Source organism: Zingiber officinale, chromosome 1A (assembly GCF_018446385.1).
Source record: "Zingiber officinale cultivar Zhangliang chromosome 1A, Zo_v1.1, whole genome shotgun sequence".
Classification (NCBI taxonomy): Eukaryota; Viridiplantae; Streptophyta; class Magnoliopsida; order Zingiberales; family Zingiberaceae; genus Zingiber; species Zingiber officinale.
The window spans coordinates 58,169,391-58,235,527 of record NC_055987.1 but is presented as its reverse complement, the minus strand read 5'-3'; the positions used below and the strand labels follow the sequence as shown (position 1 = coordinate 58,235,527).

At 39.0% G+C, this 66,137-nt stretch overlaps 1 protein-coding gene and 1 long non-coding RNA gene across 2 annotated transcripts; both read left to right on the top strand.

Annotated features, from left to right (window-relative positions):
* The first annotated feature begins 9,432 nt into the window (after positions 1-9,432).
* LOC122025271 (ubiquitin-conjugating enzyme E2 variant 1D-like) lies at positions 9,433-38,588 on the top strand. Its single transcript, XM_042584053.1, has 4 exons — positions 9,433-9,625; positions 37,856-37,995; positions 38,072-38,197; positions 38,284-38,588. The coding sequence occupies exons 1-4, from the start codon at positions 9,589-9,591 to the stop codon at positions 38,422-38,424; spliced, it is 444 nt and encodes a 147-aa protein (XP_042439987.1). The 5' UTR covers positions 9,433-9,588; the 3' UTR covers positions 38,425-38,588.
* Positions 38,589-56,276: 17,688 nt separating this feature from the next.
* On the top strand, positions 56,277-60,441 carry LOC122004261. Its single transcript, XR_006118221.1, has 3 exons — positions 56,277-56,329; positions 59,645-59,723; positions 60,248-60,441. It is a non-coding gene; the product is annotated as an uncharacterized LOC122004261 (long non-coding RNA).
* Positions 60,442-66,137: the final 5,696 nt, after the last annotated feature.

The window sequence follows — 66,137 nt, the reverse complement described above, 5'->3', positions numbered from 1 at the left end:
TTGTAGGTGACAGGTACTTGGATTTTGCATATGATGGTTGAAGATGGTTGATAGTAAATTAGTTGAGTTTTTATTTTATAAGACTTTGTTAGTTTTAAAACTCAATAATTTGTTAGTATTTAGTTAGCATTGGATTCAATATTTTTACATTATTATTGCATTTGTACTTTTGTGATGATGGGATGAATTGTGATGATATGGTGAATGAATTGGATATTTTGGATGTAAAATGTTTCTAATCTTATTGTGGTGAATTATGATAATGGTTAAATTGTGATGTTGTGTAACTTTTTCTTTTATGTGATGAATGTTTTGTATTCTGAATAAATATTAGTAATTTATTGTGGTGTATTCTAAATGTTTCTATTTAATATTTTTATAAAATATTATAATGACATTTAATAATGTCATTATAGATTATATAAGATAACAGTTTAAAATACCCTTATAAATTATCACTACTAACATATTTTATTGTCCTTATATAAAAATTTAAAACATTTATAATTGTCAATATAAATTAGTTTAGGTGACATTTACATTTGCCCTTATTTAGATAATAAAAAGGCATGCATAAATGTCCATGAAATATTTTTTCATGGCATTTTCGATTGTCATTATATTCCTATATTTAAGACACTTTTGTAGTTAGCATAAATATTTTATAATGACATTATACAAATGTCAGGAATATTAAAGGGTCTATGCTAACATCGCATTTCAATACATTTTTTGGTGATGTCACCATAGCTTTAGTGTCACTAAAAGTATACTATAAAGGCGTTTATGTGTGTCGTTAAAGACATTAATTCTAGTAGTGGTAGTGGAATATGTATTCTTGTTATATCACCCAAGGAAGATTGAATGTAATTATCCGTTCAGTTAAATTATCGGGTCACCAATAATGAAACAGAGTATAAGACATTAATAGTTGGATTGCAAGCCGCGAGGCATGTAGGAGTCGCTCGGGTCTTAATCTATTCAGATTCTCAGTTGGCAGCTCAGCAACTATCTGACAGGTTTGAGATCAACAATGAATGTCTCAAGTTATATGCAGAGGCATTTGATAGGTTGAAGGCTCAGATTCAAGAAGTAATTATATAGAAGATTTCTCGTTCAGACAATCAAATAGTAGATAACTTAGCTAAATTAGCCTATGCCATAATTCCCTAGAATACGGATAAGCCTATTAAGCAAACATTATTAGTAGCTTACATTAAGAGGCAGGTTGATCTGGAGCTACAAAGCGATTGGAGAATGTCAATCATCTTATTCTTACAACAAGGTACTCTACCAACTAACGGGGAACAAACACGTATGCTCAAGAAAATGGCTAGCTGGTTCACTATGATCAGGGATCATCTTTATAAAAGAGTCTTCTCCTGTCCTGTACTCAAGTGCATTGGGTCGGACGATGTGCCTTATATTTTATAGGAAGTGCATCAAGGTTCCTGCGGAAGTCATATGGGAGGTTGGTCGCTCGTCCAAAAGGTATTATTAGCTGGATATTTCTGGCCTACTTTATAATCTGATGTAGCTAATTAGTAAGGTCCTATTTATCTTGTCAAAAGCACCAGAATATCCCACATTACCCCCACAGAATTGCTTAAAACTTCTATTGTTTCTTGCCCGTTCGATTAATGGGGTATAGATATAGTAGGACATTTTCCCTTGGCACCTGCTCAGAAGATATTTTTACTAGTGGCAATGGATTATTTTTTAAAATAGGTGGAGGTCGAACCCTTAGCCAAAATAATCGAGCTGATGGTTATGAAATTCTTATGACAACATATTATATGCAGATTTAGCATTCCACATAAGCTGATTTCTGATAATGAAAGGTAATTCCAGGGTAAAATGATCCGAGAATGGTGCTTGGGATATGTATCACACAGGTCTTTACCTCTGTATCTTATCCACAAAGCAATGGGCAAGCAAAAGTTCTCCTCGAGAATCGATGGTATAATTCCTTTTCATCTGGTTTACAGTGGTGAAGTAGTGGTCCCAATCAAAATTGGTGTGGAATCCGGTCGAAGATGCTTATATGATGAGGATAATGCCGATCGACATCTTATAGAGATCAACTTAATAGAAGAAGTGTGGGACAAGACAACAGCTCGACTTATATCATATTGCCAAAGAATGAGGTAAAATTATAATAGAAGGGTTATCCTTAGATTTTTTTTAGGTGGGAGATTTGGTCTAGAAACGCATCAAGCCGGTCAGAGATGTTAATAAACTGGAGCCACAGTGGGAGGACCATATAAGGTCGTGCAAAAGCGCTCCTTAAGCTCTTATTATCTCCAAGATGTAGTGAAGAAACCTGGAGTGACCTTGGAGTGTCAACCATCTCCAACCTTAGAGCTTGGCAAATACGTTTGTAACTTACTCCTATATTTTGTTCAACTTTTTATACACTTAATAAAAGTGCAGGCAGATTCATCTAAAAAATCTATTTAGCCCCCGAGCAATCAATTTTGTTCTACACAGTCAAACTATGACTTTAAATTCTACATAGTTGAGTCGCGACTTTAAACTCTATATAGTCAAACTACGACTTTAAACTTTATACAGTCGAACTGAGATTTTAAACTTTATACAGTTGAACTGTGGCTTTAAACTCTATACAATCGAATTACGAATTTAAACTCTATGCAGTCGAACTATGACTTTAAACTTTATATAGTCGAACTGCGACTTTAAATCCAAGTACAAGTAAATGTGTTCTCACACTTACAAATTCCTAACCCCCAAGCAATTGCGTATATTCCATCCCTCGAGCTTTCAGTCGGGTTCTAAACAAGTATTCATTCTGGATGAATTCTAACATCAAGGGTTTATAAATATCTGATCTATTTATTTCTCTCAGCATTATGTGTTCGTCCGATCCACTATTCAGTCTGGGAATTCATTACGAAAACTACTTATAAATATCCGACCTGTTTATTTTGCTCAGGGTTATGTATTCGTCCAACCCATTATTCAATCCATAAATTCATTATGAGAACTGCCTATAAATATTCAATCTGTTTATTTCGCTCGGCATTATGTGTTGGTCTGGCTTGTTAGTCAATCTGGGAATTTATTATGAAAACTACTTATAAACATCTGGTTTGTTTATGCAGTTAGGTGTAAGTTTTCACCCAACTTATTATTCAATCAGAGAATTTATTATGAAAAGTACTTAGAAACATATAGAGATTATCATAACCCGACTCGACTATTCAGCTTGGCATAAATAGTTCGCTCAGTAGGGTATTAAGTACAAGGATCCCTTATAATATCATTCATCAGCTTAGTTGGGTTATCCTACTTGATGTTATTGCCTTACCTGGCAGATTATGTAGACTAATGTATATTTCATATAGAACACACATGGGGTCTAATCTTATAAGTAATATTGATGGTTTTGAAGATACAAGGAAAACATGTGCTAGCTAACACTATTTAATGCACAACTCAGTATTTAATTTTGATTTACCTTTCATAAATACAGATGGTTACATACTAGGAGATATAAATATATCAGTCAAAATTGCTTAGGAGATCTCCTGGAAGCTCATCAAGAAGCTAGTGTTGATATATAAATTGTGGAGGGGGTTTCGTTAGTAGATATCCTCCCTTTTATAACTATTGAACTACTTCTCCAACCGTATGGTTAAACATTCCTGAAATCCGCTTGGCCAACTTCCCTTTAAAATCGATAACGTTGAGATAAGCTCTCCTCTCTACCTTGAAGCATTCATTCTCCCCAGCCTGGTAAGTGGACAACTCGGCCTGAGCAGCGTCGGTTTCAGCCTTTATAGTGCCCAACTTGGCCCGCAAGGATTCTATCTTGGCTTTTCGTGCCTTCAGCTCCTCTTGTTGTAATAATAGAAAATTCTTGCTGGCTAGCTCCTGGGTTGGTTCAGGAGATTCATATGTACGGGAAAGCTTAAGTTTTTCTATCAGAGTAGTCTTGTGAGCTATGTCGGAAATGACTTTATCTTTCAAGGCTCCTTCTACTCAGAGCTTAAACTCGCTGTCTTGTAGCAGGAGCTCCAATTTCTGCTTCTCTATCTAGTGAGACTCCACCAACTGCTGGCATTCTTGCAAGGTATTTTTCATACCTGGAATAAGTATAGCTTGCTCTTCTACTTTTCTCTTCAAGTTTATCATCACATTACTTGTAGTAGTAGAAGTATCCTTTAATTCCTTTACATGATCCTTCAGAATTTTATTGGAGCACTCCAAGCCTACCACCAGTTGACTTAGGTACATGCTAGAAGTGTAGAACTAAAAAAGATAAAGATGAGGTCTTGACCCATCAAGGTAATTCACAAGGGAGATTAATTATGAGCTTACTACAGTAGCCTTCCGAGTGTGTTCATTGGCACACTCTGATACTGTGGCCCCTTTTATTTGCCTATAGGATTGCATCCAAGATTTTGTTAGTGCACCTTTTAACCTTAATACCCCATATAAAGGGGAAGCATTGAGTTCTAGTTCTTGTTCGGACAATAGTATGTAAGATTATTTGAAACGACATTGGAGACCTGTTGGAGAAGTGGACTCTGATAAAAAGGGCATTGGAACACCCAAGAATCATCTTGGGTAGCTCGAGGGCTTGCATAGGATCGCTAAAAGTTGGTGTATTGATCACCTGTTAGTTGATTTAGTGTGAGATTACGGGCGTTTGACAGGTCTAGGTCCTGCCCCCTAAGTAAAAGAGGTTATCGATGCATCTAGTGAAACCAGTACATATGAGGGGAGTTCGGGCAAGTTCAAATTTGAAATTTCTGGGGTAGAAGGCCCAGGAATTATCTTGGCTGGTTTTGAAGATGCCCTAGTCGTCTCTATATCTAGCTTGGTCGATACAAAAGCTTGTGTTGCCTTGCAAGATGCAGAGATCAATCTACCTAGTCGCATCATAGCAAGCTAGAGGTTGTATCGATGATGTACTAGGGGAGCAAGCTCTTTCCCTCGAGCGAAGAGATCCTCAGTTACATCAAAGGAAGCTCGCTCAGCTGAGGGGAGCTTTGATAGTTCCAAGGTGGAGGATTGAAACCTTTAGCATTTTATTATGAGAGGGGCATCCAAATTTGAGGAGTTGGAAGAAGACTCATGAGCAGGTTCAGGGGAGTGGACCAATAGATGTGGAAGCTTGCTCGAGTTGATACTCCTGCAGTAAATCCTCCCTATCATGTTTATGACTGCTCTTGTTAGCCGAGTGTTTTTGTACAGGAAAGTAGGGAAAATGGCCTCCGCTACAAAAATAAGTGAATGTTAGAAGCTTATAAAACAAATGGTCAAGGAATAACAAATAATTAATTATAAGGAAAACAAGGATTTTTTCTTACCAAAGGTGGCACTTAGCTCCAACTCTATCGGAGTGAGCCCAAAAATAAATAATAGGCCTTCTATGGTCAATACGGGTAAGTTGAACTTTGCACCCTTTAACCTTTCCAGAGCTTCACAAGGGTTGGATCTACGAAGATGTTACTTAAATTCGGGAGAGGGGGAAGATCTTGTTGTTAAGTCACAGGGTAAGGTGGAGGAGTTGGGAGATGTATAACGAAATATTTATTTCTCCATTCCTCTTAGGCTGGAACTCTGTTAAACAAAATTACCTTAGGGTGAGCCTAAATTTTGAATAGATCATTCGCTACTTGGCAAGGACAGAAATAATAGTGAAATAGGCGAGAAGATAGGGGACATTAAGTAAATGAAAGACAACAACGACACCACATAAGATGCTAAGGGATTGGGGAATAAGTTAGTGTAGCGGAATGTTGAAATATCGGGTGGCATCAACAAAGAAAGGATATAAGGGAAAACGGAATCCTGATACAACTTGTTCCCTAAAGAACGCAACGCTCTCTGTTAGGGGGTGTTGAGGACGGCCTTCCGGAGTGGGAATGACTATGTAGGAAGGAAGATCATAGTTGATATTGAGGTCATAGACATTGTCAAGGGTGAAACTGGAAGAATATTGCGCATACCACTCGTGACTCTCCGCCATTTTTGAAAAGAAAAGATTACTAGAGCCAAAGAAGGGGAGGAGCAGAGAGTGCTTGTCTCTTGGAAGTAGGGACAAGGTTGAGTTTCCACCCCTTGAGCTTTTTCTATAGGATAACCTTTTGCTCCAAAGGAACAATGTCAGATATTGAAGGTGGAACATGTAGTAGCTCTCCAGATATAGTAGCTACACTAGTTTTAGCTATGTGATTGGTGGATGTCCCACTGGCGGGGACGGTTGATGGTAGACCTTGCTTGGTCAACAACTCTTTCTCCTTAGTGAGGATCTCTCCCTTGGCCAAGGTAATTTCTTTAAAAATCAGGGCTTTTAAAACAAGTCCACTATACATAATAGAAACATCTCAATTAGTGATAACATAAAAATCAAATTATTAAAACTTACCAAAAGAGCAGGATATCTTCTTTTGGATGGGGCTTAAGCCAAATAGATAAAAAAAACCCTCTTGCAACCATCGGTGAATTTTAAACTGTTGGCTACTCAACTTAGGAAGATAAGAAACAAAGATAGAATCTTGCTTAATCTTTGTAGGGTCTGGAAGAGGATGAAAAGAAAACTGCCAAGCAGTTAACTAAGTGGCAGAATTAAGCATTTCTAGGAAGAAGAAATGAGATTTCCAGCTCTTGTTCAAGGACGACATGTCCTCGAAGAAGACCGGTTTTGGGCGGGATTAAAAAAAAGAAAGCCCTGGTTTCTGATTTTTTGGGGTAAGCAAATAAGTACAGATTGCGGGGTAGGAGGAACACTGAATAGACAAACCAACATAAATATACCACACATATATCAGAAAACATTCGAAATGAATTATTGTAAGGAGACATGGAAATATCGACTTACTTCTGATAGAAATGGATGAACAAAGAAATACATACCGACCACTAATTGATTGGAAAAGAAAGTGATATAGTTATCGGGAGGAAGGTGAGGACGATCGTTCGGGAAAGGAAGACGGATACGATAATTATGAGGGATTTCATATCTGGAGTAGAGGTAAGCTCGGTCAGAGGCATCAAAACTTAAGGAGGTAAAGAAGTACCAAGTGGCGAAAGACTCCTGGGCCATGACAGAACAAAACTTAGATAGAGGATGAGTAACTTACTGGATTATCTGAAGCTCAAGAAGGTGAGAATGTGGAAGAAGGAAGGTTGTCGGAGGAAAACATCGGGAAAGATGCAAGGCAAAGTGCAGAGGGCACATAACATTTAGGGTTTTATAAAGAGGAATTTAATTACCACCGTTAGATTAAAATGATATATTTAAGGAGGATCGTTGATATGTAAAGTTAGACGTGCCCTTGTGTCATACGAAGAGATGGGTGTCAAAAGACGTTGTAGAGAATGAGTAATGGTGTCACGTGGCACTCACACATAAATGAACATTTATGATAGATGTAACAAGCGAAGCATTTTCTAAACAAAATGTCTTCCACATGTTCTCGATATTAGGGCAAGCAAAAGGTGAGGGAATTTTTGAAAATCACTAAGTACAAAGGACAAGCGAGCGAGACTAGAACCCGGGTCCAGTCAGCCGGCTACCCTTCATTCGACTAGACTTAAAGAGGAGGCTATTAATATGCGTAGTAATTTATGAACCCAGAAGATAACAAGGCGGTAAAAGTCAAGGTGATGTGGTGATCAAAGTTAGGATAATGGTGTACTTCCCATCTGGTCCCGCCACTCGCTAGACATCAAAGCGTTAAGTCCGACCTGATCAGGGTATAAACCACATGGGCAAAAGCCTATCGGGCTTAGCACCCTTAGCCTCACAAGGCTGTTAATATACAATCGTTTGAATAAAGGCACACTGGTTCAAAGACACTCAGGCTTATAAAGCTCTCAATATATGATTAGTCAGATAAACGCCGGTCGAATATAAGACTTTTTGTGCATGCTTGGTTGGACAAAGGTTGGCCGGACTTAACACATTTAGCCTCATAAGGCTCTTAATATACGATCAGTCGAATAAAGGTCGGTCAAATATAATACTTTCTGTATACGCCTAACCAAGCAAAGGTTGGTCGGGCTTATCACCCTTAATGTCATAAGGCTCTTAATACATGATCGACCATATAAAGGTTGGTTGAACATAAGACTTTCTGGTTATATCTGGTTGGGCAAAAGCCAGCCAGGTTTAACACACTTAGCCTCATAAAGCTCTTAATATTTGATCGGCTTGATAAAGGCTGGTCGAACATAAGTTACTCTGTGTCCACCCGACCTGGAAAAGGCTGACCGGGCTTAAAGATACTTAGCCTCATAAAGCTCTCAATATATACTCGGTTGGAGAAAGGCCGACCGGGCTTAAAGACACCCATCCTTTGGAGGCTTCACATGAATGGTCGGCCGGGTAAAGGCTAGCCGAGTTTAAGATTACCTGATATCATATTGTCTCTTAAATGTTGCTTTTATATACAATTGATCATGTGACTCCTTAAATGAATTTTTGGTATACTTTGGACAGCATATCAGTTTCTAAATAGATTTTTACAGTATTTAGTATACGACGGGGCAAATTAATACAAAGGTAGGTATGAATATGGTCGGTCTCGGAGATATACTCAGTAGACAACTTTTGACAATATTATAACAACTTACCAGAACTTGTCGGGGAATATTCCTTTGAAGCCTTCTTCGAAAGTTATTATGTCTCTCATAAGTCAGCTAATCATGACAGTATATTTCTTTAACTACCTCAATAATGATGTGAAGCATAAACGACAAAAGAGGTACATTAATGGATAGATGAAAGATTCCTCGTATAATTATTTTGTACTGTCCAAGTTGTACATTTTCATCACCTAACAAACTCTAACAACTTAGGCTACCTCATGATCACGGAGATTATGAGAAGTGGTATATAAAGGGAGTCTTCTTTGTTGACAAGGAATGCAATTAACATTGTCTAAACTTTACGCTTACGTGTGTATCCTCTATGATTCTCCATTCACCCGTTGAAAATTGTATTGACTTAAGTGTCAGAAGACCTTGATAGGGACCCCTTCCCTGTTCTTTGGCGCGAATACTTTATCGGATCATCGGATTATATGCACGGTCGGAGGAAAATTCCGCTCCAAGTTAAAGAAATCTCCCACTGATCAATAAATCATCTATCGAAGTCAAAACATCATCTCTATAGTTTTAGACCGGATCAATTATATTTACGATCGTGTTTGTGATTGAATCAGATGGGTGATTATGCAGGCATATAGGTTGATATTTCTATTCTTTACATACACCAATCCATCTTACAATTCCATATGGGTAACTCACCTGATGTGGCCGATATCTAGACGTGACGTGCGTGAACAGAAGTTTTACCTTTCACAACAACAATAATAAAAAAAAAATTTTAAATCGAGCGGCTCCAACACGGTTTATTTGATTCACGATTGCGATACAATTCCGATATCACGCGCTGCGTATATTAAAAGCCCAAGATCCGCAGAGCACTCCAACGCATCCTCCTTTGGGGTTCTTCCTGGCTCCTGCCAGACCATCTCCCGAGGCCGTGGCGCGAGGAGACGAAGAAGCTCGGGGTCGAATCATCCGTCGGCGGAGAACAAGTTGCTAGGGATGCCGCTCGGTGGTTCCGGTGGATCTAGCGTCGTCGGTCAGTCTTCCTCCCTTTATCCTAAACTAATAGATTAGGATTTTCATCTCGATCGGTGGGTATATGTTGTGTTTGGGACTCTCCTTCGAGGGCTTTATCATATATTCTTGATCGTAGGATTTGGTTTGTGATCCAAGGATCCGCGATGGGATCATAATTTGATGGATTTGTCAGCGTAGGAACGATTTCTGCTCTTTATAATTATTGCTTGCCTAGTAGATTTTTAGCGTTAGGTAGAATTTTCAATCCAACGTTGGATATTATGGTATCACGTTGATGATTTTACAAGTTGTGGGCGGTGTATAGCTTTGTAAGAGACGGATCGGTAAGGCTAACAACTGGTACGGAGCAAAAATAATCATCTTTCATGTATTTTTCAGAGAGATCTGAAAGATCCTCCATCAATACTATTTAGAGATCTCTACCTCATCCTCTGTAGCACTATCTCATTTATGCTGCTAAACAAGTAACTTTGGTCTTCCTTGCAGATGAAAGTTTGTCATATAGAAAAAGAACTCATGTGTTGTCTTATTAGATTTGACGTTGTGCTGTATTATATAATCTCATCTAAATGTTACCATCATAATTGTTCATATACCATTTTATATGCCTGAAACCCCTCTCACTGCTCATATACTACTACTTTATATGGCTGAAACTGGTCTCATGGAACAGATTCTCAGAGGAAACTCTGTGATTGACCAAACCTTATAGTAAATTCAAATGAATGCTAGGAAAAGAAAAGAATAAAATATAGGTAAGAAAAAAACTCATTTCTTTCTTCTTCTACATCAACTTATGGCAACATTGAAATTGTTTGGAATGTTGTCATATTTCCCCTGATGAAAATGCCTCACTTTCATCTCTCTCCTTTTTAATCCATAATCTTCTTTTAAATTAAACAACCTTTTGAACTCAATTCCCCATTTTTTGCTAATATTTTTTTTTCTTTCCTTTCCATGTTAAATGGATCAAAGTACTTTTGCATTAAAAGAGGTGATTTTAATAACACTTCCTAAAATTTTTCTCTACATCTTATTTGGATTCATATGTTACTTTGTGGTGTTGTAAAATTTGCTCGTAAGCAAATTTATCATCAAGTATCACTTGTTATTTTCTTCTCATTCTCTATGTTTTATAATTTTTTTTTTCTTATTGTAGTGGCATGGTTATGGGTAAAATAGGAAAAGATTGGGAAGAGTTTTAATGCAACACCATAATCAAATTCAAATTCACGTAGAATTTATACCAAATTGATATGATACTGGTGGATAACTATCCACATAGGGAACAGATCTCACAATAAGAAATCATACAAAGAGAAAAAGGTTTATTAAAATGCAACACGGACGTGTCAGGGGACACAGTCTGACCGTGTTGGTTGTTGGAAAGCTCGATTTCACCTTGCCAGGGCTAAGAATGAAGCATGTCTGTGCTAGAGGCCACAAGCTAGCCGTGCTAGTTGCGGTAACCCTCCAATACACCTCATTAGGACACCGAATGAAGCACATCCATGTCAGGGGGCCACGGGTTGGTCATATTCCTTACTGGTAGCTTCAATCATCCTTCTTCAAGGCTCAAAAGGGAGCATGGTAGCTTTAGTCTCTCCTTGTCAAGGCATAGGAAGGAGCATGATCGTGTCGGATGACACTGAGCTGATCGTATCTTTGGAAACTCTTGGTTGAAAACAACTCATCCTCGAGTTCAGAGCAGAGTCATCAAGATCAGAAGTCTTCAAGCGATTCAAGCGACAAGGGAAACACAATGTGCTCCTTGATCCTTCTACATTAGTCGCCCTGGGTTGAAATGAACTCACGCTCAAGTTTGGAGTAGGATCGAGTTTCGATCTATTGCAGACAAACTCTACTTTAGGTAGTTTCAAATCCCATTATTTTAGGTTAGTTCCGGTCAAACACTTCAAAAGATTACCCAAACTCCGAGTTACCACCTCGGTTTGATTATCTATTTGGAGGTGATAGGGGCTATTGAAATTTAGCTGTGTGCTTAATTTTCCCCATAGTCTCGAGGAATGATTGATAAATTTGGTATCACGATTTAAAGTGATGGACCCAATAATCCCATGTAAACACAGGATCTTCTCGAAGTAAAGATGGACAATCTGGACAGTGTCCTTAGTCTTCTAGTAAGTTGCGAATTGGATCATCTTTGAAAACCTGCCAAACACAATGAGGATAGAATCTGAGATTCATTGAGTGTGGGGTAAGTCCAAGATCAAGGCAAGATCGGCAAAAACTGCTGCTGAATGCGATTCAAAATTCTGTTTTCTAATTCCTTCCAACTTTTGATTAAGCAGCCAGTGACCATCCACAAACTTTGACAAAGGCGTATTCTTTAGCCATTTTACACCTCTAAGCTGATGATAAGCATCAATTTGTACATTTCCTTAATGAATAGGACTGGTTGATACAACAGCCTTCTCTATGAAGATGCTGCTCTCACATGTTGCTTTGGTTCATAAGCAATTCTCACTAATGCCACATGTTTGGCCCTACTAAGCATGTCTTTATAGGTTTGAAACTTTGAGCATAAATAATTTGCAGTCACTTCTTCAGGTAGTTCTTTAGTGTCTTTGATTTCGTTAGATATCTTTTCCAACGAGAGAAGCATCCCAAGTGTTTCAGAACTAAGCACCAACTGAAGGTGAGATACTGCCATGAGTAAGCATATCATAAATCCAGTGACTTTCCTCTTCTATGTTCTCAAAATCTGTTGGGGGTGGATAGGTAAAATCCTTAAACAACTGAATTCTCTAGGATTTATCTGTTTCTTTTTTAACCTCATCCTTTAGTGTCATATATTTCTCGGAAAGAACAAATTTAAACTCATCCTTCAATCCTTTTCCAGTTGTAGTGCCATCACTAACACTTTATGCAAGACCTTGCTTCTGTAGCATGAGAAGCACATAACATCACCATATATCTCTTTTGCTTCTTGTAAAGCAGATGATGAAATGCCTGGCAATTTGTGTGGTTTCTTCTTTGTTAACCTTTTCCATGTTGCAAGGTAACCAATTTTATCGACATCTTCATCCACAATAAAATTTGCCATTTGAACTTTGTTTCCGATAACACTTCCTATCTTTTGAGTAATCTTCTTCTTGTCGCTTGGCTTATTAGTAGGAGTTTCTTGCACCTTATGAGTATCAATATGATGACTACTCTCCAACCCGAGCATCTCCTTTGAGTCATCCTTGGGAATCAACAGACTCTCATGAACCACAAAGATCTCAAGGTCATCACCATAAAACACCTTGTCAACCTTATCATCGTCATAAAATGGATCATTAGTTGCCTCGATCTTGCCTTCCATGTCTTCCTCAATTAATAAATTGTTGCCTTGTGATGACATTCGGATAAAACACGAATCCTGAGGGTGAGCTGGCCGACAATTTTGGTTGCCCCTAATCATTAGTTTTCGGATCTGTGACTTTTCACCAACTAGGGCAGGTTGGGAGCTTGCATCTTTTCTCAATGTATGTAGCCGCTGAAACAAGGTTTGAGGGTAATCGAAGGGAAGAAAGTGACCTTTTATTTTTTTCTTCATCTTCTCCCAATCGGTGATATTGGCTTTGCCCTACCTGTGTGGTGAGCATTCCAATTGCTCCCACCATATGGATGCTTAGCTCCTGAGCTTGATGACAACTAATTTCACTTAACATGATATGATATTTTTTTTGTAATAAAAAATGATCTCCACTTTATTAAGCAATCAACGAAGTCCTTGGGTCGTTCCACACCAGAAAACTCAAGAAGTTCAACGGGAAACTCGATATCTCCATATTGTTCCTCTCAACCACGATTTTCATGCTTGCGATAGGAGTTTTCAAAAGTGGAAGCAGAGTTACGATAAGAAAATTTATGACCTTTAAGATCTCGCACCGTTAGACATCGAGTTATTTGTGCGACTTGTCTATGTAGATCTTCAAGTATCTCATCTTGGGTGCTACAATCACGGTGCGAGACTTTTTTGATAGAATGTTAATCTTGAGGGTGAGCAGGCCAACAGTTTTGGTCGCCCCTAATCATTTGTTTCTCGATCTGTAGCTTTTTACCAACTAAGAATGTTGGGAACTTGCATTCTGCCTAAATGTATATAGCCCACTAAAACAAGATTTAAGGGTAATCGAAGGGAAGAAAGTGACCTTTTGTTTTTTTCTCTATCTTCTTTCAATCAGTGATCGGGGCCTTGCCTGCCTCCCTCGTGAGCATTACAATTGCTCCCATTATGTGGATGCGTGGCCCCTGATCTTGACGACAACCAATTTCACTTTTACACGATCCAGTATTTTTTGTAATAAAAAATTCTCTTCACTTTGTTAAGCCAATCAACTAATTCCTTGAGCCGTACCACACCAGAAAACTCGTAAAGTTAAACTGGAACCTGATATCTTCATGACTTTTATGATTGCGATTGGAGTTTTCAAGAGTGGAAGCAGAGTTACAATAAGAGAACTTACAACCTTTAAGATCTTGCATTGCTAGACACAGAGTTAATCTTGCGACTTGTCTTTGTAGATCTTCAAGTATCTCGTTTTAGGATGCCACAATCACGGTGCAAGGTTTCCTCAGTGGAACCTACTTGTACCAATTCATGAGATCTAGAGCTCTTATACCAATTGACGCTGAGCAGAACAACGATTATTTTGTGAGCAGTTTTGATTTAGTTGATTTGACTATAAATGCTGGAAACAATCTTCTAAAACTTGTTGATTTAGAAGAATATCAGGAAATAAGGAAAAAACAATAAACGACATGCCTAAAAATATTATTCATCGACAACTTTCTCTACATCAACCCAAGCAAGTGATTAAATAGCCTAAAACCCCTAAAAATTCAAAACTAACAAAAGAAACTTTCAAAACCCTAAACTAGGTCTCGCGACGACCTAGTTTACTTGAAATGCGGTTGATGCGATGATGAAAGGGGACCCCACCAGTAGGTCAAAGTAGAAGAAAAGCAGCCAAAGTCCCAGCCTCGGAAGCAAACCAATTAAGTTGAGCGACACATCGTTTGTCCGGACGGGCATGACCACCTGGTTGGTCCAAGCCGTGTCCAAATGAACGCTCTAGAAAGATCGTAATTACGGCTAATAGCCAAGCAGTAACTCCCTTAGACTACTACCCCTGAGTGGGAGACATGTATGGTCAGACAAAGGGCAACCCTTCAATAATAGATGGAAAGCAGGATAATACTCTGTGCATTATGTTCTAGCGGGGATTACGTGGCCGAGAAGCGATTGGCCGACCGCGTGTGGACCCATTAACTATCTTGTCATATTTTTTTTGGAGTTTATGCCGCTGACAGTAGAGCATGTCTAGTAGGCAAATCGTACTTTAGAAACTTCCAGGCTGTCACATCAGAGAGTTGCATGACGGCTTAAGGAATGGTGTTAGCGACACTTTTTGACTTGTCTTTTCCTAGGACATCTAGGAAAATGTGTCTAGGCTTTGAGAGGCGTGCACGAACACTACAGTGACATTATAAAAGGAGGTTCCCATTTACAGGTAGAGGTATGCGCAACTTCGTTTTCTACGCACTTTTTCTACAAACTTTTCTACACACTTCCAATATGGCTCTCGGGGATTACTTCCTCCGAGCCACTTTGCAGGAGGCCCGACCGACGGTGACTCTAACCGGGCTGGAAAATTGCACGCCCAACGGTTAGAGATTCACACCGTCGGATGCAGTAGAGCAGCAACAAAGGGACCAGACAAGACTTGGAGGGAGTGGAAGTCCTTCACGACGATGCCTTGATCATCAAAGTTGTAAATTGTTAATTATACTATTCACCACACTTTTGTGGATACAGGCAGCTCGGTAAATATTATTTTTAAGAAGGCGTTCGACCCATTGTAAATTGGTCGCGGTGAGTTGTAGCCTATGACGACTCCCTTGTACGGGTTCACGGGCAATGAGATATTGCCGATCAGCCTAGCTAGGTTGGTCATATCCCTTGGAGAGGAGCCGCTCAAGAGGACAAGGACGACAAAGTTCATTGTGGTGGACGCCCCATCCGCCTACAATGTCATTTTAGGCCGACCAGCGCTGAACGAGTTTCGAGCGGTCGTGTCCACGTTCTGCCAGAAGATCAAATTCCCCGTGGATAACCTGATCGGAGAGGTCAAGGGCGACTAGTTGACGACTCGGTGTTGCAACATCGAAATGGTGAAAATAGAGTCACGAGACGCGTAGAAGGCTCAACGGCTGGAGGTAAACGCAATTCAGGAGGAGCCTCCCGCCCTAGTTTATGATGAGAAAGAAGAAGTCCAGGTGCATTCCAGCCGGTCGGAAGCCACGACTTTCATCGTGACCGACTTTTAAGCGGAACAGAAGTAGGAGCTAGTTGCCTATCTGAGGCAAAATTACGATGTGTTCGCATGGGCGATGCACGAGCTCTCAGGCATTTCACTGACCATCGCCCAGCATGAGCTACATGTCCGGTTGGACGCAAGGCCGGTGAAACAAAAGATAATCTGAGTGGAAGTAGACAAGATGCTAGAGGTCGGCCATATATGCGAAGTACAATTTCCGAGCTGGCTAGCCAATGTGGTGTTATTCTCTAAGCCAGGCAATAAATGGCGAGTCTGCATCGACTTTGCGATCTAAACAAAGCCTGCTCTAAGGACTATTATCCGCTACCATGCATTGATCAGATGGTGAACTCCACGACAGGCTACGAGCTGATCTGTATGCTGGATGCATACTAGGGTTACCACCAAGTCCCGCTCGCTAAAGAAGATCAGGAGAAGGTCAGTTTTATCACGGCCGATGGGACCTTTTGTTACAATGTGATGTCGTTCGAATTGAAGAACACGGGAGCCACATACCAAAGGCTGATGAATAAGGTGTTTTGGGGGCTGATCGGTCGGAACATGGAGGTATATGTCGACGACATTTTGATAAAATCTCTCCAAGCCACTGATCTCTGTGCAAATATTGAGGAGACATGCCGAACGCTAAGGAGGTATGAAATCAAGCTCAATCCAAATAAGTGTCTGTTCGAAGCAAGGATCGGATGTTTCCTTGGTTATATTGTGACCGAGCGGGGAATCGAGATGAATCCAAGCAAAGTGAAGACGCTCTAAGATATGCCCCTCCCCGCAACCTCAAGGAGGCTCAACTGCTGACCGGACGGATAATAGCGTTGGCGAGGTTCATCTCCAAATCGTTCGACTGGAGCTACCCGTTCTTCAAGGTTCTACATCGAGCTACAAAATTTTAATGAGACGCCGAGTGTGATAAAGCGCTGGAGTTGCTCAAGAGCTATCTAACCTCCTTACCTGTATTGACAAAGCCCATCACGAGCTGCTCTAAATGTACTTGTCGTCCACAGAGTAGACAGTTGGCTCAGCGTTGGTTTGACAGAATGGCGTTGAACAACAGCCGATGAATTTTTTGAGCCATATATTAAAAGATGTTGAATCCTGCTACACCTGCCTCGAGAAGCTGGCGTACGAGCTAGTCCTCGTCGCTTGAAGGTTACACCCATACTTTTTGTCGCATTTTATAATTGTACTAACAAATAACACTCTAGGGCGGGTTCTTCTCAAGACTGAGGCATCCGATCAGCTTATCAAGTAGACCACAAAGCTAAGTGAATTTGACATACAGTACCAGCCCAGATCGGCGATCAAGGTGTAAGCCTTAGCCGATTTTGTGATGGAGGTATAGAATGCCGAGCCGGAAGCAATTTGGAAGATCTATGTGGACGGACTGTCCACCAGGCAGGGCAGCAACATGGGCATACTTATGATATCACCACGTGAAGATCAAATGCAACTATTCGTTTGGCTGGACTATCGGGCCATGAACAACAAGGCAAAGTATGAAGCGTTGATCGTCGGGCTGCAAGTGGCTCGACACGTAGGAGTTACTCAAGTTATTATCCACTTGGAATCTCAAATGACGGCACAGCAGCTGTCGGGGACTTTTGAAATAAACAATGTAAGGCTAAGGTTAAACGCCGAGGCGTTTGAGAAGTTGAAGGCCAGATTTCAAGAAGTAATTATCCAAAAAATTCCCCGAGCGGAGAATTAGTATGCGGACGAGCTGGCAAAATTAGCAAGTTCCTTAACCCCTCTAGTGCTGGATGGGCCGGTCGAGCAGGTATTGTTGGCTCATATCGAGAGACCGGCTGAAGGAGGGATCTCGAACAACTGGAGGATGCCTTTGATTGAGTTCCTCCGGTCAGGCAATACACCAGCTGATCGGGAGCAGGCTCGACTGCTGAAAAAGAGGGCCGGACGGTTCACATTAATAGGAGACCACCTGTATAAGAGAGCCTTTTTGAGTCAACTGCTCAAGTGTGTTGGATCGGAGGACATTCAGTACATCTTATAGGAAGTTCACTAAGACTCCTGTGGCAATCATCCGGGCGGATGCTCTTTGGCAAGAAAAATCCTACTGGCAGGGTACTTCGGGCCTACCTTGCAGGCGGATGCTGCCTTGACAGTGTCCACCTTCCTCCCTTGTCAAAAGTACCAGCCTCCCTTGTTAAAAGTACCAGAATATACCGCACCGGCCGACTGAAGAATTGAAGGCATCCATCATGTCATGTCCGTTCGACCAGTAGAGCATGAACATCGCAGGACCTTTCCCCATGGCTATCGGTTAGAGGAGATTTCTACTTGTGGCAGTTGACTAGTTTTTCCAAATGAGTAGAAGCTGAACTGCTCGCCAAGATAACCGAACAGATGGTTATCAAGTTTTTGTGACAAAATATCGTCTGCCGGTTCGACACCCCTCTTAAACTAGTCTTTGACAATGGAAGACAATTTTAGGTACGAACGCTCAGAGAGTGGTGTGCCAGCTATGGTATTACATAGGTCTTCACTTCAGTAGCTTACTCTAAAACAATGGGTAGGTGGAAGTCACCAACAGAGAAATTCTTAGAGGCTCAGAGCTCGGCTAGATCACATGGGAGGAAGCTGGGTGGACGAGCTGCGAAGCATAATATGGTCTTATCGCACCACTCCTTGAGAAGCCATTGCATACCCCATTCCACTTGGTGTACGGAGGAGAAGTAGTGATGCCAGTCGAGGTTGGCATAGAGTTCGATCGGTGACAACTGTACGATGAGGATAATCTCAATGGTGACTTATGGAGCTAGATCTGATAGATGAAGTTAGAGATAAAGCCATTGTCCGGCTGATGATGTATCAGCAGAGGATGAGAAGATGAAGCAAAACTACAATCGATGAGCTATTCCTAGATCATTCTAGGTCGGTGACTTAGTTTGGAAAAGAGTAAAGCTGGTCGGCGACGTGACCAAGCTGGAGGCGCCATGGGGAGGGCCCTACAAAGTGATACAGAAGCTCAACTCGGGGTCATACTATTTGTAAGACAAGATCGGAAGGAAGCTCGATCAGCCATGGAGCGCAAACCACCTATAGCCCTACAGGGCGGGCTAGTAAGCGTGCAATAAAATTGATGTAGATTGTAAAGCCATTTATTCTATGAATATAGGGAAGTTTAAGCAAAGATTTGCTAAGTGTCAAAGACTCTCGGCCCGATCGGGCGAGTTATCATCGAGCATGCTCTCGCGCCTCAAGATCAATAGCCACGAGGTTCAGACCGGGCGTGTCAAAGATTCTCAACCCGATCGGGCAAGTTGTAAGTTAGTATGCTCTTGCGCCTCAAGATTAATAGCCACAGGGTTCAGACCGGGCTCATTAAAGACTCACGAGTCGCTCGACCGTATTATAAGCGAGTAAAGCCCTCTCGCCTAAGTGTCAAAGATTCTTGACTCGATCGGACGAGTTATAAGAGAGCATGCTCTCGGGCGTTGAGATTAATAGCCACGGGGTTCAGATCGGGCGTGTTAAAGACTCACTAGCTGTTCGGCCGTGTTATAAGCGAGCAAAGCCCTCACGCCTAAGCGTTAAAGACTCTCGACCCGATCGGGCGAGTTATAAACGAGCATGCTCTCGCGCCTCGAGATCAATAGCCACAGGGTTCAGACCGGGTGCGTCAAAGACTCACGAGCAGTTCGACCGTGTTATAAACGAGCAAAGCCCTCGTGCCTAAGTGTCAAAGACTCTCGACCCGATCGGGTGAGTTATAAGCGAGCATGATCTCGTGCCTCGAGATTAATAGCCACGGGGTTCAGACCGGGCGCGCCAAAGACTCACGAGTCGCTTGATCGTGTTATAAGCGAGCAAAACCCTTGTTCCTAAGTGTTAAAGGCTCTCGACTTGATCGGGCAAGTTACTCGTGCCTTAAGATTAATAGCCACGGGGTTCAGACAGGGTGCGCCAAAGACTCATGAGCCGCTCGACTGTGTTATAAGTGAGCGAAATCCTCGCGCCTAAGTGTCAAAGACTCACGAGCCGCTCGACCGTGTTAAGCGAGCGAAGCCCTTGCGCCTAAGTGTCAAAGGCCCACGAGTAGCTCAACAGTGTTATAAGTGAACTTAATTCTCACATCTCGAGACTCTTGAGCCGCTCGGCTAGGGGCACATGTTAGGAGAGAAAGAATGCTAAAGTGCCGAACGGGCATGCATTATTGATACTTAGAAATTTTTAACAAGCTGCTCGTGGAGAATACAAAAAACTGATAAGAAGATCGAAAAAGAAACTAAGCAAGATAATCGAGCACGTCGTCCGGAAGCGACTTGGTGATCTGCTCCCTCTTTATAATGTGGCTCGGCAGATCAGGGGAAAGGTAGTCGTCGTCCTTCAGCTGGCGGAGGGTGCCGTCGATGCCATAGTTGAAGAGGCGGAGAGTCCGGTCGGTAAACATCTCGTTGAAAGCGTCAGAGCAGAGATAGTTTACTCTGAAAGATTCCAACCGCCCGAGCTCCTCCTCTTTATACTTGTTAAAGGCCTACTTGGACGCCTCTAACTCAGCTTTAAGTGCAACTAGCTCGACATCTTTCTCATCAAGCTAGACCTTGCTCGTTGCCTACTTTGTCGTTCGGCTAACTTGCTCGGCTGCCAGAGTAGCTTCTGCCTCTTTAAGATTCTAGGCCAAAACTCGAGCCTCTTTGCTTTTCATGTTAAGGTCTTCGATGGCTCGGAGTTTCCTAGCGTTGGCGGAATTTATCTTCGACTCAAAATTATGAGCCTGCTTGGTTAGCCGGTCGAGTTGGAGGGCTTGCTCGTGATTCTTGTTCTTCTCCACGTTGAGCGCCCGTTCGGAGCCCAGTAGCTGCTCGGAGCTCTGCTCCAAGTCTTTTTTTCAGTTGGGCAACCTCTGTCGTGAGTTGCTCAACCTCAGCCCGCGAGGTGTAGGGATGTAATCGAGTCGAGCCGAGCCGAGCCGAACTTTTGAATGTTTGAGTTTTGCTCGTTTATAGTCAAGCCGAGCTCGAGCTTTATTTAACGAATATATTCATGGCTCACGAACTTATTTGAACTTTTATCGAGCCTAAACGAATTTAATAAATATAAATTATAAATTTAAATATTTATTAAAAATTAAATTATATATTTAGAAAAAATTATAATATTCTTATTAAAATTTATAATTTTATTATAATAAATAAATTTCATATATTTGTCTATATTTTTCATAAATACAGTGTAAAATCTATAAATTCAATATCAAAACTTTATTTTTTCATTTAAAAGTTGATTCATGAGCTTACTAATGAATATGTTCACGAGTTAACGAGCTGAGTATTATGAAGCTTTAGCTTGGTTTGTTTATCTTAACGAACCTCATTAAACGAACTCAAACGAGTTTTTATCGAATCGAGCTTCGAATAGCTCATGAGCGGCTTGGTTCATTTACACCCCTAGCGAGGTGTATGTTTGGCCGGACGGGGCTCGCAACTGTTGGTTCTCATGCTCCAAACATGCTAGCCGTTGGCAGATTACCAAGCTCTCATCCTAGAACTGCAAGACAAAAGAGCTAATTAGTTCCGATCGGGAAATGCAGAGAAAAGACTTAGTTAAAATTTATCCAAGTGGATTTCTAAGTAAACCCGTCGGCTAACTCCCTAGGCGGAAGGGTCATCGCTCTGCCCTGGCATCTGCCCATGTTTGGGCTAGAGGACCTTGGATGATTATTTAGTGTCAAGGGGAGTACGGTTCGGCACCATCCGGGTGATGCCACTCGTCAATGGACAAGCGAAGGATGACCTTGATGCTTTGTCGACCGCTCGGGGTTGATGGCTCTGAAGTGGTCGAGCCCTTAGACTTGACATGAGGGTGGATTGGATTATAGATACTTGGCTAGCCGAGTTGGTGGGCGGAGGAGGCAAGAAGGTGATCGACGATGTACGTATTGTTGGTGCAATTTCTAGTAGGTCAAGGTTGACCTAGTTGACCAAGCATAAACCTTGGTCATGGTTTCGATGTTTGACAATACAGAAAGACATGTAGACATGGACAATGCAGGTGCAGTTGTCCATATGGAGAGATACTGATCAGGGTCTGATCAGGTTGGATGAAGAAGAGTCAAGTAGGTCAAGGTTGACTGGATACTTGACTGGGAAGTCCTAACTGGGATGTTAGGCCTGAAAGTCCCGTGAGTGAAACCAGGCTCGGAAAGTCCCGTGAGCGGCCAGCGGAAAGTCCCGTGAGTGAAGGCAATCGGAAATCCGGTGAGTGAAGCCGGTGAAAACCCTAGTGAGGCTAGGTAAGTGAAAGTCCCGTGAGTGAAGCCGGGGGTTGGAAGTCCCGTGAGTGAAGCTAGGCAATTGGGAAAGACACAGTGAGTGAAGCTAGGTGAAAGTGAAAGTCCAGTGAGTGAAGCATTGGAGAAAGTCCCACGAGTGAAGCTAGCGATTGGGAAAGACCGTGAGTGAAGCTAGTGGAAAGACCTGAGTGAAGCTAGGCGGTTTGGAAGTCCCGGTGAGCCAGGCAAGGGAATCCAGATGGGTCAAGGTTGATCGACATCTAGTGAAAAGTCCAAGTATGGAGACTTGCACGGAAAAGTCCAAGTACGGAGACTTGCACGGAAAAGTCCAAGCAGGAGCTTGGCACGTGAAAAGCAAGTACGGAGACTTGGCACGGAAAAGTTCAAGTATGGAAGCTTGGCGTGCGAAGTCGGAGAGGGCTTGTAGCTCGCTCGACCGGACGAAGTCGAGAGGGCCTGTAGCTCGCTCGGGACCAAGTAGGGTTTAGGTGGGAGCTCAAACCGATCGTCCGTGACCGATCCGATACCTGTTGGGTTATCGATCGGTCTCGGTGACCGATCAAGAACCAAACAAGCATTCGCCGCTTATCTCGATCGGTCAGACCGATCGGTGATCGATCGGGAGGAGGGCCCGATCGGTCGTGGGACCGATCGAGGAAGGACTGATCGGTCCACGATCGATCAGAAGGGCCCGATCGGTCTTGTGACCGATCAGACCCTTCGTGAACCGATCGGGACGAAGCCCGATCGGTCCGATATCTCCGTTGCTACGCGGCTAGTTTCTTCATGTCTTCTTCGCAGTTATAAAGGAGTTCAAGGGCTACGATGCCTCTTCTTCTTCCTACTCCGACCGCGATCGAGCTACGAGCTCTTAGCCATCGAGCCGTGTGAGCTCCTTCTCGAAGCTTCGGTGAGCTTTCCTCGGATCGATCACCGCTAGTTTCAAGATTCGATTCCAATGACAAGAACAAGAGCCTTGTTTTTACATTCATTGTCTTCATTTTGTCTTTGTAGACACCTTTCTTCATTGCGAAGTTTCGCATGAGGTTTCTCCACCCAGAAGGAGTGTTCTTATTAGCCGGTTTTCCGGGGACTCATCCACCGACGGATTGATAGGCTTCGTCCACCTTACGGATACGCCGAGGAGTAGGAGTCTCATCTCCGAACCTCGTTACATCGACGCGTTGAGGTTTGATCTTCTTGTTTTCGTTTCTTGTTTTTATTTTCCGCTGCGCTAACCCTAATTTGTAGAAAGAAACGCGAAGATTTGGGGTCGGCTATTCACACCCCCCTCTCTAGCCGCGTCCATCGATCCTAACAAGTGGTATCAGAGCGAGGTTGCTCTTCAACGGATTAACACCCAAGGGAGCACAAGTTAGAGAATGGATCTACTTGGAGAAGACATCACGATTCCACCCTTCTACGATCGCGACGACTTCGCTTTTTGGAAGGTAAGGATGAAGTACTTTCTTATGACTAACCTAGTTCATTGGAGTTGTGTGCAAGTAGGGTTTACCCATCCGGTGGATAAAGACGGAAAAACCCTAGAGAAGAAAAAGTGGACGAAGGAGCAAATCCACCAATCCACAATCAACGATGAGGTAACGAAAATTCTTGAACTTTCATTACCTAATGACATTTTGTGTAAGGTAGGTGGATATAACAATGCCAAGGAGTTGTGGAACAACTTGGCCAAGCTCCATGAGGGAAGCTCCATTTCAAGTCATGAAGAGGAGTCAAGTGAGCCAAGTAGCTCACATCATGGAGGAGAGGAATTAGAAGTTGAGGGTTACTCAACATCTAAGGAAGAAGAGGAGGAGAGTTCTTCTTCAAGAATGGAGCAAGAGGAAGAAGCTTCTACCTCCGGAAGGGATGAAGAAGAAAGTCTTCATCCATCCTCAACCCTAGGTAACTCAAGCATTTCAATTTCAAATAAATTACACATAATGTGCTTTGAGTGTAGGGAGTATGGACATTACAAGAGTAAGTGTCCAAGGAGGATTAGGAAGACTCCACCGGCACCAAAAGTCAAGGAAGCCGGAGTCCCGATATGCAAGGGCAAGGAGCACGTGGTGTGCTTCCAATGCAAGCGAAGGGGACACTATAGGAGCCAATGTCCGAGGGGGAGGCAACCTCACAAGGACAAGAGATCGAGCACATCGATAGGGGGAGCTAAGGCAAACCCTAAGGTAACCTTTAAGGCTCATTATTGCAATTCTAATAAGACACATGCTAGTAGTTTTATTGCAATTGCTAATAATGATAAGCATGTTAATTATAGGAATCAATATATGTGCATAGGTGCTAAACATGTTAGCTTGAATAAGGACAACTCTAGAAATGTCAACCCTAGGATTAACTCATCTAAGGTTAAGGGAAACCTAGATAGGAATCCCAAAACTACTAGACATATGCCTAGGAGTACCTCAAAGAACAATGACAAATAAAAACTTGAGGTATTAGAAAAAGAGAATCAAGTCTTGAGGTCAAGACTTGATACTTTGGAAATGACTCTTAAGAACTTGGAGAAGTCATCTCTAGGGTTTAAGGGTCAAAAACCAATATCCAAGGACAAGAAAGGTTTGGGTCACAAACCTAAGTCCCAAGTGGTCAAGCCCACTTATCATAATGTTCCATTCGATTATGGAACAAAATCTAGGGCAAGGAAGACCATCACCAAGGTCACAAGGGGAGTCACCCCTAGAGTTGATCTTGATGAGTCCCAAATGACCAAGGCTTCAAAGCCTAGGAGGGTCATTAGAAGGGTTGCTAGGGAAGTCATCCCTAGTGAATACTTAGTGAACTCAATGAGCTCCAATAGGTATTGGGTTTCTAGGAGCGTGATTCCATCACACTAGATGGTTTAGGGTGTGCCAACTTTACTTGAATAGGTAGTTAACCTAATCATGACAAAAGGTGGCACTTTAGGAATTTTCAAGGTGCAATCAAGCCTTGAAAATGAAATTGAAAATTATTCCTAAGGTGATTAGGATGTGCCAATCACATTTGAGGAGTTCTCTTAGGTCAATTTAATTGGCACATAGTGATCTAAACATCCTTGGTATGTGATTTTAGGTCTATTACACTTAGGAATATAGAATTTAGGGCAAAATGATCAAAATTATCAAAAATGGCAACTAAGGCTAGAATTAGGTATTTTCTATACCTTTATATATTGTTTGCCATATGCCATGTCATGACATCATATTTATTTTGTAATCATTTAAAATGTCATGATAATGCTTAGGTTAGTTAAATGTCATGCTTTATTTAAGTTTCATACTTTATGCTATGATATCATGACATTGGCACATGTTTTCATTTATGATACAATTATATGCCGTGTCATCATCTTGTGCATTAATGATCAATTAACTTGATTTAAGGTTAAGAAACACAATTTGATATGGAGATCAAATGGTTGTTTAGAAAAATGCATGAGAACTTAGAGTAAGCTAACCTAAACCCATATCTCACATCAAAATTGACTTGGATGTGTTTGATACACCCTAGATGTGTGTGAGATATTAGGATTATGAGTTAGGATCAAGGTGCATAGTTCTTGTACCTAGATGAGCCTAATTCGAAATTGAGGATCATAGGAAAAGCTTGTGTACAAGTCATGTACATTTAGCCCTAAGATTGTGATCCCAAATTAAAGGGTTTAAAATCATTTCAAAATTGATTTGAAAAACCTTGATGAAGCTTTTCTAGTGATAGCATTCATCATTGAACAAGTTGATACAAATATGAGTTAACTTTGAGCTATTTCAAAACTTTTGAACTTTGTATCAAGATTGAAAAATGGAAGTTATTTTCATAGAAAACTATTTTTCCATGATAGTATATGTTATGAGGAATGTATCCTCAAAATTTCACAATTTTTGGAATTTTCTGTAATTTTCTAGAGGTTTCTGAATTTCGTGGAGAGAAATCAGAACTTATCAAATCTTTATCAGGTTTGTGGACCGATCAGAAGGGTTTCTGATCGGTCCAGGGGAGCCTAGATCGGTCACCGATCCAGAGCCCCGATCGGTGGACCGATCGTATGTTTCAGTTTCAATTTATCGTCATTCGAAATCGCAGTATGGAATCGTGTTTTAGGTTTCTAAAGGTTTGGAACTCTCCAAGACATTGTTGGTGCAATGGTCAAGGGGGAGTTGACCTTTAGGGGGAGTTTTACCTATTAGTCAAGGGGAGTTGACTTTTAGGGGAGTTTTTACTCGTTAAAATTTTTGAGAATGAGTGATATGAGATTATCACTAAGTTGATTATTGATATTAGTATCAAGGGGGAAATTAAGGGTTTCAATGAAAGGTATGGGACTTTCATTATGAAGAAACTCTTGACCTTGATTCACTCTTTTTGATGTGTGTCAAAAAGGGGGAGAATGGAGAATGTCTAGAGAATGTTCAAGGAAGAACATTGGTGTTAGTGGGAGAGTTTGTTGATCACAACGAGTGAAGTTGTGAATAACGATAACTTACTCTTCAGGGGGAGAGTTTGTTGATGTGTGCCAATAGGGGGAGAATGAAGGGTTTAAGTTAGGCCTTTATTATCTAAGAAGGAGGTTGCCCTCTTAGAAGGAGAATGTAAGGTTGTAACTTATGCTTCATTACCTAGTGGCATGAAGAAAGTTGAGGCTATTGGATTAGCCTAACTTAAAGGTATTGTCAAACATCAAAAAAGGGGGAGATTGTTGGTGATTTTAGGTCAAGGTTGACCTAGTTGACCAAGCATAAACCTGCGTGGTTTCGATGTTTGTCGACAACACAGAAGATGAGCGGACAATGCAGTGCGGTTGTCCATATGGAGAGATACCGATCGTGGTCCGATCGTTGGATGAAGAAGAGTCAAGTAGGTCGAGGTTGATGGATACTTGAGAAGTCTAGCGGGATGTTAGGCAGGTTGAAGTCCGGTGAGTGAAACCAGCAGGAAAGTCCCTGGTGAGTGAAGCCGGCGGTTCGGAAAGATTACGGTGAGTGAAGCTGCAGCGGTGGAAATCTGGTGAGTGAAGCGGTGAAAATCCTAGTGAGTGAAGCTAGGTGAAAGTGAAAGTCCCAGTGAGTGAAGCCGGCGGTAAGTGGAAGTCACGTGAGTGAAGCTAGACGATTGGGAGACTAGTGAGTGAGGCTAGGTGAAAGTGAAAGTCCCTGGTGAGTGAAGCCGGCGGTTGGAGAAAGTCCCGTGAGTGAAGCGATTGGGAAAGACACGGTGAGTGAAGCTAGGCGGGAAAGACCAGTGAGTGAAGCTAGGCGGTTTGGAAGTCCCGTGAGTGAAGCGAGGGAATCCGAGATGGGTCAAGGTTGATCGACATCCGGTGAAAAGTCCAAGTATGGAGACTGGACGTAAAGTCCAAGTACGGAGACTTGGCACGGAAAAGTCCAAGCAGGAGCTTGGCACGTGAAAACCAAGTATGGAGACTTGCACGGAAAAGTCCAAGTATGGAAGCTCGTACGCGAAGTCGGAGAGGGCTCGGTGGCTCGTTCTCCGGCCGAGGAAGTCGAGAGGGCTCGGTAGCTCGCTCGGGACCAAGTAGGGTTTAGGTGGGAGCTCTAAACCTGGATCGGTCCGTGACCGATCCTGATACCGGGTTATCTCGATCGGTCCGGTGACCGATCGGAACCAAACAAGCATTCGCCGCTTATCTCGATCGGTCGCCAGACCGATCGCTGATCGATCGAAGGAGGAAGGGCCCGATCGGTCGGACCGATCGAGGAAGGACGATCGGTCCACGATCGATCAGGAAGGGCCCGATCGGTCGCGACCGTCAGACCCTTTCGGACCGATCAGGATGAAGCCTGATCGGTCCACATCCTAGCCGTTGCTACGCAACGGCTAGTTTCTTCTGTGTCTTCTTCGCAGGTTATAAAAGGAGTTCAAGGGCTTCTACGATGCCTCTCTTCTTCTTCCTACTCCTGACTGTGATCGAGCTTTGCTGAGCTCTTAGCTTACTGAGCTTCGTGTGAGCTCCTTCTTGAAGCTTCGGGTGAGCTTTCCTCGACTGATCAGCTGCTGCTGTGAGTTTCCTGAAGTTGCTGCTTCGGATTCCAGTCGACAAGAACAGTAGGCAAGCCTTGTTTTGTACATTCATATTGTCTTCTGTTTTGTGCTGTATTTTTGTACACCTTTCTTACTGTTGCAAGAAGTTTCTGTGGTGAGGTTTCTCCACCCAGAAGGAGTGTTCTTATTAGCCGATTTTCCGGGGACTCATCCACCGACGGATTGATAGGCTTCGTCCACCTTACGGACACGCCGAGGAGTAGGAGTCTCATCTCCGAACCTCGTTACATCGACGCGTTGAGGTTTGATCTTCTTGTTTTCGTTTCTTGTTTTTATTTTCCGCTGCGCTAACCCTAATTTGTAGAAAGAAACGCGAAGATTTGGGGTCGGCTATTCACACCCCCCTCTCTAGCCGCGTCCATCGATCCTAACACGTATTGTCCCGGCTGGCAGCGCTGACAAGGAAGATGTCCGATCGGAGGAGTAGGTAGGGAAGCCTCCCTCTCAGGAACAGCTGAGGAGGAGGTTTTGCCCCGCTCGGATGGATGCCGGGAAGTTGATGGAGCAGAGGGTTGTAGGACTGAATTGCCAAACGGGAAGAAGTCTCCGCCTAGTGCTTCTTGCGGCGTTAGATGAGCCGCTCACTAGAAGTGGCCGACTCCGAAGGTACCGAGATCGGCACCATGGAGGGCCGTTCGGGGGGCAACTTGCCAGTTGTGGCCGCTGCATCGCTAGCCGCCACCCTGCTTCCCCCGGCTTCACCGGTCGGCTCCTCTGAGTGCTCGACCGACAACAAGGCCTAACTCTCCAGCTCGGCGATGCCTTTGGCATTGATCTCCGCATCGGCAAGCTTGCTCTTGCTGCTTAGCATGATTAGGGTTACAAGAAAGGACGAAAAATCAGTTAGATTCAAGGACGACTGGAAGAAAAAGGACATATCTAGGGGGAGGGACAACCGCGTTTGAATAGAGCTTAGCCCAAACACATACAAGACCCCTCTAATAACAGCCGATGTATGTGATATTTCTGATTGGCCAAGATCGCGGCTGCTTGAAGGTTGTCCGACCGACCTCGATATCGGCCGATCGGAGGAGACTTTGCTAACTCTATCTGCCAGTCGGTCGGGAATTCGGGCCGGACGGGGAGACGTACATAAAAGTAATGCTCCCTCTAGTGCTTATTGTAGGAAGACATTTTATCGAAGTAAACGACGTCCACTCGAGCTTAAAATGGAAAGGTGTACGGTTCGGATAGTTTACGGTAGTAGAAATAATGAAACATACGGGGTACCAAAGGAATGGCGTGTAGGCAGAATAATATGACTACCCCGCACAACAGTCTAAAGGAGTTGGACACTAATTGATACAAAGAAATATGTAAATATTTACAAACTTTGGAGAAAAAGGGGTGAATGGGAAAGCGCAGACCGACTAGAAATTGATCTTTAAAAAAGGACAGAAAAAATATCGGGAGGTGTATGAGGACAGTAGTAGGCAGATGGGATGACAATCTTATTGCCCTCTGGGAAAAGATATGTTAGCTGCATCTGGTCGGCCTCGTCGTCGATGAACTTAGATTCGGTGGAAGTGTACTAGAGCCCCGGGACGATCGAGGGAGGACGAGGAGATTTAGTCATGAAGTAGAGAAAGGGAAGGAAAATAAGGATTCAAAGAGAGAAGGGAAAAAAGGGCTTACGTGAAGAAAATCGTTGGCGAAGGCTGTGGGTGGAGAAGCAGAGAAGTAGAGAAGATGATGGGGAGTGCGAGAAAGATGATAGGGCAAAAGAAAAGGCTGGGAATTTAAAAACCTAGGGGATGGCTGCTCTGAGCCGTTTGATCGAGGGCTTTGAAAAATGGGGATTCATCGCGACCGTTGAATTCGAAAAGGATGTTGTCACATCAAGCACAAATAGTCGTTTGTCACATCACTCATGCAGCGGCATGCAAAGGTGACACGTGACATTCGGTTACAGGTGACATTAATGATACGGCAGAAAGTATGATTACAAGGCATGGCCAAGCGTGCTTTGCATTAATGGGTGAAGATCTGAATGATTTTCAAGAAATTAGGGTGACATCAGCGACAATTAAAAAACGTTACAATCAAGGCAGAGATCAGCAAAAAGTTAGAAAATTGGCTAGGGTGACATTAGCGACAATTAAAAGGCGTTACAATCAAGGCAGAGATTAGCAAAAAGTTAGAAAATTAGCCAAGTGTGGACAACCCAGCTGAACGACAACAATAAAACTGTTTACGATCTTCATTGATAGCCGAACGACAGCTATAAAACCGTTCGTGGTCTTCATCGACAGCTGAACGACGACTATAAAATCATTTGTGGTTTTCATCGACAGACGAACGACGACTATAAACCCTAGAGTCAAATAACATCGAAGTCGAACGACGACTATAAACCCTTGAGTCAAAGAACATCGAAGCCGAATGACGCTTGTAAGCCCTGGAACAACAGACCTCACAATCAAATAACAACTCCGAGCCTGAGCACAGCCGGTCGGGGAGAAAGAATGATGGGCCACACTGAATGTCTAGTCAGTCGGACTTGCAGCCTCCTTCGACTAGACTTGAAGGAAAGACTTGTGATGCGGTGATGAAAGGGGACTCCACCAGTAGGTCAAAGTAGAAGAAGAGCAGCAGGTGTGGAGGTCAAAGTTAGAGCAGTCAAAGGCCCCCCCGGCTCGGGAAGCAAACCAATTAAGCCGAGTGACGCATCGTCTGTTCGGACGGGCGTGGCCACTCGGTCGTCCCAAGCCGTATCCGAACGACCGTTCTGGGAAAGCTCGCAATTATGGCTAATAGCCAAGCAACAACTCCTCTGAACCACTACCCCTGAGCGGGAGACATGTCTAGTCGGACAAAGGGCAGCCCACAATAGTGCAGCTGAACGGAAAGCAGGACAATACTCTGTGCATTATGTCCGAGTGGGGACTACTCGGCCGAGCAGCGGCTGGCCGACCACGTGTGGGTCCACTAACTATCTTGTCATATCTTTTTAGGAGTTTGTGCCGTTGATAGCAGAGCATGCCCAGTAGATAAATCGTACTTTAGAAACTTCTAGGCCGTTACATAAGTTTCATGGCTGCTTAAGGAATGGTGTCAGAGACGCTTTTTGATTTGTCTTTTCTTAGGACGCCTAGGAAAATGTGCCTAAGCTTTGAGAGGCGTGCACAAACACTACAGTGACACTATAAAAGGAGGTACCCATCTACAGGCGGAGGTATGTGCAAATTCATTTTTTACACGCTTTAGCTACAGTATTCCATTTTGACGAAACTAACTTGAGCGTCGGAGGGCCAAATACCGGGAACTTCTTCCCAGCTCGGCATTGACGTTTTTGTGTTGCAGGACTACGGGGAGCTTTATCGTGTCAAACTTCCAACCACATCTCCAGTTTGCCGCCATCTCCATTTTCGGACAGGATCACAGTCGTGCCTTAGGGCACGACTTGTTCCTCTCTACAACGACGCGCTTCGGTTCGTAAAGAAGCAGAATGCAACATAGCCGTGTCAGAGAACACAACCTGAGTGTGTTGGTTGTTGGAAAGCTCAATTTCACCTCACCAGGGCTCAGAATGAAGAAGCCCGTGCTAGAGGACATAGGTTAGTCGTGTTGGCTGCTGGAAGCCTCTAATACACCTCGCTAGAACATCGAATGAAGCACACCCGTGTCAAGAGGCCACAACTTGGTCGTATTCCTTACTGGTAGCCTCGATCGTCCTTCTTCAAAGCTCAAAAGGGAGCATGGAAGCTTCGGTTGGTCCTTGTCAAGACATAGGAAGGAGCATGATCGTGTCGGATGACACTAGCTAGATGCTCTTGCATTACAATTGCTTCACTCACTTTGCTATGTATACTTTCTTTATTATGTTTTTTTGTTCGAGTCATCCATTGAGTCAGAAACTAATATAAATCAGACACGAACTAGATGCTCCTGCATTACAATTGCATCACTTACTTTGCTAAGTATACTTTCTTTATTATGCTTTTTTGTTCGAGTCTTCCAATGAGTCAAAAACTAATATAATTTCTTTTTCATTATGATTTTCTTCAGTTTTGTGCGCCTCTTCAATGAGTAAGGGAAACACTAGAAATGATCAAGAGGTGGAAATTCTTTTTGTGGCTCTTCTATATAATAGTCAAACAAAGGCTCTCTCACTAAATAACATATCCTTTAATTTAAAAATTGACTAATGTTAAAATAAGTTAATATGTGGTGGAGCGAAAGATGTGGTGGAATGAACTTAAATTCCTTTTAAGGAGAATATGGGATTTTGCTTGAGTTAGTGGATGTATAAGCGTACCCTATGACCATCTTTGAGTCGATGGAGTGCATTAGCTTATTCTTTATAATAACTATTATTTTATTCAATCCCTCTATCAATGCGTCTCTTATGTGCATAGTAGAGATCTTAGTTTGGTGGATAGAAATACATAACAACAACAACAACAACCAAACCTTTTCCCACTAGGTGGGATCGGCTTGGTGGATAGAAATAGCCAAAAAAAAATCCCATTCAAGCTTTAGTGAGTATAGATGAGATGTTTTACTATCTCTTAAAATCAATTTTATCAATTTTTATTCCTAACTTGTACCTTTGTTATTTGTTCTTCTAAATTAGTTGACTCTCTTAAGTCCTTAAGATAGTGTGATAATTATAGGCCTATGTCATGGTTAATGTGAATGTTCCTTAAATGTGGTAAGTTGTTAGGGGCTCTCTTGAAGATTCAATAAATGTTTACTAAAGCCTCCCTTTAGAAGTACTTGATCTTTAAGAGGTTTGAATATTATCAACTTTTAGATACAGCTCACTTTGTGTGACAAGAATTCTAGTAGTTTGTCAAGAGGCTCTTTTGAAAGGTTAGTGTTGTAATAATAGATTCTTTTGGAAGGGGCAGTTTGTCAAGAGTCTCTTTTGGGGACAAGTATTGGGGATTGCTTGAGAGTATTGGCCTTAGGGAATGAATCACTCAAGGAGATAAAAGTTTCAATTTTAGAAGTATATTGACTGTTTCTTAATGATCTCTTATTGAGGCTCAATTTTGGGTATTTTGGTTTCATGAAGGGAACCATCAGGTGAGGTAGGAAATAACTCCTACTGTGCTAAGATTGCATTACCTACCTCTAATTTTCACATAAAGTTAGTGTGGTAACTCATTATGTGATTTTTTTAGATCGTCCTTGGGATGTTGGAAAGTTGACACTACTAAAGCCTTCCTTGCTTCCTTTTCAATCAGTGATTGAGGGCTCCCTTTTGTTATTTGTCGCTTAAGTTTAGATTTGTAAGGATGGCATTAAATCTAAGGATGAAATTCTTTCCCCTAAATTTTAAAATATAAACGTCAATGACACAGAAATTGTAAAACAACAGTCTACCAATGATGAGATGTGTGATGCTTATTAGTATAAAGACCCATCTGGATAGAAACTAGGCATCTCTTTATGATTGACGATGCTCAATATATCCATGCAATCTTATAATGGCTTGGGTGAAGTTTTGGTATTGATTGGATTAACTTCCACTATTTATAATGATTTTGCATGTTTTGGTTTTGTATATTGCATAGTTATTAAAAAAAAATGTTAGTGTTCTTCTATGTGTTATCTAATGAAAACGTGGGTGAATATATATAACATCATTAAATATTTTATAATTTTATCTATCTTTAATATTTCATTTAAAGAGTAATTTTTATGTTCATTCCTTCTAGTTTGATTGTCCAATTTAGTTCTACTAAATCTAAGAACATCCATATAGTTTCTCTATAATATTTTTAAAATTTAGAATAAATCGTCCACTTTATTAAATTTAGAAAATCATTTTTCACTAAACACTATATCAGCTATCATAAAATTTCTATTTATTTTTTATTATTCTCTCTTCCACTTTTTTATTATTTTTTCTTTCTCCCTATGTAATATCTACTTTTCATTATCTAATCTATTCTCTTTATTTTTTCTGTCCCAAATGAAATAATATTTTAATGTTAGTGAAGTACTATTCATGATATTTAAATTTAGAGAATGAATAGGATAGCTGATACAAAGATTTTTTTAACATAAAATATAAAATTTAAGATAAATTCCGTGTTTAGGAAAAAGCTGATGTGGATGTTCTAAGTTGTTCTTGTATTTTAATTTTAGGACATTTACTACTTGCATTTATATCTTTTATCTCTCATAATAGTGGTTCTATTTCTCTTATTTGTGAATTTAATATTATCCATAACTAATATGCTTCTAAATTAATCAAATTTCCTAAAAAACTGCATCCAAAATTGGCAAATTTTCAATAGGCACACCTAGATTCAGTAGCCCCAAGGGCACACTTGCTCTCACCTGTTTTTGATATCCAAAATACCTTTAATGATATAAACATTAAGTATTTTTCTTTCTAGATTTTGTTTTTTTTTGGTCTAAACATCATTATTTTGGACAAATAAAACTATTATTTAATTCAAAAGAGTGAAAGTTATTTATTTATTTTAAAATTGTTTTTAAACAATCAAGATGATTGGCCAAATCACTGATGATATTCTTGTGCATGAAATACAAAAATAAGGGCATGGATATTTTCTTGGAACGATGTTAATTTCAAATATGGCCTTTTCATGCATGAAATGTAGAAGAGCATGTGCATCCCCAAGCATGAAATTGATTTCGTATATGGTGCTCACTTTTGCATTTTAACATCTTTAGGCCCATGAAGGTGATTTGACCATTTTCATGGTTCATATCATGACCAGATAATTAAACTAAAGGGTATTGAGGTACCTAAAAGAAAAAAAGTGAAGTGGGCCCTTTAGGAATTTCTGAAATCACGTGCACCCTTTTGCAAATTCTTAACTTTAGGTGTGTTTTTGAGAAATTTACCAGTAGAAGAGAAAAGTATGATGCACTAGAACATGTGGTGTATTTATGGTTTCACTTCTTATTTTAAATTTTAAGAATGTTGTTTATATTTATTTAGGAGTATGTTTCAATTTATTTGAGAATTTGTTAAAGCTTTTGGGTAATGAAGTATTATTTTTACAAAAAAAAAAGAGTTAATAATCTTGTAGTAACTCCCTTGTATTGGATTGTCTTTCAATTAATAATATTTTTCTCTTTTGGTGAGGTAAGTTGTTCTTGGTTCTATTTCAGCATGATTAAAAAAAAAAAGGACAACCCGGTGCATGAAACTCCCACTATGCAGGGCCTCGGGGAAGGATCCATTGTACGCAGCCTAGAGTCGTCAATTTGGGTTAAGCCCGTCGGGTTGACCCGCCCTGCCAAACAATTTAAGCGGGTTGGGTTGGAATTTTATCAACCCAAGTCCGCACGGGCCGACTCGCCTAGGCCCGCGACCCGCGTGGGTCGGTCCGCGGGTTGAGAAACACATGTAATCAGTTTATATCAGTAGTCAATGCTGCAACTGCGAGAGTACCAAGGGTTAAATTGTAGCATTTCATTATCTTCTTCGTTGAGAGGAATACTGAAAAGCTCATACTTGTGAAGTTGAGTGTGATAGACAAAAGTTACAGAAATATATATGCACACAAAGTCGATTAATCTTAAAAGTAGATGACTTTCTTATTTGATTCATTTATGGGATAAATCTGAAACATACATTATGCACAATGAAGAGTTTGGTGTGTGTACCCAAACTAGATGACCTTCTTAAAAGTAGATGACCTTCTTATTTGATTCGTTTACGCACGCACAGCCAGGGTACCACTGATCTAAATTGCTCGACGCACAGCCAGGAGTCCTAATTACTATTCCTCTTCGTTACACAATTTTATGCCAATTTATTATCTTTCTTTGTTATAATTTAAAAATAAAAATAGTACTTTTGACCCAACATAAGTACTTGTTTATGTCCATTTATATTTAAAATACTTGTTTATGAATACATTTGATTGATAAAATATTTTCGAAGTAAAATATTGAAGATATGAACTATTTTTTTTTAATTTTTTAAAAAAATTTGATAGGCCCGCGGGTTGACCTGCCAAACCCGCGACCCGCCTTGAATTGGGTTGGCCTGCCAAACCAGCGACCCGCCTTGGATTGGGTTGGGTTGGAAATTTCCCAACCCATCAAGTTGACGGCCCGCCCCGTCCCACCCCGCCAAATGGTTGGCCCGCCACGGACCGACCCGTCCCGCCATGGGTTGACCCGTTTGACAGCTCTAACGCAACCTTACCCTGTTTTTTGTAAGAGGCTGTTTCTAGGATTCAAACCCGTGACCTTTTGGTCACATGACAACAACTTTACCGTTGTGCCAAGGCTCCCCTTCCTACTTCAGCATGATTAAAGAAGAAATATTTTCTTGAGTGATGTATGACGGCTAAAACTAAACAAGAGTATGAATATATGTTTTTTTTTTTGTTTTGAATAATGAATGTATTCTATGAAATATGATATGATCAATAATGATTATGTCAAACCAAAGATATTATGCATATGATAATATTTTTTTTTCATGAATTAATTTAAAAATTCTAAACTAATCAACTAGATAAAAATAGTATTCGCCATTAAAATTCTCATGAGGTTGAACATTTTAATGTTGGCCAAACACAGATTCGTGCATGCATCAGTGTTCATCTGAAATGTTGATGTTTGACAAACAAATCCGTGCATACATCTCCGTTCATCTGAAATTTTGATGTTTGGCAAACAGAGATCCGTGCATGCAACACTGTTCATCTGACATTTTGATGCTGTGATCATTTAGAACATTTAATAATGTGGCTTGCTCCAATCACTAGCCTAATTATCGTGTCATTTGGTCCATTTGACATGAAATGAAAGTGTAAAATTTTCTTGGCTTCCCTAATCCTTTTTTGGGTCACAATACAGAGCATCGTTGTCTTACATTAAATCATTGAACTCTCACCATACTGCCAATGCTGCAAATATTTAATGATTTTTCATAGAAAGAGTACATTCTTGTTTTATTTTTTTAACTTATTGTTGTAGTTCTAATTTCTTTCTTCATGGGCATTCTTTCATCTGAAGGGGAGCCTTACGCAACAGTAAAATTGTTATTTTATGATCAAAAGGTCATGCGCTCGAATCTTGTAAACAACCTCTTGCAAAGAGCAAAGTAAGGCTGCGTACTATGAATCTTTCCCCGAGACCCGCATAATGAGAGTTTCGTACACCGGGCTACCTTTTATGAACATTCTTTCATCTTCTCAGTTCTGTTCTTGTGCATTGAGCAGTTGGTGTGTTTTCTATTTTTATAATGTAACAAAGTAGATATGTTCTTAAAAAAAGGCTAGATCCGCTACCTTAACAGCCACCCTAGTACCGGCCTCATAAATATGGAGGAAGGTAAATACAAGTACACAACGTTAGGCGCATGATTGGATAAACCCATGTCATCAGTTCTTGAGAATCAACCTCTAGCCATTAAGCTAGAGATGTTATGCACCCACCGTCTGCGCTACGCCCTAGGGCAGTAGATATATTCTTAAATAGTGGTATAATGTTGCAAATTTTGACCAGATATTTGAATGATAATACATCTTTTTTCTTTTCCCGAGTAAATACAGTCAATTAGTTGGATTGGTAGCCATTAGAACTCATTACCATGGGCCTTCACTTGTTTCTCTTGTAGTTCCTCGGAACTTCAGATTGCTTGAAGAACTCGAACGAGGAGAAAAGGGCATAGGAGATGGCACTGTAAGCTATGGTATGGATGATGGAGATGATATTTATATGAGATCTTGGACGGGAACAATTATTGGTCCTCATAATGTAAGCAACTCCAGTTTCAACTTAACATCTTCCCATATTTATACCATCCTCATTTTTTCCGTTATCACTCTCACAGACTGTCCACGAGGGCCGCATTTATCAGCTGAAGTTGTTTTGCGACAAGGACTATCCAGAGAAACCACCTAGTGTTCGGTTCCATTCCCGTGTTAATATGACTTGCGTTAATCATGATACCGGAGTGGTAAGCCTGTATCTTGTCCATAGAGTCAAACATATTCATGATGGTCAAATCGTTCTCCTTCATACTCATGTTTGATAAATAAACAGGTTGATCCAAGAAAATTTTCAGTTCTAGGGAACTGGCAACGTGACTACACGATGGAGCATATCTTGACACAGCTTAAGAAGGAAATGGCCACATCACATAATCGCAAATTGGTTCAACCACCAGAGGGTACACGCTTCTGAGACGGGCGGACTCAGTTGTGACTTTAGATTGAAGGGGACTACCCATGTATCAATTAGTTATTGTAGTCTACTCTTTCATGCTTGGTTCGGAACTTTTGGAGATAATATCCAGTGTGGAGTTTGCTTCTTTGACTGCAATTGCAGTGAATTGCTTATCGTCTATATCTCTCTTATAGCGCACATCTCTCTTTCTTTCGGGGATTACGAATGATGCTTCGAATTTTGGCTAGCTTTGTGTTGCCTTGATGGAGAAGCATACACTTGAGAGTATCTTAATTTACAGTCTCTCAAGTGTATCCACAATGGAAATGGTGGAAAATATTGTTGCAAGTTTTTAAATAGTGATAATGTATTTTAAAAATTGTTCAATGTTTTTATGGCACAAAGAGTATGGAACATTGTCACGTATTTTTTTTATAAATGTCTTCTTCATGCGTTAGTCATTCTTCCAAAGGTTAGTAGTTATCTGTGATTTACCTTCTTAGTATTGATCTTGGGATGGATTGGCAGGGTGCTGGGGGTGAGTATAGTTGCCTTTTGCCACTAGGAGATATGATGATGAGTGAGTTAAAAAATTTTAAATTTATATTTGGGTATCGGAAAGATAATATGATATGTAGACCTACTCAAATTATGACTTGGTTTATAAGAAATGGGAATAAGATCTTGTTCAATTAAGGTCCCCACAGGATGTCCAATTAGTTAGAGGGTGATATCCTTGTTATAATGGGACAAGGAATCAATTTTCGACAGATCCATGTCCTCGAAAAAAACTTCCCCTATTCTCTAACCATTTGGCGGTCAATATATAAGTCTTATTGATGTTATTTTATTTAAAATATTTTATTTAATAATAATATAAATTATTGTGTTTTTGACGAAATAAAAGTAGGTTAGAAGGATCTATTGTTGAAGGTTATTTAGCTGAGGAATGTTTGACATTCTATTCTTTATATTTAGCAAATTATGTAGAGATAAGATTTAATTAATCATCAAAAAATGATGATATAAATATTGACTCAACATTTGCATTAAATGTATTTACCATCTCTAGTTATGTACTTGAAAAGGTCATTGCAACTAAGTTTAATATTGAAATATTAAAGAAGACATCAATGTATTATTCAATTATCGTACAATCATATGCAACACATGTTTCATAGTATTTAAATATATAATAATTTAAGTCATCATTATTTACAAAATTATTATTCTTAATTTATAGTGAACATAAGAATTGTGAATCTTAGTCATTCTCGTTTTCCACTACACCAAATTGAGCATATATATAGTGAAACTGTTGCCTTATGATTTATCAATCATGTAAGTTGTTTTGTAATAGTTATTAAAAATATATGTTACAATTAATTTCAAATATAATTGATTAAGTATTTCTTGAAGATACAAATCTTCCGGATCATCTGGAATTAAATGATTTGAGATAAATTACTAGATACCCAAATGTCATTAGGATATGATATGAAAAATTTATTTCCAAAGGATTTAGGTTTCATATAAAGGAAGTGGAATGTAAGAAAAAAACTCATAATTATGATGTAACTATTTAGGCAACTACTAGTAGGAATGATTCCTAAGCATTAACTATTAGAAAATCTTGTTTTAAACTTCCACATGAGGTACATATGTAACCACCAACAATAAGTACAAATCACACATATCAACATTTAATTTAACAAGGTAATATCTCATTTTATATATCACAAATTTATTGTTTGTAGAAAGGAAAAGTAAAATTTTAATCCATCAACCCATGCTTCCTAATGATTTAATTCATCAACTATTTATTCAACCTTAGCATCAATAACCACTATTGCATCTTCATGATAAGGGGAATGGTAAGTATCATCCAGGTATAATGTTCTGTAAGAATCATTTGACATTACAATGTTAACCTCTTTATTAATCAATTTAGTTACAAATTAATGTATCTAGATTATTATCTCATAAAATTAACTAGAATAAAAGGGCTTAAATGTCGCCAATCACACAAAACTTGCATCAACATGATATCAAGCATATATTTTAAAAGAAGAAAAAAAGTGCTTAGGTGTTCATACATTTAATTTCATGATTATGTCACATATAGCAAGCTATTGGAAATTTACATTCCTTTTTACTACGATGGGTCAGACATTAACAACATATTGCAGGATCACACACTGTCCCTAAGCATGAGAAGTTATCATGCTGATGAGTTGCTTTCAATTCTCTCACATACTTTGTTTAGATTGGCAAGATTCGGATAAACTTGATGGCTCTATATCCCTCTCTTGAAGAACAATGAAAGGATTCCAGGTCGCTCAGTTATCCTAGACAACTAAAAACAGCTTCTGTCCGGTTACACTCTTCACTTCCTTTGTGTTTAATTCTTATTTGCATTTTTTTGCTGGAATCAATAATTTTACATATGGTCAAAATATACAAGGCACTGATGTGCTCATACCACAAATGCACAGTATCATCAAGTAATAAAAATACCTTCCAATGGGGCCAGATTGTTGAGTACCAAAATATTTGTTAATATTAGCCCTAATACCAATTATGAAATGATTGAAAAAGTCTCATTTTGTATCTATTTCATTATTAATAAAAGACAAAGTTAGTTATTATATTTACTTCAATTCAGTGTCAAATGAATAAGTATAATAATATCTTAGAGTAGGAGGTTCTAATCTACAACATATCAATTAGTTGAATTGATAGTGAGATATTATAGATATACATAGAACACTACTCTTAACTATTCCTAGTCAAACATTAATATGCAAGAACAATATTAATGTGTTGAGACTAGCATGTAGGTCAACAGATGATTTAATCTCATAAGTCATAGATATGAGATATTAGGTTGACACATGGATATAATATTAGAGAAAATGTGTTGAATGACCCGTCATGAGAATGCTTTATGGATCATTATATGAGTGTCATAAACATTCTCATGAAACTATTGGTATGAATAATCCTTAAATCTGAAGTCACTACGGTTTCCTACATAAGGCGTTGTATACTTTGGTATCGACAAACGTCACCTGTAACAGGGTGGACTATAAAGTCGATCACTGGTATGTAATAACTTATGCGGAGGGATGTGAGTGATGTAAATGAAATCTATCCCTTCCATATGACGGAAGTAATATCTGTGGGTCCCTTGATTAGTAAGACAAAAAAAGCATGACAATGCCCAAATGAGTTAATATGAGATATTAAACTTATTTGATTGAGTGTGTTTACTTAGAGATCAAGAAAAACACAAATATTGATATGAGGATGACACGGTTTATGGCTCATTGATCAATCTAGATATCAAGGATAGAAGGACCAAGTTATACAAGATAATAATCATAGAAAGGTTTGGATACATTACCAACATTATGAGAATCTATTGGGTCACACACAAAGAACAAGTAGATTTGGAAATGTATTCATACGATGAGTCATTGGATTAAGTCTAATCCGAATTGTACTTATTGAGTTAGACTCAATTGGATCCAATTATTGGATTGAGTTAATTCAAACTAGAGTCATTGAGTCAATTCAAATTAATGAAATGATGATTCATTGAAGTTAAAATTACATGAGAATCAATGAGTGGGTGAACTTGAATTTACCATGGAAAATGAAAGGTCAATTTCAAAAATGTTGATTTGAATTCTAGAAGGAAGACCAAAAGACTCTTCATAAAAGATAACTAAGAGTCGATTCATGAAGGAGATCAAGAGGCTCTTCATGAATTGAATTCATGAAGGAAGATCAAAAAAGGCACAAGGACTTTTGGTATTCCATGAGAGTACAAAAGGTGTAATTCATTGATTTTCGATCATAAGTTGAAGTGAACAAAAGGTGTTTCATTTTTGGTCTTTAGGGTTAAATGGAAAATTACTAGAAAAAAGAAAATGAAAGAAAAATTATAGAAAAAGGGAAAATAAAGGATCTAGATTAACCAAATCACAAATATGACAATATCAACAAAGACACAATTCCCTAGCAATAACACTAAAAATATGATGTGCTTGTACCGCAAGTGCACGATATTGTCAAGTAATAAAAATATCATCTATTGGGACCGTGTTGTTGAGTACCAAAATATTCATGAAGTGGATTATCTAGACAATCAAAAAAGGTTGTGTTGTTGGAAGAAAAAAAGAGTGATCCAATGAAAATGGTAAAAAATCTAGTTTGGAAGGAAATTCTAGAGTTTCAGTTTAACTATGATGAATGTTGACGAATGCAATTCCTTTTATCTTGATGTAAGATTATGAAGGGATTCACCCAAATTTAATTGAATGTGTCTATGGTGTGAAGAAAAGCACAAAAACATCGGTGTGTCTATCCTAATTGCAACTGATAAAGTGGATTTGAAAAAAAAAACCAATTATGTTTTATGACAAATCATGAAACCTCAAAAGCGACAACCACTTTCATGGTAGCCATACTAGCGGTCATTTTTTTTTTAAAAAAGTCCTATCATTAGAGCTCCACGAGCCTCTAGATGCTACTCTTACTCTGTGGTAGGAACTCTCAAGTCAGTTCTGTTGGTATAATTTGTACTAATGGTGTAACTCAGGTTTTGATGAATGACAAGTGAGTTAAGTTAGGTGTTATCATGATCTAACCTTATTACCGAGTGTACAGGGTTAACTAACTTGACGGGTCAAGAGGACCAAACATTAAGCAGAAAGTCCAATCAGGATGTGTGATTCCTGAGTAGTAAAGTCCAGATGTGGGATTTTGGCAGGAGGGAAGTCCGAATGTGCGATTCTGCCAAAAGATTAGGATGTTCGATTCCCGAAAGGAAGTTCAGATGTGCGATTCTAGTAAGAAGACCTGGTGGGTCAGATTGACCTCAAGGAGGTAATTTGACACACAATAAGTGAAGGTAAGTCACTAGAGAAGAGTGACTAAGTGAGGACACGTCTCTATTGAGGGGACAGTAGCGTTGGTCTAATTTAGGTCCATTTTGGAAACATAAATTGAGACCTTTACTAGATCCTGGTCTGAAGGACAAGGTCTAAGTCATAAATTAAATTATATTATTATTGTGCTAACTTTACTTTGTAGGTTAGATATTGTCATGTTAGACTAACCTAACTTGTAGGGCAAAAGGAGCAAAAATGCCTCTGGTGAACAGTACCTGAGGCGCATTCAAGAATTAGAGGGCGCCTTCAGTATTGTTTATGGAAGGTGTCTTTGATGCAATGGAAGACGTCTTCCAATGGATAAAATCTAGACCTCGTCGGTGATAAGGAGAAGTAAATTCGGGATGAAGTTTTTTGCCTATGGAAGGTGTCTTCAAGGCTATGGAAGGCGCCTTCCACACTTTTTATAAGGGTGTCTCAACCAAGCATTCTTCAACAACTTTTATATGAGCTTCTACGCTTCGGATTGGCTTTCCAACTGCTTAGGCTTCTTGCTACTACCTTGCTATGACTCTACTATGTCTGACTATTGCTGAAAAGTCATCCAAACACCGAGTTCGAGCAGACTGTCTACAAAAGTGTTTGGTAACAAAATTTAAGTTTTATACTTAATTTCTACAAATGGAAAGTGTAGCTTGTTATATTCTTCCAATTCTTTTTACACTCGATCCCATCTTCTGGTGGTTCTGGAGGAGGTACTTAGCGGATTGCCCGTCGATAGGTCTGTGAGACTTGGGTCTTTGAGTAGGAGTCGTTGAAGGCGCCGAACCAAGTAAAACCGAACTTGTTCTTTTACTTGTCTTTTTGTTTCTGTGTTTTTTTGCTGCATACTTTGATTTCAAAATGAAAAGAAATTTTTTTTGAAAACCACATGATTCACCCACTCTCACGTGCATCTTGATCTAACAAGTGCTATTAGAGCCCAGTTCTGCTCTAAATTGGTGCAACCACCAATCAAGCAGGGGGAACCATTTCTCTTTTCGGATTTTGATTTTTCGTAATTTATTTAACTTGGTAAAATTTATCTCTTCAAATAACTATTTTTCATTCAAATTTTACTCGAAATTGGTACAACACCACTCGAGTCATTGACATATATTTTTTTTCAAGCACTACTAATCCAAGACCAAGTCTCGGTACCTCTTTTTAGTTTTCTATCTTCAGTGATCAATGACCCAACTTGAGGGATTCATCACTGCTCATTCTCCTCTCTTTAATGGGAATGATTTTCCATATTAGAAGAAGAGGATGGAAGTTTACTTGAAGACGGACACTGAGCAACAATTCACCATCCGACTAGGGTATTGGGCGCCTGTAGATGAAATAACAAAAGTACTACTCGATTCAGAAAGATGGAGTTCAAAAGATAAGAAGAAAGCCTAGAATGACTCAAAAGAATTGAACATGAACCAGTGCAGACTCACAAAAGAAGAACTCAACCGAGTCGAGCCACACGAGAATGCAAAGGAGTTATGGGACAAACTTATCAAACTACACGAAGGAACTACTGACTTAGGGGTAACAAAGTGTGATCTATTATTAAATTCTTTATTTAATATTAAAATGCAAGACACAGAAATTGTAAGCCAACTACACGCGAAGATCAAGGATATCCTCAATGGCCTGCACATGTCAGACATTAACTCGAGAATCATGATGTTATCAGGTACTCTCTAAACTCGTTCCCTCGAAACTCACTATGAGCATTGATCATAGATGCCTATAAGGTTTCGAGGAACCTCTCAAAATTAAAGTTCGATAAATTATTTTGTGAAATAGAGTTGCATGAATAAACTAATGACCCAAAGGTCGAGAAAGGAATTACATTTCTTGCAAGAACTTTGAAGGAACCTAAACTTGAAGTAGAAATTAAATCTAAATTGGAATCAGATGAAGAAGAGTAACTAGTGAACATGATAAGGAAGATGTTCATGTTGGTTGCTACCCAGAATATCGTACTAGTTCCCCTGTACAAAAATTTTGTACAAGTCCTGAACCTTTCCTAACAACCTATTGTGTTCTTTAGAAATTAAATTTGGAATTACAAACAGAACTTAATATTATTGATTCCAAATTCAACTTATCTGTTCTTAGAGGTTTAGACTTGGATCGCAAACGATGCTTAACATTATTAATCCAAATCCACCCATGTTACAAATTCGATTACATATTTATTTCAGAGATCGACTTCCAGGTTAAACATGGCGAGGCACTAGGCCTTCTTGGGTATGAGATCATCCACCACTTCCTAGACAAATCCTTTCAACGAAATTCAATATTTAATCTCCTTATAGTAACCCTAGGTTTAACCATTAAGAACAATCGAATCACAAGATCGAAAAAAAAAAGAAACACAAAATCGAAACATAAATTCGATAACCTAGAATCATTACCCTCTTGTGTTTGATATTTCAAGATCTAAACAAAAGAATGAACTAGTTATGATGCGGAAACTAATAACTAGTTATACCTTTTCTAGCTTATAGACCTCACAATCTTCTATCGTATTCCTCTTCTTATCTCGGACATCGTGTGGGCGACGATCTACTGAGACGAGAATCCACCCAAGCCTCCTTCTTCTCCTTGTAAGTTTCGGCCACCAACAATCTTCTTGAGATGAAGAACTTCGGCCTCCAACCAAGCTCCAAGGGATGCTAAGAAACAAAGCCTCATTTCTCTACTTCTTCTCCAAGCTAAATCCGGCCACCAATATCTCCCCCAGAGTTGATGCTATCGGCCACCAAAGAAGAAGAAAAGGAGGAGAGGAAGGATGAGAGCCGACCACCACCAAGGAAGAGAGGAGAGGAATAATAGATATGTGTTGTGAGGTGAGACACCTCTACCCTCTCTTTTATATTCCTTGGTCTTAGCAAATAAGGAAAGTTTTAGACATAATTAAAACTTCCTTATTTTCCTTGCCAATGGCTAATAAGGAAAATTTAATTAAAATTTCCTCTTAATCCATCTTATGGATAACCCCTACAAATCCTCCAAATAAGGAAAGTTTTAAACATAAAATTAAAACTTCCTAATTTATTTCCGAAAATTTTTTAAAATAAAAATTTCTTTTTTAAAATTCCCTTCATGGTTGGTTATAAAAGGAAATTTTTATAAATTAAAATATCTCTATTAAAACATGTGGATGATTACAAAAAGAAAAGTTTTCTCCAAAATTAAAATCTTCCTTTTAACTACAAATAAGGAAAGATATTAAATCTTTCTCTTAATCCTTTGTAGAAACTATAAAAGGAAAATTTTAATTTTAAAATTCTCTTTTAAATCATGGCTTTCACATAAGGAAAGATATTAAAATTAAAATCCCTTTTATTTTTATTGTGGCCGACCACCTACTTGGGCTCCAAGCTAGGGTCGACCACCACTTGAACCCATCTCTCCTTGGTTTGGTTGTCCCTAGCTTGGGCTCCAAGTTAGGCTTGGCCGACCACCTTAAGGTGGGTAAGAAGTTGGGTTTATGTGGGTATAAGACTTTATAAATAAGAGGCTACGACAGGGACCGAGAGGAGGAATTGGTTTTGGTCTCCCGATGAACTTGAGCTCCCCGTGTTCGCCCCGAACACCCAATTCGAGTTCATCAATAATAACTCATACCACTAAAGAGTTATTATTGAACTACCGCACTAATCTCATATTACTATATGAGCTCCTTCTTATCATGAGTGTGTTATTCTCCCTGTGTTTAAGATATCGAATGTTCACTAATTAAATGAGTTACTTACAACTCACTTAATTAATATCTAACTCCAAGAGTAGTACCACTCAACCTTATTGTCATGTCGGACTAAGTCCACCTGCAGGGTTTACATGACAATCCTTATGAGCTCCTCTTGGGGACATCATCAACCTAGATTGCAGGACATAGTTTCCTTTTATAATCAACAATACACACTATAAATAATATTATTTCCCAACTTATCCGACCTATTGATTTATCGAACTAAATCTCACCCACTGATAAATTAAAGAAATAAATACTAAATATATGCGCTTGTTATTATATCAGGATTAAGAGCACACACTTTCATAATAACAAAGGTTTTGTTCTTTTATGCAATCAGTATAAAAAGAAACTACCTTAAATGGTCCTGCTCAATACACTCAAAGTGTACTAGTGTAAATTTATAGTCAAGATAAACTAATACCAAATTATACTACGACTAATTCCAATGGTTTGTTCCTATCCATTTTAGTCATGAGCTACTATTTATAATTTATAAGGAACTGATAACATGATCTTCTGTGTGTGACACCACACACCATATTGTCTACAATATAAATTAATTGAACAACTACACTTAGCATATAAATGTAGACATTTGACCAATGTGATTCTTTATTTCAAAGTAAATGTTTACAAAAAGCTAGGCTTTTAGTATACACTCTAACAGTTCACTAGACGTAAAAGAAGCTTCACTAAATGTGACATAAAGATGTCCAAGTCTGCATCCACTAACTCGAAGGCAAACATCACATGCAACGACTGCAACAAAAAGGGGCACTTCAAACACGAATGCCCCAATAAAGATAAGATCAAGAAGACAAAGCAAAAGAAAGTACTAAAGGTGACTTGGGATGAGTCTTCTTTGGACAGATTGGAGGCTGACAAACTGAAGCAACCTAGCTACCTCGCGCTGATGGCAACCAGAGGTGACTCAAATCCAAAAGAAGAGTCTGAATGCGAGTCAAGAAATGGGTCGACATCCAGTTCGGACGAACTAACTGGGGTGGTAACTTTTGATTATACCATAAAATTTTTAAAATTATTTCCTTCTTAAATAAAAAATTAACAAAAATTGAGGAACACGTTGTTACATCATTGCAAGTGTATGATTTCATCGTCAGTAATAAAAAGATATTGATCCCATAGGGGCTGGTTATAAGTACTAGAGATGTCTCACGAAGAATTAGCTAAACAAGCAATCAGATAAAAGTTGTGTTGAGCAAGAAACTAGAAATAGAAAGTAAATGAGAACTTTGGTTTTTGCGGGTGTTCTAGGAGTTCGGGTTCATTGTGATATTCATCAATGTAAGATGGTTCATCAACTAATATCCTCAATTAATATGCATTTGTAGGAAGTTACCGGTTATCTCCTGCAGAAGACAACTGGCAAGGGGCTTTGATCGATATCATTAACCACTAAATAGATATGATTCCTATGAAGTCTGTTAGCGAAACTGCTTGTCACTAGCGCCCCTCCGTCATACAATACAGAAACACATCTCTACTTAATGTACATAATGATGAAGATAATAATTGCATTCATCCATCCCACCTCCTTGTAGAAACTTGCTTCACCTTTCAAGATGACACCCTAGACGTCCGTTAGCGAGACTGCCTATCACTAGCGTCCCTCGGTCATACGATCTAGGGTATCCCTCTACGGGATCCACAAGCATCACAAACATTCAATCAAACATGATAATTAAGTCCACACACATGAATCCACACAAGATCAAATAGATACAAAACATGCTAACATCATCGAGATAGGGAATTGACATATCCATGAGTTCTTACATCGAGTCACACCACAATTACTCCCTTAATCCTAGAACAATAGATCTACTCCATGACACAGGAAATAAGATTCGAAGACATAAATATTACAAGCATTCTAATCCAAAATCCAAGAGAAGAAAAGACAAATGCTTATCTAATGGTGATGAGTGATCATCGGAACCAATCTTGAGCTTTCAGAGTCGATGTGGAGAAGGAGACAGCCTTGGATCACTTGATCAAGGCTGGAGATGATGGAGAATAGCACCAAGATAGATCTCCCCAAAGGGAGAGCCTTCCTCCCTCTAGAAAGGGGAAGAAACCCCCTTTTATAGAGCTGGGGCACGGGCACCACACGATCCATGACACGGCTATGTGGCTCTCACACGACCTCCTGCATTTTGCTCTTGACCAGGGTGACACGGCCGTGTGGAGGTCACACGGCCGTGTTCTGCTTTGTCTCTGGATGACCTACACAATCGTGTGTCTCACACGACCTGACCATTTTTGCTCTCTAGAGATGTTGCACGGCTGTGTGGGTCACACGACCAACCTATGCTTGCTCTCTGGAGATATTGCACGGCCGTGTGGGTCACACGACCAACCTATGCTTGCTCTCTGGAGATATTGCACGGTCACGTGGATCTACACAACCATGCTCTGGATATGCTGCTAGGGTGACACGACCATGTGGAGGCCGCATGACCATGCCTTGCTCCCCCTCTGGTTAAGCCACACGGGCAGTGTGCACCACATGACTATAGTCATTTTTCTCCTTACTTCTTTGACATGGCTGTATGGATCACATGGCTAGTGCTGTTTGCCTTTGGTTGCTATCTGGATTGACAATGAACATCGCTTTCTCTCCACATTTGACTCTTGTTAAACGGAAAATGCACAAAGAGCAAATCTCCGAACAAAGAGAATAATTATGCTGAAAGTAAGACAAGGAGTATAAAAGTGTATAGACAAAGCATGCGTAAAGTATATGAATGTGCGTCAAAACATGCATAATAAGTGTATATAATCTACGCATATCACACCCCCATATTTAAACCTTTGCTTGTCCTCAAGCAAAATGCTGCAATCTAAACTCATGTGCTCTATAATGCGTCATAATCCCTAGTGCACTTTCCTAAATCTATCTACGAGTTTGATTGATGAGCATGATCATGGAAGTAACTTAAGTATGGCCTAAGCATAAGTTTCTTGTGCACAGTGCAATAAGTGACCCAAACTTTTCAAGTTTTAGTCCTTGCCCTAGTCAAGTTGTCATCCAATTGAGTTCCTAATATTTCCGGTGATAGACACTTACCTGCCACACACTTGGTTCATATTCCTCAATCTACCCAAGGTCTCAAAGGCGTGCTCGATATTAAAAGAAACATAGCAGTCATTTTCTCAGTAACCTAACTCGGTCTCAAAGGGATAACTTGCTAGACCGTTAGTGCTAACTGCACCAACACAGTGCAATTGTTGGAATTCAATGAACAACACACACTTTCGAGTTTTAATTTACAAGCACAACATAACCCTATTTTTTAGGTCATAACTTAGCGTTAAAACTCAATTTACAACCTATTTGTTATTCAAGAAATAATTCAACTATACAATTCTCACATCAGGATTTAAAAGAGCCTAATATTTTTCCATATCAAGCCCACTGAAGGGCTTGATATGATCCCATATTAGACCCAATATGGGCCTAATATTTGTCTATATCAGGCCCAACTTGGGCTTGACATTCTATCTAAAAGTTATCATAATTTAGTCATAACTTATAGATGAAATCTAATTTACAAGCATCCACTTTGAAATATCTAGACAATTGACACTTCTCATATCATAGATATAAAATTTACAAAACTCAACACAACTATTTATCTTCAAATTCATGCAAATATATACTAGTAAAAAAAATATATGGATGTACTATATACAAAATTTTCTAGGATGTACTATATGCAAAAGATATGGATCCATTCTACCTTCATACAAAATATATAAATCAAGCATAATATTTCTGCTTATAGAATATTCCTGCATACATATACCAATAAGTTAATTAGCAGGGGCTGGCGACATTCTACAAGTCCTTCGATTATGTCCAAGTTTTTTGCAGCGGCTGCATTTGATTTTTACATTCTCGTTATATTTCGACTCGATCCGTGCCTTCTTTCGCCTATTGAGCTGCACAAGGCTATGGGGACATAGAAATATAAAGTTGTTTATACCACAAGGACAAAATTCTTTGCTTCGATAAGGATAAATACGATCCATGTAAGTGGCTTTCCAATGTTGCAAATAAAAATAATGCTAACAATACGAGAGTGTATCCATATTTTCGATGAATGATTACAGCAATAACATATGAGCAAGGCAATCCAAAATTTTGAAACTCTTCGTAGTTGCAATATTTTCTTTCCAAATCAACAATGTATGAAGCACCTCGAGTCTCTACTTCCATTTCAGATTGAGAGTAGAGGCGGACTTTATATGGTCTAGCTTTATCTCTCCTTGAATACATTTCTATACTAGCATTTGGTGTCAAAGCACCCTCCCATTTCAAGCTTTCCTCCCTCCGGTTATACACTACTAGAAAACTAGGCTTTTGAGACAAAAATTTTAAGACAATGACAACATTTGTCTCAAATACTAAGTAATTAAGACAGTAATAATAAATGTCTCAAAATTTTATATTGAGACATTAAATTTAAGACAATATTTAAGATTTTGTCTCAAATTCAACTAATAAGACACCTAATAAAGATGGTTAAAAATATAATTATATAAGACATTCAAATAAGACACTAAAAAAATATTTGTCTTAAATTATCTTGAATATGATTCGTCAAAACGACTGTGATAATTGTCACGGATTCTACCGTTCCACTTCCAATATTATTTCACAGAACGATTGTGACTATTGATAATTGACAGTAATGAAACTTTTTAATTTATAATTTGTGTTTAGACTATTGATAATTTAAGAATTATAAAAATAAATCATATTAAATATTTAATGATGTTCTAACTTTTTGAGGATATGCATAAATCATTAAATAACATAATAATAAAAGTAAATAATAAATTTATTATATATATATAGAGGGTGATAATATTAATTAAAACTAATTAAAATTTAATCTAATTATATTTATTTAAGAAAATAATAATAATATAATTAATAGTTAATAAGAAAATAAATTTATACGATTATATAGAATTTTTAATTTTTTTAAAAATTTAAAATGATTATTTATTATATTTTATTATATTATATTTTTAAATGATATATTTTAGAAAATAAATTTTATTATCAAAACTAAGTCCTAAATTTCTATTAACATCATTGTCTTCTCATCTTCTCATGCTCTGAAACCTAAAAACCGCTGTTGTCACCGCTTCAGCCATCGCTGCTGCCTCCACCTTCATCTTCTTCTTCTCACCCTGTCGTGCCCGCCCGCTGCTACACCCACCGCTTTAGCCACCGCTGCCACTTCCGTTGCCGCCAGCACTACTTCCTCCGCGTCGCCACCGCTTCCTCCGCTGCCACCTTCTTCTTCTTCTTCTTTTCGTTCTATCATGCCTGCTCACCGTTGCCACCACGTTCTTCTTGATGGAGCCATTGATTTTGGACAGGATGAAGAAGTTATAGAGAATGATGAAACATATTAGGATTGTTTTTTGTATTGTTATTCTTTAATGCTGATGAGGATAATGCATTTGAAGAACCTACTTTAGTCTCAGCTTTCTCGAACCCGGTGAGCTTGGAAATCATTCTCTCAAGGCTTTTTTCTTACACATGGAAGTGGAGAGTTGGAAGCAGATAATGTTTTGATTTGAGTACTGATAGTCCCTGGTTGGTATACACATTTGCTTTTTGTTTTCGGCATTCTTCCTTGTGATGTGCGTAAATATTATGATCGTTTATGCATGTTTTAACGCACATTTACTTGCTTTATACATATATATTCTTTGCATGATCGTCTCTTTTATCATATACTCATCATAAATACTCTTTTGTTTGAAGATCTGCTCTTCTTTTGGTTTTGTATTGATAGGGACAACTTTTGGAGTAAAAATAGCGATTATCAACGCACCGGAACGACGCAGAGAACACGACCATGCAACCTCGCATGACCGTGTGGCCAAAAAGAAGAAGAGCAGTGCACGACCATGCAACTCTTGTACGGTCGTGCGACCAAATAGAGACGGATCCTTGCATGGCCGTGCCCCCCCTCCCCCACGATTGCAGCCAAGCAATACACGGTCGTGCAATCCTGCAAGGCCGTGTCCCAGGAGCCGAGCCCCAGATCGACATGGCCGTGCCAATTGGCATGGCCGTGCAGCACGACCAGAGACAAAAGAAGGCACGACCGTGTAGATCTCTCACGGTCGTGCCACTTAACCCAAAGGGAGAAGGCAGTTGGCCGTACGGATCTCGCATGGCCATGGCACGGACTATGCGACGCCCGTGCCCTAACTTATATAAGGGTCAAGAACCCTATTCTTGGGAGCATCTTTGGTTCGGAACTTCGTCCCTCTCCTCGGGAAAGGGTTCTCCCCTTTGGGGGAAACCCTAGAGCTTCATCCACCACCATCCCTTGACGTTCCGTCCATCTCCAGAGTAAGGAGGCATCCCCAAGACATTGGAAACCTCGGCAAGCATCTCTTCTTCCCCTTCTTCTCACATCAAGGGCTGTAAGTATACTTTACTTTATGTTTTGGGGTTGTTCTTCCCTCACAATGGAGTAGAAATCCTTTTCTGGGATTAGGAAGTATTTGTAATGTGATGGAGATGTAGAACTATGTAGATTCGCCATATTTCTATTCAATGACTTGTTAATGCCTTGTTCATGCTTGATGAATTTATAGTTCTTTGCATGCTTTGTTGATTGATGTGAAGGATTGTTAATCACGCAAAGGGGATGCCTTAGAGTGTATTGACCAAGGTGCCCTAGTGACAGGGGTAACCCTTTCTGGACATCGAGGACATTACCTTAAAAGGAGAAATAATCCCTTAGGAATTGCTGCTCTCGTAGAAAGAGTGCTCTAGATCATATACCCGAGGGGCCCTAGTGATAAGGGTAACCCGTTCACGGACGTCTAAAACATTCTCTTGAAAGGAGAGACAATTCCTCCATAAGGAAGTAGGAAATCGTACCAAATCTCTACCTTTATCCTTATTGTTATTTACTAGACATGTATTCCTGTGATCTACCGAGGCACCCTCATCACAGGGTTTAACCGTTACAGAATTTCACAGGAATCGTCTCTATTCGATACTTAGGGATATTGACCAATTTAATTTCCTGCAAGAGCATGGACATAGAGGGTAGAAACTAAGTAATCTATGTAATATCTCCTAGCATTATAATGAAACCGAAATCCTAGAATCCATCTCCCAAAACTCATTCCCTCCAAGATCAATTCTCTCTCTTCTCTCTTTTCGTCTCAACCTTCTTTCCCTCTCTTTAATCACACTCGTTAGTTCGTAAGCGTCAAAGCCAATTTTCGACCGTCTAGATAACTTACTTTATAACATCTCTAGTGCCTAATCAACAGTCCCTGTGGTTCGACAATCTTATATATTAATAACGACGAATTCGTGCACTTGCGAAATCGTAACAAGTTTTTGGCGCCGCTACCGGGGGTTGTTCACATTAACCTTAGTAGATTAGCAATTTACTTAATCTAGACTTGTAAATAGTTTTTGTTTTTCCATTTTCATATTATAAAAAAAAATTTACATTTTTTTTCTTATCTTTAAATTCTGCATTTTGTTTCTTATTTTTTTTAGATATCTTGAGCACTAACATGTCAAGTAGGTCTTTAAGAGAAATGTTCACACCTATGAGTGTAAGGCCCAGATCTCCCATTGATAAAGGCTATGATCCAGATGAGAAACTTGAGTTCCTTTGTGGAGGATGTGGTAGCATGTCTCATCCGTCTGCCATATGTCACCTCTTTCAAAAGGGAGATGACCCTCCCACAGAACCAACTGATAATATCTGCACGACTTGTGGCAGTTCATCCCATCCAGCTATTTTATGTCACTTCTTCCAAGATGCTTCTAGCTCTTCCATGGAAGTTCAACACTTATTCCAACCTCAACGTCAAGATATATATGAGCAAGTTCTTGATACTTATGACTATGACTAGGGAGATTATCAAATCCAGAACCTTCAACTCCAGCTAATTCCTGAGCAACATGAGCAGTCACTATACTAGCAGCAAAATTCTGACACGCATCAATATTACAATCAATTTTGGATGGACCATCAAAATTTGGACTACAACTGCATACAAAATGTTGAGCATATTTCCTAAGTAAATCAAAGTTCGTCAGAGTTTCAGGATAATTTTTCGTTAGACAGACCACATCTTTCACAACCAGATGAGCTGACTAACTAGGAAGACTTCCAAGACCCAAATTCTCCTGCTCCTAGTCAGATGAAGACCATGACACAAGATTCTGAAGAACTAATGGTGCAACGAGGGATCCTAGTTCTACGGCTATTATAACAAATATCTGATAATGTTATTGATCCCTCTATTGATGCTATTGATGTCAGTAGACTCTTCAATACTTTTGATGGTGATGTGGTGGATAAAAGTGTAGGGACGTGTACTGTGGAGGAAACGTCCCAAGAATCAGCTACTTTGATCACACAACCAATTGATGTTATGGAAGTTGTAAGAATGGAATTGGTCGATGATAAATGTGTAGGGACTTGTGCAATAGAAGCAAAGCCCCAAGAATCACCACTTTTAGAGGCACCAACACTTGAGCCAGAGCTAGAGCCAATACAAGATCCAGAAGTCACATCCACATGTTTAGAACTTTCAGGTATCTCTCAGCAAAACAAGGTTAGTATCCTTTGTGATCTTTTGGAAAATTTCATAGATGTACCAATAGTAGATTTTGTTGGATGTGATTCAATTTGTGATACATACTCAGTTCATCTTAATAAGGTTCTAGTTCTATCTAATATAGCATGCTTGGGAGAGGTATGTTTTTATTTTTGGGTGTGCAGATTTTCATGGGGCCTATAATTGAAAGCTCAATCTGAACTGTCTTCGATCTCCTGAAAGAATTTCCAAGAAGACGAAGATGGAGAGAGCGATTCTTCACTTTTTGTTGAAAGCTCCCTCCATAATAAGAGCCCTTGGTAAGAGAGTGATGAAATATCTTACCCCTCCAAGAGCGAGATTTCGATGAATCTAATGAGGTGGTCGAGCTAATGACCTTACACAAGCGCTTCTTGGGAGGCAACCCAAGTTCAATCTTGTTTCCATTCATATTTTTAGTTCCTTTCTATTTTCATTTCTTTCCTCATAATAAGCATGTATCCTCTGCTTAATTTTTGTTGTCAATTTTCTTTTATAGGACTCAAAGATTAGGAGGAGTGCAATTACATGATGGAGAAGTTAATGACATCATTTGGTAACTTCTCTTACTTTTAATCTCCTCCATATTATTTTTAGTTTTCATTGGGACAATGAAAAGTTTAAGTCTGGGGAGATGCATTAGATGCATTTGGTTTAGTTTAGTTTTTGCTTATTTCTTTTGAATAATAAATTTTTCCTAGTTGTATCATTCATCACATCATAATTATTTGTTCCTTAATGTAAAATATTAGCATGTTTTATCTAGATATTTCTCTTGTATGATTTGGTATGCTAGTATGCCTATTGATCTTTATTTTCCTATCCATAGTAGCATAAAGTGAGCATTATTATTACTAGAAGAATTTGAATGTTGGCCTAGTTTTAGGATCTCTTCACATTATGCGTGACTTTGATGGTAGATATTTTTGAAAATAGTCATGATTCATAGAACCGGACTAGTACTCTTGCTTCTATGGTGACCTCTCAACTATATTTTGGTTACTGGATAAACTCAGATTATGTAAGCTCATTTGGAAAAATCAATCCAAAAAACAAAAACAAAAATGAAAGTTTGTTCAAGTTTGGTACTTCGCAAACATTAAAAAAAAGGATAAAAAAATAGTTATCATGAGTGGAAAATAGAAATTCACCCCTTTGAGACCGAGTTAGGTTATTGGAGAAATGAATGCTATGTTTCTCTTGATACTGAATATTCCTTTGAGACCTTATGTAGATGATGCATAGCATTTTTTAGGGGAACGAACCTTGCATGTGACAGGTAAGTGTCTATCATCGGAAGTATGAGGAACATGATTAAATGAAAAATTGACTAGGCTTAGAGATGGACACTTGAGAAAGTTAAGCCACTTATCACACTAAGCATGGAGAACTTCTACTTAGGCCACACTCAAATAATTTTTGTATCATGCTCATCAATGAAATTATATGATAGGTTTATATTGATTCATTAGGGATTATTACATGCCATCTACACAGATAAATCTATATTGAGGGTTTTTCTTGAGGACAAGCAAAGGTTTAAGTCTGGGGGTGTGATGTGCATAAATATTATGATCGTTTATGCATGTTTTAATGCACATTCACTTACTTTATACATATATATTCTTTGCATGATCATCTCTTTTATCATATACTCATCATAAATACTCTTTTGTTCGGAGATCTGCTCTTTGTTTGGTTTTGCGTTGACAGGGACAACTTTCGGAGCAAAAACAGCGATTGTCGACGCACCGGAATGACACAGAGAACATGGCCGTGCAACCTCGCACGGTCGTGTGGACAAACAGAAGAAGAGAAATGCACGGTCGTACAACTCTTGCATGACCGTGCGGCCAAACAGAGATGAATCCTTGCATGGCCGTGCAATCCTACATGGTCGCGCCAATTGGCACGGCCGTGCAGCACGGCTGGAGACAAAAGAAGGTACGATCGTGTAGATCTAGCACGGTCGTGCCACTCAACCCGAAGGGAGAAGGCAGTTGGCCGTACGGATCTTGCACGGCCGTGGCACGGGCCATGCGGCGCCCATGCCCTAACTTATATAAGGGTCAAGAACCCTATTCTTGGGGGCATCTTTGGTTGGGGACTTCGTCCCTCTCCTCGGGAAAGGGTTCTCCCCTTCGCGGGAAACCCTAGAGCTTCATCCACCGCCATCCGTTGACGTTCCGCCCATCTCCAGAGCAAGGAGGCATCCCCAAGACATTAGAAACCTCGGCAAGTATCTCTTCTTCCCCTTCTTCTCACATCAAGGGTTGTAAGTATGCTTGACTTTATGTTTTGGGATTGTTCTTCCCTCACAATGGAGTATAAATCTTCTTCTGGGATTAGGAAGTATTTGTAATGTGATGGAGATGTAGAACTATATAGATTCACCATATTTCTATTCAATGACTTGTTAATGCCTTATTCATGCTTGATGAATTTATAGTTCTTTGCACGCTTTGTTGATTGATGTGGAGGATCGTTAATCACGCAAAGGGGATGGCTTAGAGCGTATTGACCAAGGTTCCCTAGTGACAGGGGTAACTCTTTCCGGACATCTAGGACGTTCTCTTAAAAGGAGAAATAATCCCTTAGGAATTGCTGCTCTCGTAAAAAGAGTGCTCTAGATTGTATACCCGAGGGGCCCTAGTGACAAGGGTAACCCGTTCATGGGCATCTAAGACATTCTCTTGAAAGGAGAGGCAATTCCTCCATAAGGAAGTAGGAAACCGTACCAAATCTCTACCTTTATCCTTATTGTTATTTACTAGACATGTATTCCTGTGATTTACCGAGGCACCCTCGTGATAGGGTTTAACCATTACAAAATTTCATAGGAATCATCTCTATTCGATACTTAGGGATATTGACCAATTTAATTTCCTGCAAGAGCATGGACATCGAGGGTAGAAACTAAGCAATCTATGTAATATCTTCTAGCATTATAATGAAACCGAAATCCTAGAATCCATCTCCCAAAGCTCATTCCCTCTAAGATCAATTCTCTCTCTTCGTCTCAACCTTCTTTCCCTCTCTTTAATCACACTCGTTAGTTTGTAAGCGTCAAAGCTAATTTTCGACTGTCTAGATAACTTACTTTGTGACATCTCTAATGCCTAATCAACAGTCCCTGTGGTTCGACAATCTTATATATTACTGTCGATGAATCCGTGCACTTGCGGAATTGTAACACCTTGTCTTCCTTTTTCTTCCTAATTTATCATGCTCTAACTGATCAACAATTCCAGTAATAGTAGTTGGTGGAGTTCTTACATTAGTTGCGTCTTTAGCATTGCTGTTTAAGTCGATCTATGAATACACACTACTCTTCACCATTTCCTTCTCCTGCAATAAGTCAACTTTTTTTATTCCATTTGCATTGCTATTTTCTTGGACAAATGTAGTTTCAGAACCAATTTCACCATGCCTCATCTCCCTTCTCTTTTGAACTTTACCTGGTTCAATAGGAACACTTACTTTAATACCTTTGTCGATAGGAGCTTCATCACTAACCAAATTGGCTTTCTTAGTCCTCTTCAACATAGAGATTGCTTTGGTTGTGTTACTATCCATGGAGTTCTCCACAAATTGCTCATCCATTCTGCCTAATCCCTAGTAATAGAACAAATTTGCATCGTCCAAGCAAAATGAGCTTCTGAACTTTTTAAAGAGGTCACTAATTGCAATGTTCATCAATTTTTATTCTTCTTCATTTATGTTTGATGTATAATCAATTTTTGAGTATTAGTCTGATTTATTTATAATTTAATAATTGGTCATCATTGTTTTCTTTTTCAATTTTAGCTTCAAATGTGTAATTGACCTTTTATGACCTCTGGACTAATATGTTGATTTTTTTTCATGATAGGTCATCATGGTTAGACAAAAAAAGAAAGAGACAACCATGCTGAAAAAATTAAATGGTGATCAAGCAAATGTGGTAAGAGGTAATTTATCTCAAATGCATCCTCCCACACGTGTAAAAGAGAAACTTCAACAAGAAAAACTAAATAACATATTACGTCCGTTCATCATCCACAAACAAGATCCAAGCATCAATAACAAGTTCAACATGCATCAACATTGCAAGCTCAAACTTTGGAGTTCATTGATGAACAACAAAATTCATAATCAATTGATGTTGGTGATGTAGTAGTGTACACATTAACAATTTTGATGATGTAGTAGTGTACATATTTTTAAGTTGTAGATAAATTTATTTTACAAGTGCAATAACTTGAAAGGCACAAATATATTGACAAGCACATGAACCATCATTTCTTATTATGAGATGAAGATGTTTGTTTAACTTTGGATTATTTATGTTGTATATATACATAGTTGCAAGAAAGAGGATTATGCGTTAAATGATAATATTTCTTATTGAAAAGTTCTATTTATTGATTTTTTTGAATAATATATATTATAAATCATCTTTACCTCTAATAAGAGTTTTTTTTTAAATGTTCAGGATTCTGATGAAGAAGAATTATAGAAGTTATCTCCCGATCATGAGGAGTTGATCTTTAGGCTTTCTCTTGTGTAAGTTTTATGGGAATAATAGTTTTTTTCTTATCAAATTAATGATGGATATGTAGATATTTTTATTATTGGATGAATGTTGGATGCACTTCAATTAATGATTGTAGAATTTTATATTATGTATATCATTTTTAATTTATAAAGAGAGAATTTTTCCTTTTGTTTTGAAATGATAATTCAATAAATCTGATCTAGATTAATTTGTATAGTAAATATTCTTTTAAGATTATTAATTTTAATCACAAATGTTGCATCTAACAAGTTAAAACATTAGGGACAATAATTTATTGTCTTCACTTCTATTTGAGACATCATATTACCATCTCAATTTAGTGTCTCTAGTTTTTTCACAGGATAAGACATAATATTTGAGACAAAACAATAACTGTCTTAAATATTTTTGAGACAATTGAACAACTGTCTCATCACCGTCTTAAATAGCATTTGAGACAGTATAACTGTCTCAATATTTTTTTGAGACACTTGTATTGGGGACGGCTACATTAGCCTCTCATCACTATCTCAAAAACATTTTGAGACACTAAATTTATAATTTAAGACATATTTTGTTGTGTCTCAAAAGACTTGTTTTCTAGTAGTGATAGAACCATTTGTTGGTACCCGAAGATTATTTTGATGTGATCAAACAAGTTAAATTATGTCCTATTATGTTTAATCCTGTGTCTAACTATGCAGTAACTTAGGAGCATAGAATGTCGAGCAAAAGACACAACCAGTGAGAAGGATGACACGAGAGAGAGCCGACGGGAACGATGCTTCTAAGGGATGAGGTGCTGCGGAAGAGTATGCGAGCGGACGAGAAGGAGGCATAGCGTTTCTGAGGGATGAGAAGCCGGAGCTGAAACTTGCTCGAGGAGAAGGCTGGAAGTTGGGTTCGGGTAAGCCCTATTTCGGATAATCGAAATCACCCAAGTGAGTTGAGTTGGAGCAGAAGACCTGGATCGAAACAAGTAGAACCGGAGCGAAAGGCACGAACTGGAAAAGTCAATGTGGTTGACTTTCTTGGTTCGGGCGCTCGGAATGGAGTTTTATCCGGATCACGTTTGACCACAATCCGTTGCGAAGGGGAAAAAATTTTATCCCCCTCTAGGCACCTGAAATCTTTCCAGGTGCCACGACCAAGGCTATAAATACAACCTTGGTCCAAGAAGCTAAAAATAACAAGTATCTTGAGAAACAACACTTGTACACTTCTAGTTTCGTTTAGCTTCATCTTTTTATGCGATCATTGCTGTAAAGAGGCTTTTCCGCCTGAAAGAGATATTAGTGCCCTCCACTTCCTTGGATTAACAACTTTCTTGGTTGTAACCAAGTAAAAACTTTTGTGCCTCTGTCTTTTTGGTTTCCTTATTCTTTTTTATGCAAGTGTTTGTTTAAGTTATAAGTTGAGGAAGGTATTTTTGTTTGATTTTGTGCAGGGGCTATTCACCCCCCGCCTCTCTAGCCGGCCGCCAAGGGTCCTAACAAGTGGTATCAGAGCAGGATACTTCAGGAGGACTAACCACCGATCGAAGCACCGAATTGATGGTCGGACCGATTATATACCCACCGAAGTTTAAGGGGGAGTTCGCGAGTTGGAAAAAGAGAATATAGGTATTTTTAAAATTAATTTTGAATTACTTTTAATAATGAAGTTTGGTTATGTAGCACCCGAAGGTAAGGAAGAATACCAATGGATGAAGAAGGAGCAGACTGACTATGTGACAAATGACAAAGCAGAGTTCCATCTAGTGAGCATCCTGCCGCCATAAGAAGTCAACCAGATCAACACCTACAACTCAGCAAAGGAGCTTTGGGAGAAGTTCCTTGAGCTACACGAAGGGACGTTTGAAGCCAAGCTCGCGAGACGAGACTTACTTCGCAACCAGCTCACTAACCTTCGATTTAAAGAAGACAAATCCATTGCACACCTTCACTCAAGGATTAAGGAGCTCATCACTGGACTTTCGGATCTCGGAGAAAAGGTAAGCAATCGAGATTCGCTAAGGTACGCTCTAAATGCTTTTCCTAGAAATACGTAATGGGCATCAATAGTAGATGTCTACTATATCTCTGAGGACTTAGAATCTGTTACCTTAGAAGAGTTATTTTCAACGTTTGAAGTCCATGAATCGAGATGTACAGATTTAAAGGAGCCAAAGCACAATATTGCCCTCAAAGCGAGGAGGATGAATAAAAGTCAGAATCTTCTTTTGACGACGAGGAAACGATGATGATGGTAAATCAATTTAAAAAATTATTTAAATCTAGAAAAACTAACCATCTAGAGGGTAGAAAGAGAAGAAAAATCAGATGTTACCACTACAATGAAGAAGGGCACATTAAAGACAACTTCCCTAAATTGAAGAACAAGGACAAAGGCAAGAATAAAAAACTCGTCCAAACGAACAAACATAAAAACCTGAAGGCGACGTGGGACCAAATGTCATCCAAATCAGAGATTGAGGCTTTCTCTGGACTCGCGTTAATGGCAAGTTATCAAGATGATGAAAATGAAGCAAGCTCGTCCGAACTAAGCATCGAGAGCATAGATGAAGGGGGAGCGACATCGGAAGAAAACATCACTTCAGGGGGAGCTACGGATAATGGGATCGACAAGGTAAGTTAGGTACGATCTCTTCCTCCTGATAAGTCGTTTAAGTTTATAAAATATTTATCAAAGAATTATTGCAAGACAGAAAAAGAAATTAAAGAGTTAAAATTAATTCTGGCAAAATCTTGTCCATTAGAAGAATTTGATAAAATAAAATTAGAAAATGACAATTTACAAAATGAAATAAAGAACTTGAAAAATCATGCATGCTTGAATGTTAGAACCCAAAATTATAATAGACTAAGCTGGCATCTTAGATTTCTTAAGGGACAAATTAGAAAATTTTCAAAGAAATATGTTCCTAAAAATTTCTTAATTAATCCAGTTGGTTGGAACCTATATTGGGTTCTAAAGTCTTATCTAACTTGAATTTTAATTAGACTTAGCGCTTTCAGCGAGAAAATTAAATGTTTGAATTTCCTTAAGAGGCTTTTTCTAGAAAATGGTTGTTGCTCCAATAACCAAGAAGTTCTAGTGCCTCGCCACAGCCTGGAAACCGATTAATGAAATAAAATGTTTAATTGACTAACTGATAAAACATTTAATTATAATTAAAAATATTTTAAATAGTTACTCATTTTTTTTTATCTTTTTAAACTTAGAAATTTTAACTTAAAGTTTTTTTTGGAAGTATCAACTTTACATTTCCAAAATTATTTCTACAAAATTAGTTTTTGTAAACTTAGGAAATTACTGATATTTTTTTATGATATCAATTTTTTTACTTAGATTTTTTTTTAAAAAAATATTTTAAGTGCTATCAAAATAATTTTCAAAAATTTCAGAGTTTTTCAAAATGTTGGAAATCAATTTTTTTTACTAAAAACTTTCCTATTTTTTTTTTTGAAAAATTTAACCCTTAGATTTTTTTTTTGTATCTCATTTTTTTATGTGATCAAAGGGGAAGAAGGGAAAATTAAGTCTAGGGGAAGGTAGTTTAACCTTTTTAAATTTTTACACTTTAATTGCAAATTTAAATCTTTTATTTTATGTTAGTTTACCCTAACTTAACTCAAGTTGCTCACATTAAAAAGGGGGAGATTGTTGGTACCCCAAAGTTGTTTTGATGTGATCAAACAAGTTAAGTTAGATTTTGTTGTGTTTAATCATGTGTTTAAGTGTGCAGGAACTTAGGTGTTAGAATGTATACTAAAAGTCTAGCCTTTTGTATTAACATTCATTTTGAAATAAGAATCACATTGGTCAAATGTCTACATTTATGTTAAGTGTAGTTGTCCATTTAATTTATATTGTAGATAACATGGTGTGTGGTGTCACATAGAAGATCATGTTATCAGTTCCTTATAAATTATAAATAGTAGCTCACAGCCAAGATGGAAGGGGCAAACCATTGGAGTGGTTGTAGTGTAATTTGGTATTAGTTTATTTTGACTATAAAGTTACACTAGTACACTATGAGTGTATTGAGCAGGACCATTTGAGGTAGTTTCTTTTTATACTGACTACATAAAAGAACAAAACCTCTATTATTATGGAAGTGCGTACTCTTAATCATGATATAATAACAAACACGTATACTTAATATTTATTTCTTTAATTTATCAAAAGGTGAGATTTAGTTCGTTAAATCAATAGGCTCGATAAGTTGGGAAATGATATTATTTATATGGTGTGTTGTTGATTATAGAATGAAACTGTGTCCTAATAATCTAGGTTGATGATGTCCCCTTGAGGAGCTCATAAGGATTGTCATATAAACCCTGCAGGTGGATTTAGTCCAACACGACAATAAGGTTGAGTGGTACTACTCTTGGAGCTAGATATTAATTAAGTGAGTTGTCAGTAGCTCATTTAATTAGTGGGCATTCAATATCTTAAACACAGGGAGACTAACACACTCATGATAAGAAGGAGCCCATATTGTAATATGGGATGGTGCGGTAGTGCAATAATAACTCTTTAGTGGTATGAGTTATTCTTAATGAACTTGAGTTGGGTGTTCGGGGCAAACACGGAAGAATGGAAAGTGCTTCATCTGTAAGCAGTCAGGACATTAGAAGGCGGACTATCCTCGTAGGAAAGAGAACAATAAAGGTATATCTCATGTTCTAGTAGTTGAAACATATTTAGCGGTGTTATCTACCAACACCTGGTGTGTAGATACGGGAGCCACTGATCATGTCTACAACTCTTTGTAGGGGTTCCAGGAAACTCGACGACTATTTGAAGGAGAGATAACCGTCTACATGGGCAATGCTACTAAGGTGGCGGCTGTTGTAGTGGGAGACATCTACTTATCTTTTGATAGGCATAGAAATTTGATTTTAAGAAATTATCTTTATGTTCCCAATTTTAGAAAGAATTTAATATCAATTTCTAAACTGTATTTGGATAGATATTCTGTTTCTTTCAATAACAATGTGGTTATAAAGAAAAATATGGTTATTATCTATTTATGTTCCTAGTTTTAGAAAGAATTTAATATCAGTTTCTAAACTGTATTTGGATGGATATTCTATTTCTTATAATAACAATGTGGTTATAAAGAAAAATAGGGTTATTATCTGTTCTGGTGCATTGGTTGGCAATTTATATACTTTAAATCCAATTTCTCCCTCAAAGCAACAAATGGAAATTAATAACACATCTTCTAACTCTAATAAGAGAAAAGAACTTTCAGAAATGAACCAAACATATCTTTGGCATCTAAGGCTTGGTCATATTAACTTAAGTAGGATTCAAAGGCTTATAGCCGATGGACTCTTAGATTTATTAGAGTTGGAAAATTTTCCAACCTGTAAATCTTGCTTGGAAGGTAAAATGACCAAGAGACCTTTTAAGGCCAAGGGGTATAGAGACAAAGATATGTTAGAACTAGTTCATTCTGATTTGTGTGGTCCTATGTCTATCCAGGAAAGAGGTGGTTTCGAATACTTTGTCTCTTTTATAGATGATTATTCGAGATATGGATATATTTACCTAATGCGTTGCAAATCTGAGTGCTTTGATAAGTTCAAAGAGTATAAGGCTGATGTGGAGAAACGTCTTGGTAAAAGTATCAAGACACTACGGTCTGATCGTGGTGGCGAATACCTCTTAGGAGACTTTAGGAATTACTTATCAGAGGCAGGGATTCAATCCTAATTATCCGCACCTGGTACACCCCAATAGAATGGAGTGGCAGAACAAAGGAATAGGACTCTTATGGAGATAGTTAGATCGATGATGAGTTATTCAGAATTAC

Bases quoted from the DNA above. Each gene is read 5' to 3' on its own strand.
- LOC122025271 (XM_042584053.1), top strand. From the start codon at position 9,589: ATGCCGCTCGGTGGTTCCGGTGGATCTAGCGTCGTCG. The intron at 9,626-37,855 runs GTCAGTCTTCCT...TTTCTCTTGTAG, and splicing joins CGGTGGATCTAGCGTCGTCG to TTCCTCGGAACTTCAGATTG. The intron at 37,996-38,071 runs GTAAGCAACTCC...TCACTCTCACAG, and splicing joins CAATTATTGGTCCTCATAAT to ACTGTCCACGAGGGCCGCAT.